At 35.8% G+C, this 68,884-nt stretch overlaps 1 protein-coding gene across 1 annotated transcript; it reads left to right on the top strand.

Annotated features, from left to right (window-relative positions):
* Positions 1–8,181: 8,181 nt before the first annotated feature.
* On the top strand, positions 8,182–58,837 carry ALDH1A1 (aldehyde dehydrogenase 1 family member A1). The gene is made up of 15 exons (XM_027882045.1): positions 8,182–9,162; positions 24,470–24,541; positions 24,840–24,958; positions 32,229–32,333; positions 36,314–36,454; positions 39,542–39,671; positions 40,715–40,776; positions 42,675–42,803; positions 45,311–45,424; positions 47,540–47,642; positions 48,180–48,364; positions 51,442–51,606; positions 53,481–53,638; positions 56,007–56,081; positions 58,269–58,837. Exons 1-15 carry the CDS (start codon positions 9,060–9,062, stop codon positions 58,339–58,341), a joined length of 1,734 nt encoding a protein of 577 aa, XP_027737846.1. The 5' UTR covers positions 8,182–9,059; the 3' UTR covers positions 58,342–58,837.
* The last annotated feature ends 10,047 nt before the right edge of the window (positions 58,838–68,884 follow it).

Raw genomic sequence — 68,884 nt, 5'->3', positions numbered from 1 at the left:
ATGGAGAGCGGCTTGGCAAGCTCTTCTGCCAGCTCCCTCATCACCCTAGGATGGATCCCGTCTGGTCCCATAGACTTGTGAGGATCCAGATGATTCAGTAAGTCACCAACTATTTCCTCCCGGAATACAAGGGGGCTATTTGGCTTTCTATCTCTGTCTACCAGCTCCAGAGGCCAGTTGCTTTGAGGGTCATCTGTCTTACTGGTAAAAACTGAGGCAAAGTAGGTGTTAAGTACCTCAGCCTTCTCCTCATCTCTATTAACTATGTTTCCCTCTAAGTCCATCAAAGAATGGAGGTTTTCTTTGCCCCTCCTTCTGTTATTAATGTATTTATAGAAGTGCTTTTTGTTATCCTTAACAGAAATGGCCAATTTAACTTCAAAATATGTAGTGTTGTGTCTAGAATTTTCCTAACAACTGCTTCTCAGAGTCAGAGTCAGATATATAAGGTTTCTGTATAAAATTGAACATTAAAACATTTTTTTATTTCAATGAAAATCTGAATTGCAGTTAACATGGAGAATGTGTTAAATGTTTGTATTATTTCTCAGCATGCTAAATACTTTTTTTGCTACTAACCTTTATTTCCAGTATATATCAAGTTAAACTAAACCTTGCTTTTTATGCAGCATACATGTGACACTCAGAGGTGTATCAAACATATAGTTCACTTCAAGAGCCTATTTTGTCCTAAAAAAGTTCAATAACAATAGCATACTACACTACAAAATTCTTGCATTTTCTCCAGACTGCCATGCATTGCTTTACTGTAGTGGACGCAGATATGCCTGAAATCAACCATAATAAGTGACACACTTGAAGGTTCAGTCATGCTAGACAGTATTTAGAGGATGGACTTGTCTAAATTCCCTAAACTCCTCTTAGTTTGACTTGGTGACTGCTAGTACATTCTATAGCAGAACAAAGATCAAATATGATGGGCAAGAGCCCAGAGTCCTTCATCCTCCACTGATCTGCAAATAACTGAATTAGAAGATGATGAGTGATACGACAATTTCTCCATATGTTAACATACAGCTTGCCTTCTACAGAGTGCATTACTAGCTACTGGGAGATACTCAGCTTTTGCAGAAACAGTGTTTCATATTTCAACATTCATATTTCTCAGGAATCCACACAAGAACTAATGGAGTCACAGTAGTTGTTATAATATTTGCCAACTCTGAAAACACATGCAATCCAAATAGCAAAAATCACACCTAAAATGCAAATCACCTCTCATTATATAGGTCTGACCTTGTTCCACTGCTAGAGTAGTTAAGAGTAGTGTGACTAAACTCACTGAGTTGTGTTGATGTAAATCTGTGTGACATTAGCTTCAGGCGTAAGTCTACATCAAATGTTGATAATTGTTTTATAGCTTTCAGTACTAGAAGGCTAGAAAAAGAAAAAAGTAGAAAGGGTTTACATGCAATGAACAGACTTAAAATCTGCTTATGGGTTGTCAAATGCTACATCATTCAGGTAACTGATGCACGTATGAGTGGGTGGGGTAGTCACAGTACTGTCAAGTGATGATGTACAGAATTGCTAAAAGAAATTGCTACAGAAATGCCAGATGTACAGAATTGCTAAAAGTGGATGCTAAAACTGCTGACTAATCTTATGTGTTCACATCTGTTTGGGCACCGATGCCTGTGCCTGACAAACTCATGTCACAAATGAACGGTTAGGCTGCTTAAAGAATTGTCATTAAAGCAACTGACAAAAAACAGGGTTTAATATAAATTTTTGAAAGTGCAGTTTTAACAGAGTTTGATGACAAGATTCGCTCTATTACTACAGAGATGAAGAATATACAAGGAAGTCAGATTAGAATCAGTTTAGAACAATATACATGGAGACTGGGAATGCAAAAGTGTAAAAATGCAAAGGATATGGATACAAAAGATAAGGGTTCAAAAGGGTTTAGCAACACTTAATCATTTACTAATTTAACATTTATACAGTTATGTAAAAATATTTGTTACAATTATAACAGTGACTTAATAATGAAATCAGGATAACAAATTCATATTATAACCAATCCCCACATAGGGTCATAGATAAAGAGTTATATACATCTGTATCTATGTGTTTAAAGGAACCTATCAAAAATACCCCTTGAGTTCAGTCAAATACTCGTATCAAATCCCTTAGTGCTTCTGACTGGGTATGGATTGCACCTCAGGGAGCACATGTGTGTGGAAGCAGTGTCGGCTCAGGCTTCATCATCAGTGGCAGTCTTTCATGCATTGCACACTGGAGAGCTGTCAAGCTCCAAAAGGCATCCCACTGGCAGAGAGTGCTGGCACAGCTGCCCAGGAGAGCTCAAAGGGCCTCACTTGGGACTGCTGTTTATCAAGTCATGAGATGATTTGCTTTAGTCATCTCTCAGTCTCCATTCTGACAATAACCAAAGTTGGTAGCTACTGGACCTTTTTCTCACAAAGTCAAGTACCAATGGACTTGGACCCTTTTTCAAAAGGTCTCATAACAATGGTACCATTTGACTTTGGTTACAGTTCAGGTAAGAATACTAGGAAATTCTTAAGTTTGCTAAAGCAACAGCTGTAGGAAATTCCTGCTATCACAGAGTGACAGAAAAAAAAATGTTGTCTCTGGCAGCAAGAGGGAAGATCTTGTGATCAAATAATTACCATAAAAATGAAAATACTGTTTTTCATACCACTTTTATTTTAAAAAGAAAGCTTAGATTTGGTATCTGCTTAGCCTTGGCAATTATATAAATTGGACAGTCTATATTTATTTTTTAATGCTCTCCGAAGTCTCAGATAGGTGCTTACTCACAGAGACTCGTTGGATTCCATCATGCAGAGTTTTCAGAGCAATACTTTTTATAGTAAAATGTAAAGTCCAATGTACATGTGGTTGCTGAGTAATCACAATGTCTATGAAATTTGTCTTAACACACAGTAAGGTGGAAGTCAAAGGCATCTTTTACTATGATGGGATTTTTTGATAGTCAATTTCCAGATAAACTTTTAATACAGTTAGAATATTTATTGTCCTTTGAAAGCAAAATCTATTTCTGGGGTGATTTACCCAAGAAGTCTATAATAGGTATTACTCAGAAGACGTTATTATTGACTTGACTTTTGACCTATCTTCTCAAAACAAATTTTGTTTTAATAACGTGAAGTAATTACAGAAATTAAAAAATATTACTTTTATATGAATGGGAGGAATGAGAAATTCCATATGATTCAGTGGAACTCATGTGTAAGGAAGGATTGTTACAGATAAATGTAAATAGGAAGTTTTTAACTGGTATAACTTCATTGATTTCAACACATATCAGTAAGCTGAAAGTAGTTTCTTGTTATTTACACTGTGATATAGATCTCTCCTCTTTTTCAACATCAGAATTATACCAAAAGTGCACATTTTCGTCTTTTTTTCTTTTTTTCTTTTTTTTTCCTCTTTGACTCAAGAACTTGCTTTCTGTAAGTTGATGTTTTGATACTTGCTTTCTGTAAGTTAATATAGAATGTACTAGCAGTTCTCCAAGTAGTTGATTTTAATTTTTCTGCAATCATTCTCATTACTGTATCAGTTTGTAAAAGAAAAGTCTAATCTAATACTCCTTTTAGCAAGCTATTCCAGCAAGCAGACTGGAAAAAAGGTGCAAATGTGGGCTATATCCCTTCCTATATCCTTTATCCATTTTCAGCCTTCCTGAGAACTAGAGAGGTCAAACACTTGATGCCTAAACCTACAGCTCTTTAGTTTACAAAAGTCTCACAGAAGTTGTAAACCTGTATTTATGGCAGCTTATTATGTAAGGTTGTCCATGGTTGGAGTAGTCTGTTACAGGTTCACTTAGCCAAAGAAGGGTTATACTCTAGTCTAGTCTAGTGAGGCAGGACTGTCTACATTTATTTTGAGTAAATATGTAGTCTAATATGTGTTTGTAACAGGTTTAATGTCAGTTCTCTACAGAGCTTGGTCTATTTTTGCTGGGACTTCAGCAAAATTGTCATCACTTTTCTGTTTTTTTTTTTGTTTTGTTTTCTCATGAGCACAATTTTTCAGATATTATAAAACATATATCTGAATTTATAAAAATTTATAAAAAACCTCTCTTTGATAAGTAGAAAAAAAATCATTATGCACTGTAAAAGACCCATTTCAGAAAGATAAGTTAATTTACAACTTTGGAAATCTGAGCTTTCTCATTTCCCTATGTGTGCACACAGGTGCAATACAGAAGAATCTGCTAGTTAAAATTGGCAAAACCACAGAAAAACTCTTTTATTTACTTTTCATCTTTAAAAATATATACACATTCTTAATATTTGAAATGAGATATTTCTAACCCATATATTTTCCATTACAAAGACACAGAGTGCTCTCATGAGTGCAGAAGTTGTATGTTCTAAATTAAGTATAAAATATAGGTTAGGTAACACAGGCGACAACAGTCACCTTTTTGGCATCCTGCACCCAGTTGGTTTTGTCATATCACCCATTGTTTTTGTCACATCACCCACTGTTCTTGTCATACAGCACTGTATGTTAACCGTAATATGCCTTCTGTAAAATACTAATCCCAGGTGTGAAATTTGCAAGGTGAAATGCAGCATCCTAAACCTACCTAGAGTTACAATTTATTCTTGTACTTTTGAAATGTTACTGTGACACAAAAGTCACAGAATCACAGAATATTCTGGGTTGGAAGAGACCTACAAGGATCATGGAATCTAGATCTTAGCCCTGCATAGAACCATCCACAAGAGTCACACCATGTGCCTGAGATCATTGTCCAAACACTTCTTGAACTTCGGCAGGCTTGGTGCTGGGATCACTTTCCCAGAGAGCCTATTTCAATGCCCAACCATCCTCTGGATGAAGAACTGTTTTCTAATATCCAACCTAAACCTCCTCTGACACAACTTCAAGCCATTCCCTCGGCTCCTGTCACTGGTCACCACATAGAAGAGGTCAGAACCTGTCCTTCCACTTCCTCTCATTAGAAAGTTGTGGACTGAGATGAGATCTCCTCTCAGTCTCCTCTGGCTGAACACACCAAGTGACCTCAGACGTTCCTCATAAGGCTTCACATCAATGCCCTTCACCACCTTTGTTCCCTTCCTTTGGATGCTCTCTTAATATCTTTCTTATACTGTGATGTCCAAAACTGCTCACAATATTCAAGGTGAGGCTGCACCACTGCAGAGCAGAGTGAGACACTCACTTTCCTCAACCTGCTTAGTCTGATGCCCCTCAGGACACAGTTGGCCCTCCTGGCTGCCAGGGCACTGCTGACTCATATTTAACTTGTCATTGACCAGGACCCCCAGGTCCTTTTCTGTGGCACTGCTTTCCACCATCTCATTCCCTAGTCTGTATGAACATCCAGGGTTGCCCCATCCCACGTGGCCATCACTTTCCCTTGTTGAAATTCATATGACTGGGGATTGCCCAATCCTCTAATTTGTCAAGGTCTCTCTGCAGGACCTCCCTGCCTTCTAGGGAGTCAGCAGCTCCTCCCAATTTCATGTCATCTATGAACTTTCTTCTAGTCCTGTGTCCAAGTTATTCATGAAGATGTTGGAGAGCACAGGGCCTAAGATGGAGCCCTGCAGAACTCCACTAGTGACAGGTTTATTACTCATGCACTGCATGATGTGTTTCCAGTTGTGTGCTGTCCAGAAGGATACTGTGTGAGACACAGTACCGAAAGCTTTGCTGAAATCCAAAAGGATTACATCAAATGGCTTCCCTTGATCAACTAGGTGGGTTATCTTGTCATAAAAGGAAATCAATTTTGATAAGCAGGACTTTCCTCTCATCAAACTGTGCTGGCTGTGACCAGTGATTGTGTTGTCCTTCAGGTGTTTTTCAACACTTTCCAGAATAATTATCTCCATAAATTCACCAAGCACTGAAATGAGGCTGACGGGCCTGTAGTTTCTAGGATCATCCTTTTTGCTTTTTTGAAAACTGGGACAGTGTTCACCAAATTCCTGTCTGTTGGGACCTCTCCTGTCTCTTAGGATCAAATCTATCCTACTCAGAATTAAAGTATATTCTACTGGCTCTGCATTACTAAGGGAAATACAGCCTAAGATATATACTTTTTTTCTCTTCAGTAATCATTCTCTCGTATTATTTTCTTTTTTGGGGGCCAAATTATGATAGCAGTGGATACCAAACACAGCTGACCTATAGCTACACATGTATTCCGTTACATCTCTAGCTTCTGAACCCTAGTAGCAGTATGTCCCATGCAAGGAACTGTTTAAAAATAACCAGAATTTTCACTCCATTATTTTTGATTTTAAAATTACAAATCGAATTCTCCTTTCATTCTTGCTTTTTCAAATAGTTAAAATTAGGTGCAGGTTAAAATAGAACATCCCTCAGTGTACTACAACAGCTTCTCCTAAAAGTTTTCAAGTGAGGTATATTTGTAGATAAGTAAATTCTCTAGGCCATGTGGACCTGGGTGTATACACGTCTGCAAAACAAATATGCCTATAACTGTAGAAATGCACAATCCACAATATGTTTATCTTATCATTTTTGCGACCATACCTGTTTGCCAGTCCAGTAAGTTAAATTCTGCAAATGTCCAAAGTTGCTTAGGGATTGCAAAGATACAGGTGCTCATATACTTTGGGCACAGAAGTCATGCTGTTTATCATTTGCAGAATGCATTTAGAAAGCTAATATTTGAGTTCTTATACAGGACATACCCCACCCCAGGGAAAAAAAGGACAAAAATGAGGAAAAAGACAAAAAACCAAAAACAAAACCAAAACAAAACAAAAAACAACCAACCAACCAAACAAACAAACAAAAAACAACCCAGGCAAACCTCTCTGTTGTTGATGAGATGAGGATGTTGGGATTTTTAAAATTATTTTTCCCTATGTGAAATGGAAATGTCAAACAATTTCCATGGGGAAAAAAAATCTTAGAAAACCTGCAAATCTCTGTCCTCCATTGGCTGAATTTGTAATTAATTTGCCTTTGTGTTCAGTCTGAAACAAGGTGTTGTAGAGCCCCCTTTCCCCATCCTCCCTAACCAGCTCATTCTCCCCAAAGTCCGAGCCCTGGCTATGCCCCAGCACTCTGTGGTCATGCTCTCCCTCTCCTTGCTGTTCCAAAGATGTCCAAGGTGGTTAGGATTTGTCAGGTCACACCTCAGCCTGTCAGGACATGGCGCGTCCTTTGCCCTGCTGCAGCCCATTGCTTCATTTCATCTACAGAGAGCCTGGGGACGAGCTGGCCTTGTTAGACACGAATAACCACAGCCAGCCAAAATGAGCTGGCTATTTTCTTCCTGCTTACCTGTCACATCCCTTAGGCATTTGATGAACTAGTCAGTGCTGTAACTAACCCTAGTCTGGGCTACAATGAAGAAGCAAGTGCTACATGCATGCTTGTGTGCAGGCGTGTGCAGGCACATGCAGGCATGGAGTCCAGCAATAGCTTCTGGTTCTGGGCTGAGAGTGGTGGGAGCTAGGCTACATCCCTAGTCCTTGCCTCTCCCACCTCTCTCCTTTCTCCCCTTTCTCCACAGTACACTGACTGCTGAAACTCCTCCTCACTCGGCTCTGCTCTGTTTTGAGCTTTTCCCACTACTTTTCCAGTGTTTCCCTCACTTTCCTGAATTGTTCTACCCCTTCTCCTTCCTTGGTCTGACACCATGTTTTCTTCACTGCTCTTCTTTCCTTCAGCCTGACTCACAGTGTTTGCCCCCCATCAGCCTACCAGCCTCCCTTTCATAATCCTCTTTCCCCTTCCACCTCTGTTGCTCACATTGACTCCCTAGTTTTTACCACCCAGCCTGAATCTGGAGCAGGGAAATCCATTGAAGAGTTGAGGTCTTACTCCTGGTAAACCCTACAGCCTCAGCTGCAACGACAGCAAACACTTCCGTTGTCCTTTCTACTTCCTGCAGGTTCCCATCCCCATCTCAGTTAGAGAGAGGAAACCTTAGACACAGGAACATGGGATTTTTGGCCAGTCTACTCCTGGGCCTGGAGAAAAAAGGTACACTTCTAAATATGGCACTACACATAGTATACGCACACTTGAAAATTGACTCTTGCTTTACTTTAAAACTGCCTTTTCATTACAGATTGTGCTATCAAACCCAATAACTAACCTACCTGTAATAGTAGTGTGAAAGCAGAACCAGGACAGTAGTGGGTGCTGAAGTATTTTCTAACTAGAAGAAAAAATCTGACATCAGCGCAATGTAGGATTTATATTACTTTGATGATTTTGCAAGACACCTTTGCCTTTTGTTGGAAATGAAGGGCAAATCTGTTCTCAGGCCCTTCTTCTTCCCTAATTTTCAGCCTTAATCGTATTTTCATCTCCTCCCCCTCCTTCCTTTATTCTTTTCCTTTCTCTATCCCCTTTAAGTTGTAATTCAATCTCTTCCAACTCATGATCTCTTTTCTTTTTTTGGCACTTTCTCCACCCTCTCTCTCATTAGTTTAACTTGAGTTAATTAGGAAGAGTAGGCAGCCCTCAATCTGTTATGTGTTAAAACAGAACAATCTAAAGCAGAGGCACAGACACAACTACGTGATTTCATTGTCTAAGGGAGACAGAAAACCAGTGGGGATTCTCTTATCTAGACTAACATCTTCCCAGTGGTTAATCTAACTGGCTTTAAAATGTTCCGCAAATGCAGAACTGGGATAACAATCTTTCCCTGTTTCCTTTTCTTTTTTTTTTTTTTTTTTTTCATTTCATCATTGGCAAGAATGAGTGAATTGGATTGACATGGAGGTGATAGAGGAAGAGAAATAGTCTACACGTCAAAATGACAATGTATATTACATGGTTAACAGAATGAGTGGTACGTGCAATGGCTGCGGGTATTTTCATCTGCCGTGTTGTACAATAATCTCTTTTTTTTTTCCCCAAGTGTATCATCAAGATCACTCCCAATTCCATGCAGATTAAGTGTTTGCTTGAAGGATCTCTTTCTAAGAGTAATATCATTCGATAAATGTGGAACTGAAACAAGTATTCACTTGTTGCTATTACTGAGTTGTGTATATATAGAGGTCATGCCTGGTATTTTGGCTATAGTGCTGATCACAGACTTTAGGGCAGAGTGTGCTGAGGAAGCGAAATATAACAGATCTAAGAAATCAAGCCCTGATTCTAAAGGTAAGGCCTTGCATTTTTGACTGATTACATACAGTAGTCTTTGGATGAAATGCATGCTTAGGAAAGAGAGGTGTATCTGTGCAACTAGTATGAAAATACATGCCTGCATTAAACATACGTACGTCTGTGAGTACTTTCATATATGTATACGTAAAAAAATAAATACATACAATTTGAATCCTCAAGGATTGTTGTGTAAGATTCGTGAACTACTGACAGCCACATCTGCACTAATTGCTACATTAAATTGCTGATTTTGTTTATATGTGCCCGCATGTTTATGAAGTTGTATGGCAGTAATTTGTGATAATAATTTATCTATTAATTAGCAATGCTAATGTAATAATGCTTTAAAATGAAACAAATTGCCATAGTCCTTTTGAAATCTGATATCCAGGATATAGAATGAAAAACCTATTGCGAAAAAAAAAGAAGAAAAATACTGAAAGTACTGCAATAAAAATGTCATTAAATATGTTGAGAGAAAATAATTTCCTTTCTGCCAAAACTATCTCTTTATGACAGAGAAGACACTAGACTAAAAGGGCACAAAAGGAATGCTTAATGAATAACAAAGTATAAGCTCGATTATCAGAATGTACAAGAGTAGATAATATTCCCTCAAAAAGACACCTTTGGTGGATTTACTGGGGGGAGATGTGAGAAATTTCACATGCCTATCTCTATGGACATAGTCAACATGAGACCAAACATCTCCATAAGGAGATGTTGCAGGAAGTTTAGGAGTTTTTCACAGTTTATTGTTAATATACTGTTTATGTATTTCCCCAGCTATTGGTACAATTATCTGCAAACTTCATTAGATCCAGTGAGGAGTCAGATTTGGTCCTTATAAAATTCCTCTGTTTGATCTTTTCTTTCTATAGTAATGCAAAAATGTAGTGATTGGTGCGGATATATCACAGATGAAAAATTATTCTTTTTTCTCCCAATGAATTAAAAGAATTTACAGTAACACCTTATTTCAGTATTGATAATACTATTTAATTTACACAATCTTTCTACATACATTTTAGATCACAATGGGAGTGTGGCATAAGAAATCTGAGACTTTATAAATCCCTATGTTCGATGGCATTAATAATTTTATGCAGTGATGCCAATATTAATTTTACAAAGTTTTGACATCAGAGAGTATAGCAGTTCCAGTGTTACATGGAAACCATAAAACTTCTATGAACTCATATAAATCCTTTGTTTAGCCAGAAAGTAATATAGTAGTGGAGAATAGTGAAATTAAATTAATCCAATATCTATCTAAAAGATATCTAGGAAGTCCATGCCTTTAGAAAGGCAGAAAATAATTACCACTTTATCACACATACAGTAAACATACTGATGTTTTTTAAGAGTAAATATATATATCCCCTTACATGCAGCAGATTAGAACCATGGTTCCTATCATTTCTTGTAGCTTTCCCCACATCGAACTCATGTGCAAGCACCTGAAATTGTTCCATGCCTAAACCAGCACAATTTTCAGCGCAATCCATACAAAACTCCTTTCTTCCTTTAAAATATAAACTGGTATGGCAAGAATAGGTGAAAGACAGCACTCTGGTCTAAGAACCATTTTGGCATGTAATAAACCAGAGCACGTATTTGTCACAAGATGGGTGAAATGATCAGAAGATTATGTAATGCAAAGCAGAGCCACAGTCCTGAGTGTTCTTGATTCACTTCTGCTGACAAAATTCAGTTCAGACGTAGTTTCAACAGGAAATTTTGTTTGAACCACGCTCAGTACGACACGTGAAAGTTTCAGAATGCAAGATAAGAAAATAAACAGCTACAGAACCAAAAGAAAAGTATCTTAGAAAATGTACAGGGAATGCAAAAGGTGGCTATGTCCTGTGGATGTTAGTGGCGTGTAGCAATTCATACATGTGGTTGTCTAACCCAAAATATTGAAAAAGCATAAAGCCAATAGTTTTATATAATACTCTTTAAGAAAGACTGCTTCAAGTGTATTAATAACTTTGATACTAAAAACTGCATTAAATAATTTCGGTGTGATGACAATTTATCATGGGCTGTTTGCACTGCGGTTGATTTTGCCTTATTCTTGAGACACATAGATTCACAAAGATAAGTATACTTGTAGGATGAAACAGTGGTATTTTGACACTTGAAACAATGACATTTTTGGATTTGATAGAGTTCTGAAAGTCACCTCAAAATTAAAACTCAGACTAAGAAATATTTAAAAATTTAGACAGAATGTTAAAAAATACAAAAAATTACTGCTACCTAGACAAAATCGATGCAGGAAAACAGAAAAGAGGTAATAAAAGCATAAAGGCAATAAAGCTCATACTGTTTGAGCTGTAGCAGTAAAATTTGTGAACTCAAAGAATTTTCTAAGCTAAATATAGAAGAATATTAACTATGATCAGACGGAGTCATCTCATACTCAGGAACACAGAATATTAATTGGAATGCTAATTTCCTCAGAAGCCAGAGGTTCAGGAGAAAATTTTGATGATTAGTAAGCTTTAATTTGTTAAAAGAGATGCTGGGAAAAGATTTAGAAAGTCAGTACAACTTGCTGTACACAGAAATTTTTGCATCTTCATATAGCAGCAAAAAAACAATAAAGATTTTTTTTTTCCTCTTTTAGTCAGAGATATTTGAATGCTTTTATATTTTAGTCCTGGGAGATATAACTGAAATTATTAGGACAAAAAACAGACATGTTCTTACTGTAATGGAATTAACCACCCAAAATATCCTTTTCTTTTCTGAAGCCTGACAATTCCTTTTTACAAACACTCCCTTTTTAATCCACTGGCAAGCTTCTGCAAATGTTCACCATCAGGCAAAATGCTATCTTTAATATTCATGATGAATTTTCCATATTGGCTGTACAGCCACAGGCACAAACTGATTTGACAAAATGCCTTTACATAATACTCAGGTTAGTATCTCCTCTTGATTGCTAGCATATTGCTTAAGCCTAATTTGAGCAAATAAATTTATTTTGTCTTTTTTTCTAATTTTTATTAGAATTAATAGTTATTCTAAAACTAGTAAAGAAGGTTTAGAGCCCTAAGAAGTACTTCTTTTCAGATCAAAACAAGCAGCTTTTCTTATTTTGTGTGTCATATCTGGAGAAAAACGAGAAAGAACATAGAGAACTTTTATTTGGAGGCATTTGTGAAGTTATGACATTCTTGATTTTTGTGTTTTGAATTTTAAAACTTTTTTTCCAAAACAAATTGTCATGACTGATTTTGAGAAATATTCTCTGTGGTCTTTGTATAAAATTAACTATGAAATACTGAACAAAAGTACATAGCCCTAAGAATATATTGTCAGTGTGTATTATCTAAGAAATTCTACACTTCAGTTCATGATGGAATTACAGATTGGATAGGACAAAAGTGAATAGATTTGAAATGCCATATCAAAAATTCACTCTTTTTAACTTTTAGCAGTTGTCACAGAGGTGGCATGGCAAGAAAGCTATTTCTCTATATTCATTAAAAAAAGTTAGATTTGATGTTGACTTGTATTTAAATGCACTATTTGTACAACTGTAGCTTCACTAAACCAGACATTATAGTCTAACAGAATAAAGTGTTCATATTATTTTCCTTTACGTGCCATCACAAAGAGAAGAAATGGCAAAATAAATCATGAGAAAAATACTGTCAACAAGTTTTGTACTTTTTCTTCCAGAACTTCTTACACTGCTGTCTACGATTAAATATTTTAATTGTATTATTTGAACTGAAAATGCAGTTCTTCAAACACTGAACATTTATGAATTTTGAGTACTAAATGTATTGCTAAATTTATAGCATACAATGACAACTTACTAATCTTCTTTTGACTTAATATGAACTTACATGACTTTTCCAGTTAGTTAAACCTACTCTCATCTTGCAGTTGTTCTTCCTCTTCATTGCAATTTACAGCACTTGAATCTCATGTAATTTCTCCTCAGAGAACAGATATTCTGCAGTTTTTCTTAGAACAATCCTGAGTAGAAACATATTTTTCTTTGCTTTTTGCAGAAATACGACAATATTCTTTTCCATCATTAAGTGTTCTTTACAATGCAGAATATTTTGCAAATGTATGTATAGATAGGTTTGAGTTTCTAAAACTTACAGTGGTGAAAGATATTAGACAACAACACACAGGTACAGCACAATTATTGTGACTACATTTTTAATTACTTTTTTTTTAAATTTGATTTCTGACAAGATTTTTTCTGATTCAGTTTGCTACTGATGAAATACTAAAAAAAGGAAGTTAGTCTTGTGAAAAACAGACAACAAACAAAAACAGAGGGTAGACTCCATCAGTGCAACAATTACTTGTGAGAGAAGAGCAAAACAGAACATATTACAGTGCACTGAGTATCTAGCTGTCAACTTTACCACTTACACCCATAGTGTATTGCAGTGATTTAAAACAAGACAGAGGGAAAGGAGATCTATTAAAGAGCTGTGAAAGAGAAAGTGAGAAGTTTCAGTGTTAGAAAAGACAGTGAGAGCCCCTGTATGCCCCTAACTACTGCGATTAACTGATCAGAATACAATATTTTTTAAAATGCATTTGCTGCAAGTTGAACTCCAGCTTCCAGGAATTGATACATTTTACAGGTGTTTTGAGAACATTTCTCCTCAAAAGACACATTGGAGAGGTATGGATGATTATCCACTGGAAAAAAAACCCAGTAATTGTCTGGTTGTGCTCTCACTGAGGTGGCCAAAGGAGGATTGCGCCATCATTAACGTATAAAGGGAAAATGTTCAGAAAGCAAACTATGAAACCAAAGATTCCTACTGACATCTTTCCTAATAAGTTTGCTTACATTCTCTCAGCTTCTCAGCTTGTGTAGTTCAATATATAAAATTCTCTTTTATTCTAAGTCATATCTTAGCCCACAGTAGCTAAATCTTCATCTGTCAAAGCTTTATTTACTTTAATTACTGTTTTAAGTTTTAGCTTGTATGTAGAGTGGCAATTCCTCCTTTCTGTGCTACTTCTCTCTTCAATCTGTCTTATTTTTTACCTTTTGGTTAGGTAAAAGTTTTCATACTTGCGTATGTCAAATTAACACAAAATTGCTGATGAAATTTTGAGAAAACATCAGAATTTTATTGTTTGGAGATGAAATTTAAAATCTTTCTTGGTAGTGATAGCAAAGAAATAGTTTGAGGCAAACTTTATCCTCAGCATTATGTTGGTTATATTAGTTAAGTCATGTTGGTTGTGAAAGACTAAATACTGTCTTTACTGTCTGCAGAACATCTCTATCAGTGGATTTTGGCAAACTAAACAAGAAAGTGCAGCAGATTTATACACTTTATAGAGAAAGTGTATAAATCAAACCAGATTTATAACTTTAGCTATATGCCACTTATTTTTCAGAGAAAAATTGTAAGGAATAAACAGTAACTCTGCTTTCAACCATTGTATCCTGCCTTTGACTTATTTTTGGCCCTGCTTCCTCCAGAATGTGCCGATCAACAAAGCAAATTTCAGCTTATTAATATCATTATCACCCCAGAGTACAGCTATCATCCAGGCAGTATATAATTCGAACAACTTTTACAGTACATAGTATAATTATTGTGCATAAAACCTAACATACTCACTACCAAAGCAATATGTCAGAGAATATGTATTTCATAGGAATAAGAAACCTTAATATTCTCAGCTTTCCTAGTTTTCCTTACCCAAAGTGGTAGAAAAAAGAAGATTTTAACCCAATGGTGTAGTTAAACTGAAATAGATCTCATTTTATATTAAAACTTTCAAAATATATAGGATTCTTCAGAGTTTTTCTTTAAAGGTCTGAATGTGTTTCTTGGGACCATTTGGCGGCAGCAGCCATATAATGTTACACACAAATTTTGTAAAAAGGGGGTTTATTTACATTCTTATTTATATAGATTACCAGGGGCCTAGATCCACAAATCATCACAGCATCAGCCTAATGTTACACAATATCAAATAAGATGAAAAGCAATCTGAGAGTCTAAGGTTTAATATGTTTACGGAAAGAGAAGCAGAACATATCCCATATGTCTTGGAACAAAAAAAAAAAAAAATAGAAAACAACCCCTTCCCCTCCCCCCCCAAAAAAAAACAAAAACAAACAAACAAAAAACAAAACAACAACAAAACCAAAACAAACCAAAAAAAAACACCGAACAAACAAAAAATCAAAAAAGTCATCAAAATTTAAAAAAAAAAAAAAAATTAAAAATTGCTACTTCTGTTTTCTTAGAAATTTGTAACAAACAGAAAATTTTTACAGGCACTTTCTCCACCTCTGAATCGTAACACACATTATATTGGACTACAATATTCCCATTTCAAACATCCTTGCTCCTTCTTTTTCTAATTTTCTTCTTAGAAGAGATGTGAAATGGCTTTACTGAAGCAAACCCAAAAGTGTATCTAGTTCTATCTGTATGTATATACAGATAAATACATTTGTATGTATATACAAATGCACACACATTTAGAATATCCACAAAATATACTTCTAATTTTAGATGAAAAGTGCATGTTACACACCTCATATCAGGAACACAGTTTTCACTGTAAGCTTGGCTCCTTCCAGGATCTTTTGCATTTCACTACTTTTGCATTTGTAAATCTCCTGGCTAACACATTACTGTAACAAAGCATAAGATTTCTTCCCAGAGTCCATGTTATTGATCTGATTTTCCTGTACTAGGATGTTATCTATTTTCCATTCTGAAATGAGTTCAAGGGATCATACAGAAATTACTAATATAATTCAAATTTGTCACATCTCATATTCTTTTTTAAATTCAATTATTTAGCTAAATGGTACACAGAACTGAAAACTACTCCTTCATAAGATTCACAAGCCAATGGGAAAACTTTTGATAGCATTCAGTGGAAGCTAGACTAATCACATAATTTATGATTCATATAATTATCACATAATTTAAAATTTATAATTTAAATCATAGCCAAGCATTTTAGCTTTTAATTCTCACTTACTGTGATGCTAATGAGTACAGTACCACAATATTTCTACCAAAAGCCACATGAGAATTGGATTATAACCATGACAAAATAGAGAAACACAGGAATTACAAATTATAAGCTAATGTGGTCAATTCACTACATCTAAACTTGAAATTAATATTTAAATTTCAGTCCAAGGAATAATGTCAGTTTTACTAATTGTCTTAAAGGGAGAGCAGATTCTGTCAGCTGGAAAACAGATACTCTTCAAAATATGCTGCAAAAGTCTTATTCTGTATTGAAATTTGTATCCTGAGCCCTACTGCCCCAGACCAGAGATGCACAGATCTACAAACTGGTTAAAGTTCACTTTTCATCAGAAACTCCAACCTCTGACAGGATCCATAGAAACTTCTCTGAAATTTGCAAACAAAGACTGGTCTTGCTCCATGTTATTTGTTTGTTTGTTTAAGTCAAAATAAACAGTTGGGAAACAGAGGAGTTAGAAATCCATCAAAATCCTCCATTGATGTTATAATACAAGAGAAGTAATTGAGTGTTACAGTCATTCTGGAAATGCTGCACGATGAATCACTGTGCCAAGTTTTTTTTATTTCTAGTAAGTCACTTTTATACCACAAATACAGCTGTTTCTTAGCATTTCTCATTACACTTCAAGTGTCATAAAGGGGACTTTTGCCCTCAAGATTATTTGTCAGCTGCATGATTTCTAGCCAGCCCTGTAGGAACTTTCTGGAAATAATAGCGGTAAAAGCAAGATGAGGTGGGGGGGACACAGGATGACACAAATAAATCATTATGGGTTTCATACTATACTTGTATCAGTCCAATTGCAACTTCAGTACACATCCTTTTGATGCTTTCTATATATTGCAAATTTTAAACGCTGTAGCACTTTACTACCTTGATGTATGGAAAAGACACTCATCTTGAGTACAAAGATTTGTGCTGTAGCAGTCCTCCACTTTACACTGTAACAATAAGGCTTACTGTGTTTTAGACAAAACGCTTTTACATCTGCAGTTATGAACCCCTGGCTTTCACAAACATCATTTTATAGTTGCTTTTTGCTTTTTTTTTGTTTTATAGAACCTCAGCTTCCTCACGTTTTTCAGTGGTTTGGGGGGGTTATTTCACCATGGAGACCTCAGGACCCAATATATCCTATACAAAAAACCACAGAAAATAAATCTTTCAAAACCACTGTTATGATTATGCTGATTGTTAATATAAGATACTAACATTAAGACTAATAAAAAACAGTGTAAGGAAATTAAGACATATGCATATTAAATATATCTTTGACTTTTTTTTTTTCATTTTAGCTGTAACTTTTTTAATTGCTCTTCAAAATTTTAAAGTAGAAAGGGTTATTTTGAGATTTTCATAACTGAAGAACACAGTTAGTACACACATGCTTAAAAAGCTAGCAATTATGTAAAATCAGTTGAGGCCATCTAAAACTTGGCTTTGAAACAAGGTTCGTGGAGGAAATGCTGAAAATTACTTAGCAGTAATTGCTCATAACAATGCAAGTTAATAAGTAATGTTGGGTCTGATTCTGATCTAGCCCTGACCAGTTTTACACTTGCACTCTAATGATTTGCATCAAATTATTCATGAAGTTCACTGATAAGAGCTTTTATCTGTTACCTGTGCCACAAAATCTTTCTCCTTATTCATAATCAGTTATTTGAGGAACCTTTAAACTATTCCATTACTTATTACTTTCTCCCTCATTTGAACTATGAACTGAAAAAAAAAAAGAGATAAAAAATAATTTAATTTTTAACAGGAAAAACAGCAATAAATTTTTTCTGACTCACAAAAATATATTCTAAATATAAGTCATTCTATGCTGAAAGTGTAGTCAATAAAATTGTATTCATTTATTAACTAATGCATTGTTGTGATAATGAAAAGCTCTCATTTTCATAGACTAGATATACTCTCCAGTTTTCTTGAAGAAGTGTTGCAAAAAAAATATAAATGTTCATTAATTTTCAGCAAATAGTTAGAAAAACAGTAGACCTTTATTAATGTTTTAATTAAATAACATTCTCTTGACAAGAAAATTATTATAACCTAAGTGAAAAACTTATACATTTCCAGTTGTTAACTTATTAATTGACTCCTTCTATGACTTTATGACAAATATTTGATGTCATGATTGAATAATATATAATAATTAGTAGAGTAGGAAGAATTCTATTGATATAAGTAAAATACAATTGCTTATGTTCCCTGTTTTAGCACAAATGTAGACACAGACCTTTACAAGTCAGGTACGCTGTTTTATAGCTCTTACCCCATTTTTGTGAGAATTTCTTTCTTCTCCAGGGATGCAGATGCCTTTTGGATGCATCAGACTATAATGAGTTCTCTTTAGTTGTTTCTGTTCTATTGCCTTCTTCACAGAAAGTATTATCTTTTTCAGTTTTTTTCTGATTTTTTGGTGTTAAACTGAAGAAAATAAAAAAACAATTACCAGTTATTTTAATTTAAGGAAACAAAATATATAGTACATGCTACCAAATATTCCTGTAAATTTTAGGAAATTATGTAACAATTAAAAAGATAGTCTTCTGATGCATATTACAAAGAATGTTGCTTCTTGTGCCTTAAATGTGTTCTATAGCTAAATGTTTTTAAAAATGGTGTAGTAATTCCTGAATCACTACTCTCTCTCTCATTGTTCCACAATATATCCAGTTCCTTTTATTTTTTCAATGATTTTGTGGTTGCAATTTAGTCATTATTTTATGTGGAAATTGTCCTATATACAAAAATAAAACATCTGCTTCCATAATCAATACACATTATGATTCATGCTACAGAAAATATAGACTACACTGAGTAGGTGCCTAAGTAGTAGAAAGAGAAATAAGTATTCAAAAGATGTATTTATCATCATAGAACCATAGAATGGTTTGGGTTGGAAAGAACCTTCAATATCATCTGAGTCCAACCCTCCTGTCCATGGACAGAGTTGGAACTACCCTCCACTAGACCAGGTTTTGCAGAGCCTTAGCCAACCTGTCCTTGAATACTTCCAGGGATCCATAACTTCCAGGGGCATCCACAACTTCTCTGGACAACCTGTTCCGGTGCTTCCCCAACCTCATAGGGAAGAATTTCTCCCTCATATCTAATCTAAAGCTGCTATCTTTCAGTTAGAGCCATTACCTCTTGTCTTGTCGCTACACGTCCTCATAAAAAGTCACTCTTCCAGTTTTCTCATGGCAGTCCACCTTTAGGTACTGGAATACTTCCGTAAGGTCTCCCCAGAGCCTTCCCTTCTTCAGGTTGAACAACCTCAACAGGTGGTCCAGCTCTGTGAGCATCTTTCTGGACTTGTTCCAACAGGTCCATGTTCTTTTTGTGGTGGAGGCCCCAAAGCTGGATGCAACACTCCAGGTGGGGTATCATGAGAGCAGAGCAGAGAGGCAGAATCACTTTCCTTAACCTGCTGCCTCGTTTCTATTTGTGCAGCCTATGATACTTCTAACTTCCTGGGGCTGCCAGAGCACATTACCAAGACTGCTGACCTTCTCATCCACCAATACCCCGATGTCCTTCTCCTTGGGGCTACTCTCAATCCATTCTTTTTCCAGCCTATACTCGTGCTTTGGGTTACCCCAATCTAGGTGCAGGATCTTGCACTTTATCCTTTGAACTTCATGGTGCTCACACAGACCCGTGTCCCAAGCCTTTTCATGTCCCTCTGGATGTCACCCCTGCCCTCCAAAGTGTTGACTGTAACACACAGCTTGGTGCCATCATCAGACTTGCTGAGGGAGTTGCACTCAATCCCACTGTACATTTAACTGAAAAAGATGTTAAACAACACTTGTCCCAATAATTTATTTACACTCCAGAAACATTATTATATAGTTCATAAATGATAGCTAGCAAGATGTCTCCCGGTGGTGGGTGAAAAAAATAAAGTGAAAGCCATCTCACACATCAGTACCTATCTCTAGTAAGGTATTTGTATCAAAGGTGGATAAATTGTCTTCTTTTATAGCCACCAATAATAATTATTCACACATTGCATACTGTTCAGATTACTAGCATCCTGAGCTACTTTATATGCTTGCTTTGGAATGAACAGATTTGTGCTTCAAAATATTTGTACTTCCTACCACTGATTACAGAGAGTTGCTATATACATAGCTCAGAGATAGATAGCTGTATCGCTGTGATGTAAATCTGTTGAAGTGTGTCCCATTCCATTGAGCTAATTGTGATATATCATGTTGTTTCATCCAAACAAAATCAAAGAGTGGAAATATTTTCTAAAGGAAGTTTTTGACTGATTTTCTTCAGTGAACTATCATACAGGTGAAGAGAGAGTTTTTGGTACGTGTATGGAATCAGAAGAAAAGATCTTGCTCCTCTAACAGGTTGGGGTCTGTATGAATGAAAAAGACATCCAGCTGTGGTCACACATGCTTCAGTGTAGAAGAGAGGAAACACTTATCTGTGCCTTGCTGCAGCAAGAGTATCTTGGACAACAGTATTATTACTTATGGATTCAGCAGAGAACAGGCCTCATGACAGCATCCATTGTCAGCCCAAGCACTGATAGCAAGAGGTTATTCATGTTATCATATTCATGCTATCATGTCTTTGATACCAAGCTTACAAAATCAGTAACACTAGTTTTTATACTTCTTGCACTGTCTCTGCCCTCATTGCAGTGAACAAACGGAAGTTAAACCTGGCCATTACTGGAACAAAGGTGTTTGTATGAATTGCCAAAGAGTAGTTAGTGTTATGACGTGTCTGTGGAGGTCTTATAGAATCACAGAATCATAGAATATGCTGAGTTGGAAGGGACCTATCAGGATCATTGAATACAGCTCCTGGCCCTGCATAGGACACCCCAAGAATCACACCATGTGCCTGAGAGCACTGTCCGAATGCTTCTTGAACTGACAGGCTTGGTGCTGTGATTACTTCTCTGTTTCAGTGCTCAATCACCTTCTGTGGGGAAAAGCCTTTTGCTGATATCTAACGTAAATCTCCCTTGACTCAGCTTCATGCCTTGTCAGTGAGTCCTCTCACTGGTCAGGAGTGGAGAGAAGGAAGAGAGGGAAGAATATTCTAACACATTTCTTCATAGACTGTTATCATTCATGTAGCAAAAAGGGAAAGAATTTTCAGTAACTGAGTTTAAATTTCAAACTCAAATAAACAGTTACGCATCTGTCAGCTGCCTCACTGCAGGATTTTATAGGTCACTGAAATTGTATAATAGCTGAAGAACTGCTGATTGTGGTCAGAGATACCTGTAATTATATAAAAGGAACAATTCGATTTTCAGAAATGCAAGATAATCAGTGTTCTGCAGAAGCTAAAGGAATTTGTTCAGTAGCCTTGAAGATCTTGTCGTTTTGATTTCAGTAATTCACAATTAGAATTATTAGAACTTGCACACCCCACCATCTCTGGACTCTAAATTTATATGGACAAAAGTGGCAAAAACTCCAGTTCTGCCTAGTTTCTGATGTGTCTGCCTTTCCACAACACACTAAACAGTGGCTACTGTTTCTGCTCTACTGCGATTAATGAATGCAAGAAGGAAGATTAACAAAACCAATAAAGCATTTCAGAGTGAGAGTTCATGGATTTCACAAATCTCGGTGATTTCCACTTTTAAAACATATTTTGGTCCTTTTGACACTTAGGTCTTCCACTCTTGACTTAATGCCAAATGATCTGCTTGTAGCACTGAATAACTCCCTATCTTAACTACATCTATAGTCTGAATTTGGAAAAAGTTGTTGAGATAATCAGGATTTTCAGTATCAGTGATATTATCTAAATAGAGATTTTTCAAAGGTTTTTTTTTTAATGATAAACTTTTATAAATTGTAAGCACGTACTTAAGTATTAAAGATTCATTCTAAATTCAGCACAGATGATGCAATACAGCTACTACTTAGTGGAGTGTAACAGCCTATTCTGTGCAACTCTTGTTCCAGAGAACTTTGGACAACAGTGCGTTGAGTCATCATGGAAGATTACTTAACTTCAGTGCTTTGAATTGCACATCATTATAAAGGTGAAATGTGAAATGATAGTGATTTAGGATGGAGGAAAAAAAGTCACATAATAAAAAAACAGCAGGAAGCTTTAATAAACAAGAACATGGTATATGAGGAAAATTAAATAATTTCTACACTAGGTTAAAAGTATTTCTAAGCTGAAAATAAATAGGAAAGTTATTGGAGATAGGATTAGGATGAATGTGAACAGCTTGATTAAGCAATAGTTTCCTAGAGAAAGGGAGGAAAATCAATCAGAGAAGGTAAAGGGTTTATTGGCATTCCTGGTAATGCCTGGAGTAAGTATCAACAGATAAAGTCCAAGAAAAGGGCAACTGGATTGCTCAAGATATAAGTAAGCTTTTGAAGAGACAAGATTTCTTCAACAATATACAAAGTCTATAGAGAAAAGGGAGGACACACAGGAAGAATAGTAGTGAAGATGACTCATGAAATCCAAGGGTGAAAGACTGAAACAAAAGAAAAAAACAGAGGGCAAATTATGTGTTAAATTAATAAATGGTGTGGAAAATAAAACAATGATTACCAGCATATTTGGAAAAGTTGAAACTTTTTACCCATCTTTAAGAAGAGTTCAAGCAGTCCTTACAGACATGGAAAGATGATAAATGCTATCATTTTCCAAAGCAGTTATCATAATTCACTTCTAGTTTGAGTATTTTTTTAAAAAAATCAGGAATGCTGTGGTGCATAAATATGAGAATGCATTTAGAACACCATCGCTTGGGAGAAAGATTTTTTGCTTTACTTGAAGGAAGATAAATCCACTGACCTCTATTTTGCAGCTCCAGTTAGGCAAATCTGAGCAATTGGCATTTGAATCAACTAGAGACAAACTCTTCGTGGCTAATGGAGACAAGAGTGCCGGGAAGGTTATTAAAGTAGACATTAGTGTCTAAACCCAAAAATTACACGGAAAATTAAAAGATTAAAAAAAGAATTACTACTTGAGGATAGAACTGAGAAGTTATATTCCAAATAAAAATAAATAAACCCTATTTAGATATTCTGGGTTTTGCATGAAATTCAAAGACATTATCTAAGGCAGGCAAACACCGTAACCCAAAATGTTAAGGTCTGAAGGTACTGTTCACAAAACCTTAAAGTATACTGCTCTCTGCTTGGATGTCTTAAGCCAGACAGCTAAGGCAGAAGAGCTGAAGGATGCATGCAAAAGTAAGTAATAAGCAGGTAACCTTGGATACCAGGGTATTTCGGCAGTGAGAATGGATCCCCTTCATTTACATGACAGGGGGAATGGCTGAAACTTAAGTCCACACAGCTGTTTACATCTCACTGAGAGAAGACTATTGTGAGAGTAGACTTCTTTCTCACCCAGATATAACTTGAACTTTTCTAAACTTCAGAAATTCTTGGTCAAACCATATGCCCAAACACAAAAATCATCCATAATAATTATGGTATACTCTTTAATTCAGAAAGTGTGTGAAATATAATTAATGTATGGGAAGATTAATCTTGTAATATATCCATCTCATCTGTCAAAGGCCAGATGGTGTAGACGATGCCTGATAGGAGTTAAATGTGTGCAGTGAGTTTTACAAGCATCTGTGTAGTTTCAGTGAAGGCAGTAAGATAATTTCTCTCTATTTCTATGGCATTAATCCACAGTACATATACCAGAAGCCTAGCATAGAAAAACAAGGTCTGAGAGACCACTAAGCAGAAAAGGTAGGGCTCAATGAAGAAAGGTGTTTCTTGTGCCTTATAAAATGATTTGCCTGTAAAAGAGATAGATACCTGTCTCATTAAATAATCAGAACAGGACATTTATGCACCATTGGGTTTCACCCTGTGTAGAAAAGTCTTGTCTATTGAACAATTTGTTTTGAACTCAGTTATTCCAAAAGACACTCTGGTAAAAATTTTGTCCTTAAATTTGTGGTGCTATCTGGAAAAAAAATAGTAAACTTTTGCTCAGTTCTGCCCACAGAAAAAAATTTCTGGATTGATCTTTTTTTTCTTACCTTAACATTTCTTGAAAAATATGTGAAGGATTTTGTATCACCACAGTCTTCCCTTATCTCTATATTCTACACAACAGACAGTAATTACTGTACTTTTAATGTACTCTGAACATATAAAAATGTCACTTAAGGTGGCTTGTTTTTAATGAATGCTTTCTAGCTCTGCTAATTATTCTCATCAGCTCTCCAGTGAGAAGGGCTTAGTTTCCAGAGCTAACAAGTCTGTCTTTACCTTCAGAGCTGCCTTCAAGTACGTGAAGAACTTTACTTCAAATCTGGTGACCTGCCTGCTGAGAGAAAGCAATTTTACAGGTAAGATGAGGAGTCCTAAAACTCTGTTCCCCCATAAGGAATTCGTAGTGTCTGTCTAAGCAGATTGTTTCAGCAGTATTTGATTCATCGAAGTCTCAGCTCAGTGCAAAGGCTGTTGCTTTGGTCATAAAAATAAGCAGTGTCATTTTCCCTTTGCAATGAATTCTTTCATCCAATCATATTCCTGTATGCAAATATACCATAGCTGGTTCAGATAAAAAGCACAAATAAAGCTAGGGGCTCAGTCAGGACAAAAATCACTGCACTTCCTTTATACCTCATTTCACCTGTGTTTCAGTAATATCCTCAAACTTCTCAACTGAAAACATGAAGAAACAAAGTTCAGACAGCAATTCTGCTTCAGTTATGCCAGCGCTGCCAGAACCAATCAAAGATCTGAAAATTAAGTACACCAAGGTTAGTAACATTTGCACTTCTTAATCTTTCTTATGCATTCATCTCAGACAGTAGAATGTGCTCCATTTAAACTTATATAAACTATGGAAGCCACTCTAAATCAGTGCTTGAACTGTTTATTCTGACCAAGTTCTGATTTTACACATATTAGCAATTGATGTTCAGTGATCCTTTTAACATAAGTTAAAGCACCTAATTGTGTACAAATGATATCATCTTTTCATATTTCATTTAGGATGCGTGTTGCTTTTCTCCTGAAACAAACTTTCTGCAGTGGTTTCTCAGAAAGTATAAATGGAGCAAAGAAGGAAAAGTTTATACTATTATATTATTTTTCAGAAGAATGAGAGCAAATTAAAATGTTAGCATATTGCATCGTGTTATGACCAGATTTAAATAATTATACCTAATAGGATTATGTTGAAAGCAATGTGTGAAAATGAAACTAAAATAAAAATCATTCTGCTCTCATATTTAGCTTAGAGATAATGAACCTGTCTTTCAGCTTAAACAAGTAGATATCAATGAAATCTACCAACATTAACTACTCAATATTACCATAAATTTTGAAGTAATTCTTCTCCATACACATTTAGAAATATACAGATAAAGAATGTTATCCAGACTTGTGTTTCCAACTTGAAAACACTGTTTACCTGTTTTATACCATATATCATAAAACACAGATATCTCCTAGAACTTTCAAAAAAAGTGTTGGTAGAGATTATTGAAACTCTGCTCTCTGAAACATTTAGGCAGAACAATTGATCAGAAAGGAGTTCTTATCTTTGGACACTCCTTGGTCACTGTTCTTTTCTTTTTTTCTCGATACTGTTGAAAGGGAAATAATATTATTTGCTAGAGCCACTGCTTATTTTCTTTTCCAAAAGAAAGGTATTCAGCAATCATCTAAATTAGTTCTTTTGAATTACATTCTATCCTGTTTTTTTAATGGCAAAAATCAAGCAGATTTCAATGCATGTCTTTCTTGAATAAATCACACAGGACATTACTTTGTAAATATTTAACAGACTAGGAAAGCTGTGGAGTTCTGCCATGTGATAGCCCGCTACTGCTCTTCCTGTCTCAAAAAAAAAAAAAAAAAAAAAAAAAAAAAAAAAAAAAAAAAAAAAAAAAAAAAAAAAAAAAAAAGCTTTTTACTGTTTGATTTTTTTCCAAAAGAAGACAGCTAATATGAGCAAAACACCAACTGATGTAACTGAATATTCAAGACATGAATTCCTGTAAATATTTCCATCCTTATAAAATATTTCACGAGTAAAAATCTATTCTGTTAATATAAAAAGCAACCATAAGACAGCCAGCCAAGACAAAAGTCTATAGTTTGTAATGTGTAATCAAGGGGAGTGTCACATACCAAATGCTTCTATTGCCTTGACAGTAAAGTTGTATAGAATTTGTATCTGTGCAGAAATGCAATATGCTGATTTGCAAAATCCAACACACCCTTGTGGAGGTTTGATCTTTGCAATGTTTTCCTCCTCTCTTCAAATGTCATATAGGATTGTCTGAAAGCCACAGCAGTCTACTGAGAGACAGAGATTTGGGATAATAGAAATGTTGCCCAGTATCCAGCTCTCATCTCACAATTTAATAAAGCTTTTCCACTCTTGCCTTCTTACCCATCCTGTCCCTCTCCTATTACAGGAGTTAGAACGTGGGAGGTGGGGGACTACTTACATTGGAGAGATTAAGACAAGGGAATTCCTAATTACTGCTGATGTATTACCCTTTTCTGTCTGAAGCAAGTAGGACTGGATATTTCATTTCTGTAAACTCCAATTTTGCTTTTCCTACCATTACACAATATCAACAGCTCACTGCATGAGGATCTGAAGAGAGGTCTTTAGAAGATGTTCAAGGACTTTCCTCTTTACTTAACACTCTCTCTGTTTTATTTTCTATGAGAGAGATAATTTGAGACCTTTCACAGAATTCAATTTACTAAGTATTTCCATATACCTATGGATTTATAGGTAGGTATAGCTACATTTCAGATTAATTCCTTTTCATATATAATATGCAGTTGTATAACACTTAACACTCTTCAGGGAGTTGACTTTCAACCATCAAATGGAAGTATTTTAAACACTAAAATTGGCTTGGGTTTTGAACCCAAAAGTGTTCTTGAATTGCTTTCATATCTGAATCTCCGTTAAAGATATTCCCATGAACTGAATAAGTTTTGGTAGCTAGTTAAAAACGTAATGGTAAATATTTTACTTAGTCAACACTGAAGAATTAGACAATGATTGTGTGACAAATGCTTTCTGTCATGATGCTTTCACATACCCTAAGCCCTGTGGTGCTCCTTTAATCAGAGAAACTCAGATTAGTTAATTATTAGGTTGTCAAATTACACAAGGGGGAGAAATGGCTGAACATTCTCTCACTAAGCTGCTTGGTGGCATATCAGAAAGTATGGAAGGTTAAGCCACTGAATAAAGAAAATTATAGCTGAGCATCAATATCTTGCATCATTAGCTTCACAAACAAAGATGAGGCATAAAAGCACAAAAATATAATTAGAATATCTGGGGAAAGGTAATGAGCTAGAAAGGTACTACAGATACTCACATTTTTTCAGATCAACTGGCTTTGTGGACACAAAGCCCCCCACTGACAAATAAAAAAATTTACATAAGTACTGAACAGAAAGAGTGTGTTCTCTGATTGTTAGTTCATTGCAGCAGTAAAATTTAATTCCTATATTAATAATAGCATACAATTCCAAAGGAGGGGAAAACAGTTACTTGAAATATTAACCACACATAAGGTTCTTGCAAGGAAAAACTTGGGGGGGGGGGAAGATTTCACAGCTAGTATTCTATACTGACATATTTGCTTAAAGTTAAAAGTTCATTCTTCAGTAGTTCCTTGAATAATGCCACATATTTATTGCTTAAAGTATATAGTGAGACTCCATGATGTATTGTGAGACTAGTAAGTTAGAACTTACAACACTTGAAATGTGCCTCCTCTTGGGAAGAGGTCTCTAGACCTCTTTAAGGTCTAGATGTATCTGTAAAACTTACTGCCAAGTAAATTTTGTTGTATTACAGTACTCAAGAATATCTGAATGTCGTACTCTATAAGAGCAGGTATGTATAACTACCAGCAGTTATTCAACTCTGTGCATCAAATCCCCTTAGTGGTGCTGAGCTGCCTCTGTCATGCATCCAAACTCAGCCCTGATGTCTCTTCACTGTTCCTGACCTGTAAAAAAATGCTGTTGGTGTAATTCTCTGGTTTATAGTCTGCATTAGAAAGCTTATGAGGATCTGAAGAGAGGTCTTTAGAAGAGGAGTAGCTGTTAAAATCTGTTTGTCCCTTTTATCTCCATAGAAACAGTCAACAGGGCTCATTTGGAAAGTATTGAGAAGAAAAACTTTATTATAGCAAGGGGCAGGTTTATGGGCAAAAGAGGTTTTGCTTTTTGTTGTACAATAAGTTTGGAAGACTTTCTGATGTCTAAATAGAAGATAGCTTAGACATTTAAGTTCATATTTACAAAGCTATCCTTAATATCTAATTTAGGTGTAGTCTACATTTTAGTTGGTTCTATTTCATTTCTTTACTACATCTCTGTACTTTGAATTATAATTTTTAACAATAATAGTGAATGACACCAAAGTTCTTCCCTAGAAAAGAATAAGTTTATAGACAGATGCTGAATATGGGATCTTTGCTATAGCAGAAATTAAGTATTTTCTTCTTTAAACTGCCCTTTAAGTCATTTTGCAGAAGCACTGAAGCCTGGATCCATGTACAGACTTTACACAATATTGAAACCACAAAAAAAGGGTATTCTTACTCTAAGGAAGATCAAGCAAAAAGTTATGTTTCATGAGGTGATGATGCCTAATGTAAGGGCCCTAAAATCTATTTCAGCAGAGCTGTAGTGTGGTCCATCTGAAACAAAGCTGTACAGAGTCAGCATGAGCTTCACTCGTGCAGCACAGACACAAATATGACACTTCCCATCTAGCAGACACTTTATATTATGCAGTCACAATCTTTTCAAAATACTCCAGGACTGAAGGAGAAGAAACCAATGAGAATACAGAAAAAAAAGGCAAAGTGCAGGTCTTGTCTCCCCGTTCTCTGCTCAGGTCACTTGAATGATGAAATCAACTGGTCAGAAATATTGTAGTCTTGCAGGTTATTTCAACCCCCAGTGATGAATGGTGTTAGATCATCTGAGCTGAAATCAATTGTTTCAGAGAAACAAGATTTTACAACACTCTCTCACTGCGAAATAAAGACAGTCAGAGGGGTTTGACTGCCTGTTTCTGGGCTCTATTTGAAATACTAAGCTTCAGCAGTGTACAGTCTCGCTTATAGGAAATGTGTATTTCCAGTTCTACTGCAAAGAAATCTGAAAGTCTTTAGTACTTTGAGTCATTGCAATAAAAATAAATCTCTCCTAAAATTCCAGTGAAGTAACACTTACAAAACACCTGCAACAACATTTCTAATTCCTTGCAAACAAATTTGTAGCCCTAAACCTCATGGACCATAGTCAGTCATCACAGATAAAGCCCTGCACAGCATTTGCCACAGAGGGGTAGGTCCTGTGCACTTATTTTTGCCTAGCTGTCAGACTTCTGACTGACTGACAAAACACTGTAACCTATTGCAAGATGATCCCAAATATATTTTTTCACAGTCAAGGTTGCTGTTAGATGCTGCTATTAGCAGGTACTTTGACGTTGTTTGGATTTAGAGATCCATATTGTATTTGTTTGTAGCAAATACTCCACAGCATTTAGTGAGCATGGCTGCATGCACATTTATGAGTACAGCTGCCTCCAATGTATTTATACAGCTTAATCATAGAGTTTTGACTTTTTCTTTCTATTTTCTGTCTTTCAGACCTGCATTTACAAGCCTGCTATCTAGCTTACGAAAGACATCTGGATAGTTTGATTTATACAGCCCTGATACAATGATGTTTATATATTTAATATAGTGAAGTTATGTTTTAAACAGAAATGGTATTAGAAACATCAATAAGAGATAAATTCTAAACTAATATTATGGGTGATATTGGTTCATGCAATAGATGAAATATTTAAACAAACACTTCAAAAATTTCCAAAAATGGTATGTTTTGCTATTATTCCTTTCATGGACCCATATGAATTTAGCATACTGTAACATCACATCAGTGTTATGTTAATATTTACCTTTTACTTTGTCTCTTTTCTTGGCAGTATATCTAGATGGGGGGTGGGGTAGGGGGGGTGCAAATTAACCATTTAGCTGCTATCTTTGTTCTTTCACCACAGCCACAATTTTGTGTGGATATTCTTATAACCCGCTTCATCACTTGTCTGAAATTTCCAGGGACTTTCCACGGATTGATAGTTTTTGTTAAATCAGGAGTTTGCTGGTCAGTCCTGATGGTCAGACATTACAATGCCAGTGAATAAGGTGCCCACATAGAGACAATCTGAAACATACAGGAATATATTAATAGCAAATTGTTGCCATATTCATTCATGGAAATATAGTGTTTTATTGATCTTGATCCTTATTCACAAACTATTCCCTAACTATCAACTACCACTCAGAGTAAGCAATTTCAATGCTATGAGAAAAAATCTATTTCCTGAAATTAGACACATTTTCATAACATGTGTGGTTGTGGTGGAAGGGTTTAGTTCCCAGGTCTATGTGACAGAAAGTATTTATCCTGTAGTTCTGGTGTCTTGACTTTGTCTGCCTCGAAGTATTTTCTGTTTTTTCCATTTCAATTTTCCTGTTCTATAAGTAGCAACACTGAGTCCTTAATCCTAATGGAAAGGAAACAGGAATCACATCTTTTCTGCTAGCTGTCTCAATGGCTAAGCTCCAGTGACTAAAGGTGAGGCAAGACACCTTAACTATAAAGAGAGGTACAGTTTGAGCTCAAAATACCTGGTGCAGTCAGTCAGAGTCTGACACAGTCTCAGTGAGTATGATCAAGACCTTACATGTCCACCAGCAATGCAGGGTCTTTGGGAGAGAGTTAGAAGGGAGAGCACCAGCCCACCAGCACATGGAAGGTGGGCTCAGGCATTGGGAGGGTAGTTCAGTGTGGGACCCCACTTCATCACTGACCCAGAGATCACAGAGATTATCAGGCAGAGAAGGACTGGTAGTTAACATCAGACTGTATACCTTATCATGTTCACTTCAACAAGCAACCTACATAATACTTCTTAGCAACACAGCCTCCTCTTTTCAGCCTGTGCATTTATCATGTCTTCCCAAAAAGCCTTTCCTGTCTTAGCCTGTTTCAAGGCTAACCTACAGTCTGAAAAATTTGACCCACTCTGACAACTTTACCAACACGACCTCACACATGGCTCTAGAGTAGTACAGATCTTGTGCATCCACATGTAAGACCCAGGTTCTATTTTGCATTTGTGAACAGAGGCAAGTACCTCAAATTTCACCCAGAAGTCCTCACACATGTCCTAAGCATCCAGAACCATATGGATGCAATTCTGTGCAATGTGCTCTAGGATAATCCTGCTTGAGCTGAGACGTTGGACCATATAGTTCCACTGTTGTTCCTTCCTTATTCATTCTGTGATTCTGTGATTCATTCAATTGACTATGGTGAGGGTTTTTCAGTCCAGCTTCGATGTCAGAAAACCATGCTGTTGGTGTTGTTTGTTTAGGGCTTCTGATCTGGTTTGGTTTAGTTTTGGTTGGGATTTTCTTTTCTTTGGCAGGAGAGAGTGAATTAAAAATCAAAGCAAACCTAAATACAACAATGCTGTCCAAGATACTTCTAATTTAAGGTATTATACTCACTAAACCCAAGGACTGGGTTTACTTCTGTAAGACTGTGTAACAAGAAAGCCCTCCATTGTTACCAACCCTGCGAGAACAGGAAACCCAGGTAGTTTTAGGTAGGTCATTTAGGGATGTACCTCCCTTGCACATCACAGATTTCAGTTTGAGAGGGGAAGGACCCCTTTGTAAAGGCATATTTTTATAATATGAAACAAAGCAAAAATATAATGTAGAGAAAGTTTGCCTCTTCAAAAGAAGGCAATTTTAAAAGGCTGATCCCTTATGTTTACACGTGATTACTCATCTTTTCAGAATTATTTAGAAACAGCTAATTATTTTTAGTTCAGGTCTCTATCAGGCAGCTATCAGGTATGAAAGATGGGTTCATTCACTGGTGTAGATGACAGACAACAGCTATATATGTGTTACTAATATGGTTGCACTCCTTCTTCCCCTGCAGATATTTATAAACAACGAGTGGCATGATTCAATCAGTGGTAAAAAATTTGCAGTCTTTAACCCTGCAAATGAAGAGAAAATCTGTGAGGTTGAAGAAGGCGACAAGGTAAAGCTTCTTTCTTGCTCTTAATTCTAACTTTAAATTTACTTCTTCATCTTAAAAGTAGGAAGGCAAGCAGCCATCTCTGTGATGTAACCACCTTAGGGATGTACCTACTTCATCTTATATACTTTCTTCTGCAAAATAATTCATAGCGCTTTTTTTTTTTTTTTTTTTTTTTTTTTTTTTTTTTTTTTTTTTTTTTTTTTTTTTTTTTTTTTTTTTTTTTTTTTTTTTTTTTTTTTTTTTTTAAGTAAGCCATAATATTTTTTGTAAAGAGACACTGAAAAACTGGATCCTTACCTTAGGATCTTACTCATATAAGAAAAGTTCTAAAAAAATATTTTTTGCTAATTTGTCTTACTAATATTATCAATTCTTTTTTATCAATTCTTTTTCCTATCAGTGATCTGTCATATTTAAAAACTTAATTGTGTGTTTTTGTTTTTTTTTTCTTGCTCTTCCTTACTCAGTAATGTAACCTGTTCATTACACATTTACATAAGATTTTCCATTATAGATAATATGAAGAGGGCAAATATTTTTAATTTCCCACACATACTCTGTGAAGATAATTATTACCATCAGCATTTATATGAATATGTCTTCTCAGTATTGTCCTCCTCAAATATTTTATTTGGAAAAATATCTTGGAATATGATCCTAAAAAAGACTGAAGTTGAAGGTAGCCTATCAAGCAGTCACTAATTCTACCAAAAATTATCTACTTAAAACATATTCAACCAATGAACTTAAGCAGAGGACTAAAACACTTGTTGAAAACTGTAAACAAACTTTTTTTACATATATTTATGAGATTCCTTAGTGGAAAATTACAGATCGATGCCAGAAATAAAAAATATAATGAAAATCTAAGTGCTAAGCTCTTATATTTTGTTATATTATATGCTTTTCTCATGAAAAGGATTTGGCTAGTGCTACTATACCATTTAAATGTAAGTTATCAAGCTGGGAGAAGGACAGGCAATGTTTTAAAAATGCTGACCTTTTTTTTTTATAAACTGAGAAAGCAAATATGAGAAGTGAAGGTTCCATTTCCAGTTCAAAGATGAGTGTAGCTGGAAATGAAATTGTTTTTATAGTTACTGATTTGGGACTTACACATATTTATTTCACTTTTTACACTTTCCCCCTAAAAGTCAATTTTTTATAACCAAAAGTGAGAAAATTTTTTCACATTTCTCAAAAAATGGTATGTTATTTCAGTCAATAAATATCCATACCTACAATCTTTTGTATACAAGCATTTTTTTAACTGAGCAGCCAAATATTCATTAAACACCTTTTCATCCAGGAGAACTACTCTAAAATTTATAAGCTCTTTATCTGTGTTATAGGCTCACCAAACATTTATTGCCAATATAGTAAGCATGGGCTCTTTCAGAGTGCTTTAATTTACTGCACAAAGATTCAGTCTGAAATGAAATTCTCTTTTGAGAAATACATTCAGAATCGTTTGCTCATTAGGTCTTAGTTATTTTGGTCCATAATTTCACTATGAATCTCCTAAGAAACTGTATCTCTAAGGCTGTCTAGCACATGGGCAATAGTTACCACAGACTTCTAAGATGATCATGATGAAGACATATTTTAATTTCTTTTTTAGAAAAAGATGGCTGAGAAAGTATGTTTTTAATTATTTTGTACATCTAACTGGGAGTTTTTTCAAAGGTCTTGCTTTTGTCCTGCTTACCTGTATATAGTGCTGAGACACTGGTATTTGATCATCCTCAAATTAAATTACTCATGACTTGCAACTGTTCAGTTACCACACAAAAATTTTTGTAGTTTCCTTTCCTTACCAGCACTCCAGCAACTCATTAAATAAAGAGATAATACTATTCAGCAATCAGGTTTGCTTTCCCTTCAATAATTTTGCAAACTAATGTGTGATGACAACTGCTATTAACTAAATTACCAAGTGAATTGTACAAATCTAGTAAATTACACGGCCATTATGAACCTAATATGTTAGAACCTAGACTTCCAATAATGAGTCAAAAGATATTAGGCATTTAATTTGTGTGTACAATAGGGTTGACAAAGGTCTGTCCCATTCCTTGTAGTGGTGTTTTTAAAAAAATGAGGAGATTACAAAGCACAGACATTTATGTGGGTGGGAACTGTTTCCTTTCAGTTTGACGGTGCTTTCAAACTGCGTTCCTAATCCTAAAGGCTCCTAGTAATAATAAAACAGCTCAACAAATGGTCAGTGTACGTAAAGTAAATGTAAAAAAGTCTAAACTGGCCCAGAAAAAAGTGTATATGCATAGTGTAGATTTATGTATCTGACTTAAATTTCATACTGTTGAAGAACAATAATTTTTTTTATTACTTTTACTTCATGGCCCTTTAAAACCTTTTTCCTACTTCTCTTGGTTTTAATTATTTCTGCACTTCCAGTAGAAAGAACATATGGTACTGTAGTTTTAATTTACATCATTTGTACCAGTACTACTTTTGTTTCCTCCTTGCCCTTTTCCAGGAAAGGAGTAAAGCCATACCCCTACAAGACATATTGCAAAGCTGTAGAATATTTATGACAGGGTTCCCAGACAGTGATGATGTATTTGACAACATTCTGAAGATCGGAAAGAAAAGCAATTCCTCTTAAACTGGTAGATTTTAGCTACCTGATGTAGGTAACTGTTCAATATGATCCTACAGTAATGGCTATACTACTTCTATAGTTCCTTACCATCTTTTCCCAAATTTCCTGGAAAAAAATTTGGTAAGTTATGTGGGCCTTCTGCTTAACAAGTCTGTGCTGGGCTTTCTAAGCCACTAACCCACCTCACTCACAGCTTTTAAAAATTTGTTCCTGGCTACCAACACCAGTTAAAGATTTAAGATCTGGTTCATGTTTAATGATTTTGATGTCAACTCAGTCAACTTTGCTGACTTAGTCAACCTTGATAGTGATTTCCCTGGAGGAGATTTTAGCAAACAGCAATACAAAAACCTTTGAAAGAAATCCTTCAAACTTTGCACACAAATTTCTCAGGGAAATGTGGCATGCACTTTTTTTTTTCTGTGAAATTTGTTTTTAATTTCTAACAAAAAAATCTAGAATAAATCTTCTTTATATGTCATTGTTTTCCTGTGTAAACTTTTACAAGAATTATGAAATATAGGAGAATTCTAAGCACTAAAAGCCTTCTCATAAGAGATTTTTAATTGTTTTGTTTTGTTTTTTTTTTAATCCTGGAACACCATTTGCACAGAATAGTTACATGTAATTTCACCATCGATTTTCCTTCCATAGTGAAAGCCAAATGATAAATAATAAAATATGCTATGAAAAACATTAATGAACTGTCAAATTAGCTGGCATATTCAAAGACAATGCTTAGACTTCAAAACATTTAGGATTAGTTTTTTAAACCAGGTGGAGTTTTTAATTTTGTTTAATTATGTTTGAAAAATAATTTCAAACACAAATTTTTCTTAAATATTCCCAAAATAAATGTATTAATTTTTCTTCCACAATAATAAATTTCTGTTTATTTTATGAAACATCCTAAAGAACAGATTTTTATAACCTGGTCTTCACAACATCACAAGATGGTTTTAGATGATGAATAATTAAACACTTAACTTGCAGATTTGGGCCTCTTTTTGTAAATAAAAGACATTTAATTGTATCATCAGTCTAATTGCTTGGTGTATGAAGAGAGTTTGAAAATTTAAATTTTAAAAATGGAGTTCCTTAATATGTTTTTATTTTAGAAACTTTAAGAACCCACCACCTGTTTCTCATACAATTGCACATTGCTGAGATAGCAACAGAAGTGTTTGAAAAAAAAAATAACCTATGTATTTAAAATTACTGTAACATTTTTAATTAGATTTGTCTTGGTTTCTCTTATTTAAACTTTATGATAAACTTCACATAATTAACAGCCAAAAAGACTGATGACAGAATCAATTATTGATTATAAAAGTTTCTTTTTTTCCCCCCACAGGAGGATGTAGACAAGGCAGTTAAAGCAGCTAGAAAGGCTTTTGAGCTTGGGTCGCCCTGGCGTACAATGGATGCTTCAGAGCGAGGAAGACTCTTGAATAAACTAGCTGACTTAGTTGAAAGAGATCGGCTGATCTTAGCTGTGAGTATGATATGTGAACAAAAAAACTAGGAAAAAAGTCCTGATTTTTATAGAAAGATGCAAGGAAGTGTGATGTGCCTATCCTTTGGAAAGTCAGGCTTTCTAAATATTAGATTTTCATCTCTACAGCAAAATGACCACAGTAAACTGGGTTGGACTATGACTTATTAACACCCCAAATCCAAAAAGTACTTGCGTATTTGATTGCTTTAAAGTGATACGTAAACTACCTACAATCACGGTAATTTGAATTGCTGATACTTAAGGACATACTAACATAGATTACATGATTAGCATTTTTTTTACGCCTAAGTCAGAACAGAGTCCTAAACTCAAATCGAAGCCTGAATCAAAGCTCAAACTCAAAACTTGGCTCAGTGCTTACAGATGATACAAGCCAAAACTGGGAGAAATTTTGAATTTTGTGCCTATATATTTCATTATCACTAGTCCTTCTTTAACTCCAGCTTGGAACTGGTAATGTGAGATAAATCTCAACCAGAACCAAAGGCATCAATGAATTCTTTAAAGGGAAGAAAAACATGGTAGGGGGAAAATGATGTCCTGTCTTGACCAAATACTGTGTATTGGCCATTTTACCACACCTAACAGCAGACACTTCAGTTGTTACACCCCCACCTATGTAGAGTGAACTAAGTCAAGAAATAACATGTAAAATAGAAATGCATTCTTGCCCTTGTTTTAAGCCCCATATATGATGCTATCATTAAGCTGATCTCTCTGTTATTTTAAGAGCATTCTGAAATTAAAATTTAGGCAGGATTGTTGTGAAGATGAATCCTGGTTTTCTGTCAACAGTGCAAACAAATTTAAAGAGAAGGAGAAGTATCATCACTCAGACTGGTTTAGCTATAGTTTGAAATATTTAACCATTAACCACACACCACACTGTTGATAAGTTCATAAAATTTAAACCTTCAAATAAGTAAAACCTGCAAAGCATCTATTGCCCATTATATGTCCTTATGACCATAGCATAGTTTCTCAGGAGAAACCTTGAGTGGCTGGAACTTACGTCCTTTACAATGCTAGATTTATTTGAGATGAGAGATACAAAATTTTAAGAGGGGTACATTTTTAATAGGCAAGTATGCCCCCTTGTCAATTAAATATTGAATAAGCTGGCATTAGTTTTTTTATTGTAAAGCCTAAGGCATTATAAACGCAGAGAGAATAAAGATATGATTTTTTTTCCACAGAAAAAAATTGAAACATTGAGTTAGTTTTTGTTCCCATTTGTCATTTTCATAATATGAAAGCATTATTTTTCTCTGAGGCCCCTCCCTCGTTTCTAATTTACTGATTTTATTTATATTTCTTACATCTTACTCACACTATAAACTATTTACCCTTTTCCATAAGATATGTTTGAATAAAGTGCTTTCTAGACTTTATCAAAGTGAAGGGAGATTTTCTTGACTCCAGCTTATCTTACCTGCAAAACTAGTACTATAGAATAACAAATAACCCTAGAGATCACTAGATCTCTAGCCCTAGAGCACACTAGGGATCAAAACAGATCCCGAAAGCTCATTGCAAAGGTATTCTCCTGTGTTCATGCATCTGACCAGGATGAAAATTACTCTGTTTCAGTGTTTTGTTTAATGATAATGTACTTCAGAGGCTCAGCAGCCCTATAGGAAAGTGACTGGAACAGTAAGTCAAAGCAGGGGACTGAAAAAGTCACTGAGAATTGTGTTTCTTATGTTTCAGTCTGTTGTGATGTTGAAAGCTAGAGGATTCATAAGTTTGAGGACAGGGAATAATTTTCTCCCATCTCCAAACAGAAAAAAACAGTGCCAGACATATTGCCTCGAATGGCAAAGGCATATCTCATTTAATCAGTTCCTCGCTGCAGAAAGCCATCAAGAATTGTTGTCTTCTCTGTTTGTTCTGTTCTCTTCCCAAGTATGATATCAGAAATGTGTCCAGTCAACTAAAACTGTAGACTTCACAGGAGCACTATTGTTGAAAAACTGTTCTTAAAGGATCAGTCTGTATATACAATCTGAAATGCTAAAGAACTCCAACAAATTTAGAAAAGAAAAATGTATTTATAAGATCTGAGTTTTTGCTACTGAATGTCATAACAGGATTGTTAAAAAAGCTGCAGGTCCTCAATTTTGGAAAACTTGGGTAAAAAAGTTTAGGAGAGTCAAAATGATGTTGACACTATTTAGGAACTGTACATGATCTTTAACTAGATGTCCCAATAATTAGGGGTATGGAAATGGCATTAATCCAAACCACACTCCTTGGATTTGGCTGGCAATTGACCCTATTTAGTGCTGGTGTCTCTGTGGGTGGAACAGAATTGTCCAACTGAAGAGTTATAGACGTTGAATGAATATTTATTTATCATTGTTGTAAAAGTGTATGTCTGCCTGGCATGGAGAATCAGGTTTAGCTTCAAATAAGACCAGCTAGATCACTCAGGTGGTAGTTAACCAATAAAAGAAAGTCTCTTCTGTGTAAATATTTATTTCTCATAGTGATTTTTTCTGCTAGGAGTTCTAATTGACTCAGATCTTTCTTTTGCTCATCAGACATTCAAGGTATTAGGGTCATATGCCATGTTATGTATATATATATATATATATATATTTAAATATATATATATATATATATATGTTAGGGTATTATATGCCATTGAATCTTCTTGCTGATATGTGAGGAACACTGCTCATTTTATTTGCATCAGTTACTTGCACAGACTCCTGATCTCTTGACCTATGCTTGCAGAATATTTAACACAAACCAGAACAGTGTAACTCACTCAGATGGGAGAAATGTTATTGGCTTTTCAGTACATTCTTACTATTACAAATTTACCACAATAATGCTATCTGCATAGCTCCAGACGAATAAACCATCATGAAAATTTCTCACTTGTAAATTGCTACCTTAAGTTTTTCAAGTAGTACCCTTCAAAGGAGAATTAATCTAAATATTTGTACTAAAGACAAAAATCCTCAACCTGAACTACCAAAATCTAAGTGACAAACTATAAGCATAAGAACCATTATCAGTATTTGATATTAACTTTTTGATTACTGTTGTCTGCAGACAATGGAAGCCATTGAAGGTGGGAAACTCTTTTCCACGGCCTACCTAATGGACTTAGGTGCCTGTATCAAATCATTACGCTACTGTGCAGGCTGGGCTGATAAAATCCATGGGCGTACCGTTCCAATGGGTGAGTAGTTTTGAGATAACAAAAGTACAGAACTGAAGGCAATGGGAGCTGTAAATAACTGACTTTCATCTAAAAGTTGCGCAACACAGAAAATATCTCAAATGGAAATTTTTTTAGATAGTTTTTAGTATAGGTTATTAAAGATTTATCATAGTTTTCAGTTTAAACATTTAGTGCAGTTCTTCGCATTTATTTCTTGTTCCATGCACTACTAACCATTATTGTTTACTGACCAACAAATTTAACCTGTATGTATACCTAAGAAATCTGGTAGTGTACTTTTGCATAGAAATGTACAGTTTATGCATGGCTACAGTAGTGAAAACCAGGTATTTGCTTAGTGAAGCTAAGACAAAGAAGTAATATTTGTTTCAGTTACTGGATAATGTACTAGGAAGAGTAAGTACTAAGAGATTGGAAGAAGAAAAGCATATTTTCCTAAAATTTCACTCCATTCCCTTTCCCATTATGCTGCTCTGTGAAAACATTGTCTCTCAAGCTACCTTCTTGGAGAAGGACAAAGAAAAGAATGGCAATAAAGAAGGAATTAAGGAAAACTGGAGTGATAAATACTTTCAACTTTTTTTGCATCACATAGATCTCTATGCTAGGCTTAATGGAACACATGTTTGTTTGAATCAAAGAGAACTTTATACTAAATGGATTTGATTTAAGCTGAGACCTAATATTAAAAAATGTCTGATATGTACCTAGGATTTAAAAGAGCACTTTCTGAAAAGAAAAAGGTGATAAAAGAAAAAAGAAATTAAGAATGCTCATTGGTGTGCTGTGCATACTACATCAAGAAGCAGGGTTATCACTGCAAAAAGTCAGTCAGACTGGCAAAAAAAACTTGGATGAAGAAAGTAGGCATTGAATCCAGATGTGCTTTATGGCTCTTTTCATAGTTAAGATATTGAAAGTATCATTTATAAGTAAAATTGTATCCAGCTAAGTTTGGTATCCAACTTTATCATCTTTCTGATTTAACTGTTTCTTACAAGTGCTTTGTCTGCATGTCTAATTATTTCTTTGTTCCATAGACGGAAACTTTTTTACATTTACAAGACACGAGCCTATTGGTGTGTGCGGCCAAATTATTCCTGTAAGTTGGAACTATTTATGTAAAACAAAAATATTCCTTGTTACAAATGGAAATGCTTTTGAAATTTTGCCTATGCAAGTACATTTGTTAAACATGACCAGAAAATTTCAGGTCTTGAAAGATAAAGACTATCCTGAGTACTCAAATTCTGCAACACAATTTTTGATGAGTCAGTCTGGTTCAACTTGTCTCCCTCCTCCCTCTATATGGAGGGAAAATAAATCTCAAAAGATTGACGGAATCACTTGAAAGATGGAATTATGTTTTGTTGGAACTGAAAGAATTAGAAACAAACGTAGAAGAGTGTAATATTTACAGCCTGTTTAAGACCTAAAATGTCTGTTCTGCTCTGTACAGCTTCCAGACAGATGGATTTTTACTTATGGCTAAGACTCATTCACCATGGTGGTGATAACAAGGAACAACACAAAGAATGTGTCCAATAAACTCCTCTTGGACATGTCTAAACTTCCTGTTTTGAAGTCACTTATTTTGAGTGAAGATTCAAAAAACTGACCTTGAAGAACTCTACTTTTCAGTTTATTTGTGAGGTTATTTATAGTTTTAGTGGATGCCTGTGAAAATAGTTGCATGCACTAGACACTCCTAATCCATGCACCTTTTTGCACATGGTAGTAGTGAGCAATCTCACCTGACCTGCCCGACAGCTTAAAGGATTCTAAAATAGTCACGTTGTCTATTAGGTTTGCTCAAATATATGAGTCCCACACGTGTTCCTGATGTCTTTCAGTTGAGCTTGAAGATTTGCTATCCCTTTAGACCACCACATTGATTTGGAGAACATTGCCAGGATATGTTTGGATCAAGTCTCTAGGAGATCTAGAAAACTGATTCTCTTAGAAGTCAGACACAAAATATTTCAAGTAAAACACTCAATTAAGATAAGCTAAAGAACTAGAAACATTAGATGTGATAATTTAAATAAAATTACATCCTGGAAGTATAAGCAGCATTTATTACAAACACTGCCTTCCTAATAAAATGTTCAAGGATTTCTTTGTGTTTCCTAATTTTCTCTTCATTGAGAAAAGAACCATCAAGTTGGAGGCTTCCACAGAAAGCAAAACTTTGAGGACTATGTGAATGTTGCAAACCACTTCTGATAGCTCACCATTTCCATTTCCTTTCACTCACACAGTCCTACTTTAATGATGAATATTTAGAAAACCCTGTAATTCCTCACTTTGTGTTATTTATGCTCCCACTATTTTTGCTGGTGGAGTGACACTCAAAGGAGACAAGGAGAGAGAAAAGGAACAGTTTGATGTATAATAGTAAGCTCTTAACAGCCTTTTTTCCCATTTTCATAAAGATGCCTTATGAGCTGAGGCTCATGGACTCACTGGTTCCCAAACTATGAGAAATATGGTTAAAGGGGCAAATAGTTTTTACCCTGGTCACATTATCCCTCACAATACAGAATATGGGGTCTAAAGCAGTCAGCTGCTCTGCAGTCTGTCTGGACTGAACACAAGTGCTGTTGAAACCTCTATGGGAAAGGGAAGGGGCAGCATTACTTGTTATTACCTTGCCAACCTTAGAAAACTGAACTGATGATGGATTTGATCATTTAAGATAGTAAAACTCCCAAATGCATCACTAATCCAACAACCTTCTGTAAGGCTGTTAGAGAAGTACACTTACTGTCTCTTGAGCTTTTAACTAATACCTTGGATCACCGGTACTAAAATATACAAAATCACTGGTCTTTGTGTTATGTGGTTTGCCAGTTGCTTTTTCAAAATGTCTTCATTCTGAAAAGAGTCCAACAAAACATTCAACCACTCAGTTGACAATTTGCCCTATTATAACAGGAAAAGCTGAGGCACTTCGGTGATGTATTAGAAATAGGATACACTTTCTCATCTGTCTTTCAGTGGAACTTCCCATTGGTTATGTTCATGTGGAAGATTGCCCCAGCCCTCTGTTGTGGAAACACAGTGGTTGTCAAACCAGCAGAACAAACTCCACTCACTGCCCTTTACATGGGATCCTTAATTAAAGAGGTAAGTCATCAACAACAAAGTTACTTGTCTTTCTCAAAAATGTAAGAGTATACTACAGCTGCAATGCCGCAGAGGTAACATGATCCAGTCTAGCCTCTGCCAGTACTTCTCATTGCACGCCTAGCCTTGCACTGAGGCATTTGCCTTACTCTAAACCAGTGAAGCCAATCTACCATACGCAAAGATACAATGAAGCCAAAGATACGCAAAAGCATGCGTATCTTTCAGCCTACTACACACATACAAAATTCCACAATAGCCATTTAGTAAACTCCATTCTTTCAAAAATATATTTGTATTACAAAAATACAGTATCTTTCATAGTCAAAAGCAAGAAAGAACTCAAGTGCAGAGTACATGGATGTGGGTGGCAAGGACTTTATAGCATGGTTATCACAGAGAAGAATCTGTTTGTACAGTTTTGTTTTGTTTTGTTTTTTTTTCGATTAAACAAAGTTTTCATCCACCTGGGTTTATTATTAACTGGGAGCTGTAAAATCGAACTAGTGACTGCTGCCAAACCTGTGAACTTTCATCACACAGAAACTGTGAGAATACACTTTGTGCACTTCAACATAAGAGTGTGTTAGTTTCTGCTATGTCTCCAGAGTTAACTATTGTGCTTAGGCCAGCAAACCCCCAAAGGGAACAGTTAAATAGTTTAACTTTCTTCTCAATAAAATCAACAAATGTAATCTAACATGTTTCAAAAGTATTCACAGATGTCAATAATCACCAGGGCAGTAACCTTGCTGAGTTTTAATGGAAATGACTTGGCACATTTTATTATGCTGCTTCAAAACAATGATTCAGCAGAGCATACTGACTGGTTATGTATTAATATTACACAGAAACTAAATGACTATCAGGGTGGACCCAAGTCCTGTTGTTATTGCATCACATAGTAAACACTATTAGATAATACTGGGGAGGAGAAAATGCATTAAAAAGTATTAGAGATACCTTCCTTATAATTTTTAACAATAAGTATCAGAAAGTATATTTCTCTGAAAAAAGTAACTTTACAGGGAAAGTAACTCAATTCTCCTATCACTCTAATGAAATATCTATTCTGATATTCTGATATCCTGAAAAGAATGCTTGTAAGTGGTAATGTGATCAGTATCCAAACAAAGTTGGAGTCAAATCCCTGACAATCACTTCAATTGCTGCTTTAGACTTGGGAAAATAGTTGAAGGTTTAATTTAACTTTCTACTTCTCAAGTGTCCACATTAAAAAAAAAAAAAAAATGTCACTTTTAGTAATCTTCACTATCACTCTTAATAGCCCTCAAAAGTCTCCCTTTCTAATATATAGTGAAGAGCTTCTAAAACAAACATGGAAATTAAATGTTCAAAGTGACACAGTGTGAATTAGTTCCATAAAATATTACCCTTCTTTCTCTACAAATTAAGCATGAAACACAATGCTAAGCAAGTGGAGGAACCTCATTGCTTCATCTGTTTCAGGGTAAATATTAATCTAAAATATTAACTGAGCATAACAAACATGGAGAGACTGTATCTGAGCATGAAATTGTAAGGAATAAAAATTGGTAGAATAAAAGTAACACTAAGGTGCTGATAACACAGGACATTAAGTTTTAGAAGCTGTAACTCATCACCTTAAATTCACCATTTTCCAATTAAAAATTGAAATTTTTGCATGTAATATCAAAGTCCATTTAATGTTTAAAAGAGACTCATTTAAGTGATAATGCAGGACATGAATCTTTTTAGTATTTTAATTTAATGTTTGCAATGCAAGTGCCATTAAGATCCCATAGCTGCTTCATAAACTGGTAAAAATCCAGCTATAGTTAACACATCTTTGGAGTTTGCCTGACAACTTACTGGAAGAAAATAGCTTATTTTGCTTATGAATGGAACATAATTATACAGGATTGATAGAAAACCAGAGATTTGTTTTGAAAAACAGGAAAAGGCTAATTGCATAAAAAACGTGCAGGATATTGGAAGTGTGCATATCTCAGGCGACCCGCTTTTTCGTGCTTGTTAGCTGATCTGCCTCTTTTTTTTGTAAACTCTCCTGCTGCCCACTCTACTTTCAACCTACATCCAGAGAAACAAGCTAAGACATTGAGTTTGAAGTACTATTTCCATAATTTTTTAAATAGAATTTTAGGTAGCAGATCGTTAATTAAATTTCACCTAGCCTGGATGCTAACATGCAGAAGTCAGTAAGCACACACATTGATTCAAACACCTTTAATGAAGCAGACATGAAAGCAAGCAGTCTTTCTTTCTTTCTTTCTTTCTGACTGAGTGAGAAAAGAAAAAAAAATTCATTTCTTTGGAAATAGCACCAAGAAACTGTAAAGGGTATAAATACTGGGCGAATGAAAACAATTGGGGGTGGGTGTAGGGCTGAAAATAAATGTATGGCTGAGAAAAGATGGCCGGAGAAGGGAAGTAAAACTGTCTGAGACATATAATTCTAGTCATTACCCTTCCCCAAATTTACCGAGTTCTTTCTTCTAATTCAGGCAGGATTTCCACCTGGAGTTGTGAACATTGTGCCAGGCTTTGGACCCACTGCTGGAGCAGCAATTTCTCACCACATGGATATAGATAAAGTAGCTTTCACAGGCTCTACAGAGGTACTATAATGAATGCAAGAAAATATAAGCAGGAAATGTGCCACTCTGATTCCCACCAATGATTTAATGTCTAACTTGTTCCATGTAATTATTTTAACTCTCTTCTTTCTTTTGACTGCTGGTTTGTTAAACAAATTCTGTTTAATGATTTGTTGGTTATTATTAACTTTAAACATATTTAAACAGTATTTGTTATTGCTGGCAAGCCCTTCAAACAAAGGTGGTCCATGGGATACACTAGGTTCTCATATACCAAGGCTATTTTAAGTCTGACACATTTAAAATAGAACATTTTCATAACATAGATTGCACTTTTTTTTTTTAAGAAGTTCTGTTCCATTTCATTTTAATAACAATAGGATGGTAGGAAGGTACCTAAGAAATCTCATTCCTGGTTTTGCGTACACTTAGGTGAGGTGATGGCTTTTTGATATTTCAGTTATACTTAGGATCATCTGCGTGGTCCTAGAAAAGTATTTGGTTATGTATTAGTTTAATAATTAAAAGGAAGGTCACTGTTAATTTTCCCTGACCTTCACCCTGAAGAGCTGTGAGTGATAGATACAATTGAAGATTTCTCGTTGCAGGCATTATATAGCTATATCCTCAATACACTTCATTATATTGTCTGTCTACTTCCATTCTAAATGAAAAAGACACCACTCCAAAGATAAATATCATTCCCTTTTGACAAGGATGAGAACACACTGAGTGCAAAAGCTATGTTTACTTTTAAAACCTTTAGTTCTGAAGTAATGGGAAAACAATCTAAACCCCAGACACATGAGCAATATCCACAGATGTTCCAAACAGCCACCAACAACTACAGTTCCCAGTGCCCCACGGCCCTCCAAAGGCAGATGGACCCAAGGATGTATTCATAGATTTTGGGGACAGTCCTCTACTGGCACTGAAATTTAGGAATGAGAAATGATGGCAGGAAGGTTGACAGTGGAAGGAAGTTTATGTGGTGTCTGCTACACACAGGAAGTTAGAGAACAAAGCCACAAGAGCTACAAGCATGTTTTCCTTCATAGTTTTTCCAGGGCTATTCATAGCAAGTAGTTCCTTAAACTATGTCACCAGTAGAAAGAAGTGGGGTAGGGGTTCTACCTCACAGTGTCCATTTCCTCCTCTTCTTTCTTTTAAGGGAGAAATTGGAACAAGAAAGTGTCCATATAGGTAATGTAGATTCTTTCATACATATTTGTCCGTCAGAGGGCTTTCCCATGTATAAAACAGAGAAATTTCAATCTAATTGGGAAACAGGCAAAGCAGAAATCAGTGTCTACTTTAGATTACAGATACATGCAAGTATCATGATGGTAACCCAAAAAGCAGCACATGTCTTTGGCAGTTAACATTGATGTTTCAGGATTTTTAGGTTTTTTTGCTTTTTGTACATTTTAATGCAGCTGTGTAGTCTGTCACACTTTAGAATAGTAGTTAACAATCACCAAATCGTTTTCCCCAATTTCATATAGAATTTTCTTAAATTTTTTAGGCTTGTTTAGGCTCCTTTCAAGGCAGGATTATAGTAAACACATTCTGCTTAAGAACATGTGGACCCCAGGCCTGAACAATAAGGTGCCATCATAGTCAAAGCAACCTTCATGCCTGGAACCTTGGAGAAGCTTCAAAGACAGCACGTGCTGTGAGGAAGAGGAAGATGAGGAATAAAGGGGTCTTAGAGCCTCCTACTCAATTTCTGGGAAGGCGTGCCAGTGGGGCAGATCTGGGGGAGGATCTGGCTGCAGATAGTTCTTAGATAGACCATAAACTGTGGAAAACTTGGACATGGATGTGCTCACTCTTGTACTCCTTGCACCAGAAGGCCTTCATTAAAAACCTGCTCTAAATCTTACCTATACTAAATTTGCCTTGTGAGTTTTTTCTCACTGATATTTAGGTAACAACATGAATGTATACAGGAGGAAACTATTCTAAGTTACCTGCACCCTGACTCTTCAATTTTTTTTTTTTTCATTTATTTGTCATTTTATTACTGGGATAGTAGATAACTGAAAATGGATGTTCACTTCTGAGGAAATCAGAGAAAGTTTTGAGGTCATTTTAACCTTTCTGAGATGAAGCTATCCTCTCCCTACCTTTTAGGTTGGCAAACTGATTAAAGAGGCAGCCGGAAAGAGCAATCTGAAGAGAGTTACCTTGGAACTTGGAGGAAAAAGTCCTAACATCATATTTGCGGATGCAGACTGTTAGTAGCAATTTTATTATATAAAATACTACTATTGAAAAGTTACTGCTCTTTTTCTTTTCTCTGTCAGTAAATTGTTTGAACCTTTCCACTGAGGGAGTAATTTTTAATGTTTTCTGGTTATGCCACAGTTTTAAGTTAGATTGCCACCAAAACCTGATAGCTCCTGAATAAATATGGACCTCTGACAACCTGTCCATCCTTAGTGTAATGATCATCCTAATGCAATATGAATGCAGAACCAAAAGCAGATTAATACAGGTTTATTAAATTTCTAGGTGAATACTATTCCTGCTACTGCTAACACGGCAAATAATGTTGGATCTACATTTCATATGGAACAGCTTAATGTGTGTTTAACTAGATGTATGATGTTGCTTGATAAGAGTACTTTGGACATAAGTACATGGTTTAAAGGACCATAAAAATACAAAGGAAAAAAAAAACGGAAGTGAGATGTAGTGACAAATGTTAGTAAAGAATGTATGATGTGAGAATTTGTGTTTATGATCTGAAGAACTATGCATTTCTTTGCAGTGGACGCCGCCGTGGAATTTGCACATATTGGTGTGTTCTATCACCAGGGACAGTGTTGTATAGCAGGATCTAGGATTTTTGTGGAAGAGCCTATTTATGATGAGTTTGTTCGCCGAAGCATTGAAAGAGCAAAGAAGTATACTCTTGGGAATCCTCTGTTGCCTGGCGTACAGCAAGGTCCTCAAGTAAGTAATGTTACATGTTTCCAGCATAGCTATGTCACAACATCACAATTTAATATTACATATAAACCTATTGTTGTAGTACTTTCAATGCTAAATACAGTTTTCCAGTGGTTAGTCTAGAGAACAAGGAAGAAGAAACCAGAGAGACTGTTGTTTACAACACTGTCATAAACCAAACAGTGAGGTCTCCCTCTCTTTTCTAGTTCCTTTACCAGTGAGGGGAACAATTACAAAAAATTTAAGTGCTTTGAGAAACTTCCAAAGCAACAGCTGTAATTGCATTACTACCACCCATGTCATGTTAGAGATTGCTAACTATATATTCAAATAGTGCCACTGAAAGTGATGAACTTGAGGAAGTAAGACTTTTAGTGTCTTTTCCCCTTTTTCAAGGTGCTAGACCTTCATTTTGCCACTCTCGGTTTTAGAATAGTGCACAATTTAAATATAACATTTTATTGTTTTTTCCTGCTTTTGTTAAAAGGTTATGCCAATAGCTTCCCCATCAAATGAATGCTAAAATGCAACAGTAATAAGTATGGTTATCATGATGCTGTGAATTCAATGGATCACATCAGACTATTGTTAAATAAGTTTTCATCTAGTCTTAGTCCCATATCAGCTTATACTACAGGAAATATACTTTATTGGTAGAGCTATTATGTGCACATCTAATTGTCACAGAACAAAAGAACTGTTTTAGAGAAAGTAAAAGTTGGAGACAAAGCAATGCCAATGCATTTGATAGTGTAACATGTTCTTCATTGGTTATCATGGTCATTTTATGTAATAAAATACACCAAGTAAATTGGAAAAAAACATTTCAAGCCACATAAGATTTGGGAAATTTAAAAATATTAGGGAAGGATGTTATTTTATTTTCCTGCAATGTGTTTGGATACAAGATAACATATTCATCTGAATAAATTTTAAAAGTCAAAGGGTAAGAATGTTCAAACAAGTAAACTCCAGTTGTCTGGTAAAGTACAGTTAATATAAAATTAACAGAAATCTTCTATCAGGTTATTGTGGCTTTACTGAGTTTGAAATTCATGCTAACAATTTGAATGAGAGATGTAAGTAAACTTCTACAAAAAAAATAAGGAAGGTTAAATACAAAAAAGCAATAACGAAAATATTTTAAAGAGCCTAAAGATGTTTTTCTCCTCTAGTCTCGTCATTTGCCATTATTGACTTATTTTTCTCTTAGCAAGCTTTAGCAGAAACTTAACGATTTTACAGATTAACGAAGTTACTTCTTTTAGAACTGGTATGATCCCATTTAATGGAAACTGTAACCATGTGGTTTGGGTGCGTTTTCTTTTGTGGTAATTATGTTAAATATCTCTATTTGTCTTCAAATTCCTTGTGCTTTGACTAATGGTTTCTAGAAACAAAACCTGATAGACTGTATCAGGCCTATTCTCTGTGATCTCTTGCCATAGAGAAAAAGACATACTTGTCCAGGTCATAGGCCCTCTGGGGCACCACCCCTCTTAAATGGCAAGTTTGGGTAACACTGCATGGTGGATATCAAAGAAGAGTCAAAAGCCCTATTGGAATTCAAAAGATCTTATATATGCATTATTAAGAAAAATAATGATGATAATAACAAAGGAAGGACTGACAACAATATCAACTGTATTATATAAACCTCATTTTCTCTTCAAGATATTTATGTGACCACCAAGGTAGCATATGTCTTCAGCATCCAGTAAGGCAAACATTTCTTTGAAAGTAAAATGACAAAGGGAGTGCAGGGAACTAAAAATCATATTCTTATAAATTCATATTGTTATAGCTGTAAACTTTCATCACATCTTTATTTAAATACCTGTTGAGTTCTAATATGTGCCCAGAATTCCCCAGAACATTTGAAAATATTGTTGTGTTCTAAGACCATAGCAAAACTTATTGCTCAAACTGAAATTCAACATTTTTATTGCACAAATAAGAGAATAAGATACACACTTACTCTGCTCTGTTGGCTGATGAGTATGATCACGGGGAAGAATATTCTGCGCTAGAATCACCCTGGAAGTAATCTCAGTATCTTCACGCGCTAGTACTTGAAGGACTGAAATCTGAATAGTGAAAGAAAGAATTATGAAAATGGAGCAAAGAAAGGAAAAAAACCACAAGTGAACAAAACAAAACCAAAAAAAACCCCAGAACATCAGAGGCCTTTACCAAACAAGCTTAATTTGAGATTTTTTTGACATACACGTTATCTTGTGCACAACTTCCCTTCAGACCTGAAGGGTGATTGGTTGATTTGGACCTTAGATGAGAGAAAACAACGTGTAACGTGTTTCCAGTCACCATTTACACTATTTGCTTTTATCCATTTTGTCACTGAAAACCGGAAGGAGTTAGAGAAATATAAGCATGTGTTGTACTGTCACCATAAACTTCTTTTCCAGACAAAGACCATGCATTTTGCCAAACTATAGAACCAAACTGCAATATACTTGGCATATATTGAATTTGTTGGTAAGCCTGAGTTAGTGGAAGGGCAAGAGATAGGCTTCATATTGTAAACAATTTTTCATCTATGTTTCTCAAATGACAAGTGTATATGTCTTTATTCCACTAATAAATGAGAATGAACTTAAAAAAACACATTGAATTTAAATCCTATTTTATTGCTGTTTTTTAACTTCCTCTAATATTTTAGGAAAGTAGTATGGCCAATCCACCAGACCTGATGAAGTACAGGAGGGTTTTGCTGACTACGTCAAGCCTTCCATTATTTTTTCAGGGTAAAGCCCAGCAATTTTTGTTCTGATGAACCATTTGTGGCTGGCAAGAGTACTGAGAAGTATAAGACACATTAATTTTGTCCCTCTACACCTGATTCTCCTATGTCAACATTTCTGATTATTTGTCTATTTGAGAAAAGCCTAAAAAGTTTTGAGAAGTTAATGACAAGAATGTTATCAGTGCTCTCTACCTGTTCGACTTCAACACACGTAACTGAACAAAACTGGAACATTGTCAGGTTCAGATTAGTGAGTTAGAAGACCTACTATTATCAGTGTGTACTGTTTTCATCCCTGAAATATGTTTTCATTTAGATTGACAAGGAGCAGTTTAAAAAAATCCTGGAGCTAATCGAGAGTGGGAAAAAAGAAGGAGCCAAATTGGAATGTGGCGGAGGTCCATGGGGAGACAAGGGTTACTTCATCCAGCCCACAGTTTTTTCTAATGTTACGGATGATATGCGCATTGCCAAAGAAGAGGTAAATAAATTTTTAGCCATCTGTTCTCTCACTGAAGGTTGTCTGTTTAAATGTCTGTACAAAATACTCATCTAGAAGGTCGAGCAATGACATAAAAATGCTCTCAATAAGTCTTTTGTTCCATCTTGGTGGTGCTTAAAGCACCTTTGTTGGTTTCTGATGCCCATTTCACCAACTTGGTCATGGTGAGAGAGAGGAGTATAAGCCTGGTCTGCCTACAAAGTCTCCCATTTAGGCTAGAAGCGGAAAAATGCTGAGGTTTGGAATATTTTCATCTGCCCATACTGTCCATGTCTCACATACCAGCATCACAGTGACCAGTAAGAGAGAAGCAAACAGTGGAGGCACAGGTTGTGAACAATTTGCATTGCCTAGGGAGCTACTTAATTTTGCGTTTGGACATAATATGCACCAGGTAGCTATTTTGCCATATGAGAAACTAGTTGATTTTTGCTTCAACATTTATTTTGTTGGTGGCAATTACTGTAAATCAGAGTTTTGCCTCTGTGCAGTTATTTAATTTAGATCAGTTTGCAAATGTGTCTACACATGATTGAAAAATCTTTTACTGACCCAACCAAGGTGACAGTGCCAGGGCATCAGTGAAAGTCTGCAAGGAACAGTAGAGCTGCTATGTCAGCTAGTTCTCTAAACACAGCCTCAAAGTCCAGTCATGATCTTTTCTCTGTGTTTTTTTTATATTCATCTTGATTAATAACTGCTGCAATTGGGCTGCAATTGGTGTCCATTACACTTCTTCATAAAAAAAGCTCCTTCAAAATCCTCCTAACTGTTACTTTACAAAGCCAGCAATACTGCTGATGCAGTCTGATGAACATACCTAGTACATCCACCAAGCGTCAACAGCCCTAGTTAAAATGACCACAACATCTAGAGTTGTGACAAGGGGAGAGCTGTAAAACAGAAGAGAGCTCTATGAGACAGAATTTGGATTGTTTCTGCCATTCTAGGAATCAGGTAGGAAACCACACAGAGTTATGGTTTTTTTTGCTGCTCTCTTAGTTTCTCTTTGGTCAGCAGTAAAACAACTACTTCTCACATTATTTTAAGTGTAATGAACAATGAAACTCTAGAAAGGCAAGGCAATTTAAAGAATATCCAACTTTTGAAGCTCAGCGTTTAAATAAGGGTAATGTTCAGTGGTTTTCTGATCTGTGTAAATCAACTCTTGCAACATTAGTTAGAAACTAACCCTAAAACTCAGCCAGGTAGAAAGCTCACAATCTGTGGGAATAGAAGTAAATGGATGTAGTAAAGCCCCCTAACACTACACAGTCTTGGCATTTTGAGGTGGGCATGGGCACCTCTGGCTCAGAACACTGAGTAATGGTATCAGGAAAGCAGAATCTGAAGGACTATTATCTCACCTAACACCCATATGGAAAGTGGAATTAGTTGTTCCACTTGGAGTACATTTTCAGTTGTGCAGCTACCTACAGAGATAAAAGTTTAACAGAAAATTTAGGTGAAGAAAAAATTGAATGTCTTTCTCTGCTTTAAAACTAGAGTTTGCCAAAAAAATACCCAAGTGTTTGTTGTATAGATATGTAGCACAGTGTGACACCATGTTAACTCCCTTTATGGCGGGAGTCTTTTAATCTTTATTATTGGTTTTTCTAATTTATTTATTGATTGTTTTAATAATCACTTTATGATAGGCTATCTTGATTTAAATCATATTTCAGCAATCTTTATGTGAATTTATAATATTTTTTAGAAATCTTTCCTGAAATGTACAGTCTTTGCAGAATGAATTCAGGAATAAAACCATCTAATAGATGTAAATTTAATTAATTACTTAAAATCGTAAGTTATTCTAGTCTACTTTATAAGTTTACATATGTTTGATACAGATATTTGGACCTGTTCAACAAATCATGAAGTTTAAAACTATAGATGAAGTTATCAAGCGAGCAAATAATACTACATATGGCTTAGCAGCAGCAGTTTTTACCAAAGACATTGATAAAGCACTGACGTTTGCAGCTGCTCTTCAGGCTGGAACAGTATGGTAAGTCATATTTTTTTTAATTCTTTGTTTAGATCAAGGTGTCAGTGGCACTAATTGTAGGACATTTTCCTTTTTTTGGGTAGTATATTTCTATATTTATTCCTTGTCATCTTTGTAGAGGTGGATCATTGTCATCCTCCTCTGTATCTCCTCCCCTCACCTTTCTGTACTTAATCATAGAATCATCATAGAATCAGCCTGGTTGGAATAGACCTCTGAGATCAAGTCCAACGCTTGATCCACTACCGCCACGGTTACTAGACCATGGCACTAAGTGCCACATCCAGTATCATCTTAAAAATCTTCAGGGATGGAGAATCTACCACTTCTCAGGGCAGCTCATTCCAATGCCTGATTACCCTCTCTGTAAAGGATTTCTTCCTAATATTGTAATGCTTTCCCTTAATGCTTCTTAGCCTCTCTACCTCTTCCTTGAGCTCTGCCATCAAGCACAGCAAATCATTCACATGCTCACATTGTACACAGAGGCCACTCACACCGCCCTCTGGTATTAACGCCAGGCTCAAACACTCTGCACAACTATTATATATATGTGCTATTAAATAATTACATCTTGAAAGTCTTCACACAACTGGCCTGTAAATTTAGTCTTAAAAATGAAATTGACTTGCTAAAAAGGAAAGGAAACAAACAAACAAACAATCAAATGCAGCGCGTGCACCTCCTTCCTTTACCTTCAGGAACTGGGGATAGCCCAATAGAGAGCATGGAAAGGAAGGAGGCAAAGGTGGTGAAGGACCTTGAGGCAAAGCCATATAAGGAACGGCTGGGGTCACTTGATCTGTGCAGCCTGGAAGAGACAGAGGGTGACCTCATTGCAGTCTACAGCTTCCTCATGGAGGAAGAGGAGGGGCAGGCACTGATCTCTTCTCTGTGGTAACCACCGACAGACCCAAAGGAATGCCCTGAAGTTATGCCAGGGGAGATTTAGATTGGATATTAGAAAAAAGTTCTTCACCCAGAGGATGGTTGGGCACTGGAATAGGCTTTCTGGGGAACTGGTAACAACACCAAGTCTGCAAAAGTTCAAAAAGTGTTCGAGCGATGTTCTCAGGTGCATGATATGACTTTCGGGGATGGTTCCGTGCAGGGCCAGGAGTTGGACTCGATGATCCTTGTGGGTCCCTTCCAACTCAGCATATTCTGTGATTCTATGATTCTGTGAATACATAATTTATGAGGATCATTTTCAGCATTGTGTAAAGACATTAGTTATCTGAAGTTCTGTGGCCATTAGCCTGGACAGAACATCCATCTCTTATGGAATAAAATGATAAAAGGAGATTGAACACAGGAAGGAAACACAAGCTGAGGGAGAACTACTACAAGGCCAACTGTTTCCAGCAATGGAAAAGAAGAGGCAAACTACACAGAGCTGGAAAATAAAAGGATAAGAGACACAAGAGTGAAAGCTTGGAGGCATAGCAGACTGAATCTAGAGACTATGACTGATAAAAGCCTGCTTTTCCCTACAATTATTTCAATGCATCAGACGGAGAACAACTGATTTTACTTGAATGCAAAACCTGTGTCCAATTTACATTTTATCTGAAAGCATTTGCAACCAGTAAAAATTCCTGCCCAGGTCCTGTGACCTAGAAACATATACTTTCTAAAAATAAGTTAACGGTTTTGACTTAGGAGTTGTTATTCTTTATATGGAAGAAAGTTTTGAATAGAAGTAGAATCTTTGGGTTTTGCTCTTACATGATTGGTGGTCTAAGAATCCTTAACTATGAACAGAATCTCTTTTGTTGAAACCAGCAGACTGGCAGGAGAAGATATTATAAAATATGAAAGTAGAGAATATTTGATTTGACAAGGTTGTAAGACAAAAAGAGCTTCTCAGCCAGGAAGCAGGATGCACATTATGCCAAAATTCTTCATACTTACAAATTGCCCTGTGAAATTCCTTTCTTATTCATTGTGTCTTTGTTCTCAACTACAATACAGAATATGGTTTAACTGAGTAGAATCAAACAAATCTTCCTAAACTTATACTGAAGCTATCCTGACTTAATAAGAAGTGGACCTACAGAAGACTTAGCTGTGGCTAGTCTTTTGTTTGAGAGCTGATGTATGAGTTAGGAGTTTTACTATCAGAGAAAGGTGTGATAGTCACTCTGCTTGAAGACCCTTCATGAGTATTACCCTGATTATAACTGTAGTTGGTTTTAATGCTTCATTTCTCTGAACCTTAAACTACACTTATTTTTGCCAATATATTACTTAGTTCTAGTTTGTGATTATCACCATAGGTTTCTTACAGTTGACAGAAAAACATTGATTTTTCAGAAGTGAAAAGAGTTTCTTCACACTATCAAAAGTAATTTTTCTGTTCTTTCAGGGTTAATTGTTATAGTGCAGTGTCTGCTCAGTGTCCTTTTGGAGGTTTTAAGATGTCAGGAAATGGACGAGAAATGTAAGTAAATACTTTTTAAAATGTGGATTCACAGGAAATGCAAAATTAAATTCCAAACCCCAACTTTAAACATGCATAAATTTGATGTCCAGTTTCAGATATTGTCCCATTAAACTAGTGTTTAGAGGCTTCATGTTGTCAGAGGCAATGTCAACCAAACAATTCCTCCACAAATAAGAAAATTGCTAAGATACATTCTTTTTCAAAATTACTGGTTTTAGAAGCTTGCAATCTACTGATAAACTAAATTGACCACTTTGGTTTTGATTTACAGTTTTTGCATGTATAGAGAAATGTCATTTTTGAAGATATATATATGTGTGTAGTTTGTGATATCCCCTTCAAATGTTAGGTTTTGGAAAAGAAGAGACTTTTCAAAATCCTACATTTAAAAAAGAATTAGCAGGTAAAGTCTTGTGACAACAATGTTTTTACAGTACATGCCAGCTGTACACGCCAGGTCAAAAGTTATGATGAAAACAGTCCTCTGTAGTCTTTGGACCTTTGTTTTTTTCCCAAACTAGAAGTGGAGCATTATACAAAAATTATAAATAAACAAATTTTTTCAAACTTCTAAGTTTTAGTCCAGTTTCCACTTGAATCGTGTCCTTTCTTACCTTTATTTGTTGTTTGTTAAAAATGTCACATATATAGGAACAACAAATTATTTTTAAAGCAATAAGTACAAATAAATACTTGTAAGCTTTCCTTTTTATTAAGACAAATGCATAAAAAATTTAATGAATCATAGAAGTAATTAAAAAATGTACATGTAGGTGAGGGGTTTCAGAGCTTCTTCTTACGCATTTTTTTAAGAGATAAAAACTAGTATTTTCATACTTATTCATCACTGGACACAATCTGCTCCTTATGGCAAAGCTCCCACTAGCTTCATAGGAAATGGACTCAAGTCAATGCTGAGAGTTTTAGAAAACTGCAAAATGGAAAAACCCAATAATTTAGACCATTATTATCAAATACTATATCAAATACAAATTATCATGCAAATGTTTTGTATTTGGTGGTAGCAAAAATTGGATTTAATCAATTCTGAATTACAGTCTTCAGCAGAAATATTTTTGTGATTTATTTGCTGGAAATAACAGAAAAACAATAAGAGACTATAAAAACTATTTTCTATAACAGTGCATTTGGAAGGAGTCACGCTGTTGTACAGATGAAGATTTTTAGTTCAAAGTCACAGTTATCAGACCAGTAAAAATATTCCTGCTAAAGGACAAGGATAGATCACCAGATAGATGTCTATTTGGGAAAAAAAAAATTGTAAATAAACAGCAATCAATTTTTTGGAGAGGCAGAAATATGTGTCAAACAGCTGCACTCAAATAATTAAGAAATCATAATGCCAAGCCACTGACTTCCTTGAACCCAAGAAATAAATTCCGTGTATAATTCTTGGAATGATAATACCATTATGAATTAAACTACCGAATGTCACATACTAACAGAATGCCTCTTCAAAAATAAAGGGAATCAGTAAAAATAATCCCCCAGTAAAAGGGTCCTGACCAGAGGTTTCTCTTTTGCTTATATATCTATCTAGTAACATGGCAGTGAGAACGGTGGAACGTTATACTTGTTCTGTAAAGCAATTAGTCATGTCTAAATAGTTTGTCTGTGTCAGAAGTCAAATATCTAGGCACATAAACAAGCTTCAACTCACCACTGAAAAAGTAAAGTTAAATCATGCTAGTAACATGTCAAATATTAAAGTTTTTTTAATTGTCTGAGAGTTTCCATCATGGATTAATTATGTCCCTATTTACTTGAGATGAAGTGTCAATTCTTTAAAGCTGGAGAAAATTCTTGGCATCAGAAGAAAACCTTTACCACCTTTGCAAATAACTTGTTGAGCATGCTTGTGAAGATCTAACATGTTCCTGATTTGCTGCACAGAAATCCAATTTAGAAATACTCTAGATTAAATGCCATTCTTTTGCACAGATGTAAAATTGCTGTCTCTCCCACTTTTCTCAGGAAACTGTTGCTGTAGCTTTTCAAAAGGTTTTCAGCAACAGACTAGCAGCACAGCTGTCTTCCAAATAGGTCCAGTGTACTTCTTACATAAATGGCCAATTACACAACATCACTGAAAATTCCCATCCAGAACAAAACTCATATAAAAAGCATTAGCATAAATATTGCTCTTGGTTCTCTTTTATCTAGGGGAGAATATGGACTCCATGAATACACAGAAGTTAAGACTGTCACAATCAAAATCCCACAAAAGAACTCGTAATGCTTCTTGAGATGCAGAATCTAACAGCTTCAAATGAATCTGAAAAGACTATCTGAATTCTTAAATGTTTTATTGTTCAAATGATTCATTACCCTTTTTGCTTTCTGACTGTATAAGAGGTACTTGCTTGCATTAGCAATATATGGAATAATGTAGAAAAATTTAATTTGGTAATTGTGATAAGGAAACTTTAATGTCTGCTACATAGCTAACTAATTTTAAAAATTCATGTTCAGAAAGATCTACTCCTATTTTCAGTTGAGGCTCTCCCTCGTGCTATGAAAATTTTCCTTTTCTGATATATTCTACAGGTACAGTTTGAATTTTTGTGGTCTTCTAAATGTTAGGTGGCAAGCTCTCTTTGCAACATTTTCTGTTCTTTGTGGCCTGAACAAAAGCACTTATGAGTAGTTAGCAGATAGATACTTTTCTGTATCTTTCTGCAGATATATTTCTTAAACTATTAAATTTGTTCATCATGCTACACAAATGTAACCTGTATAATGTTAAAAAAATATTAAAATTCACCTACAAAACCTACTACTTCTCTTTTCATTAGTTTTTTCTACTATACCAGTTTACCCTTTAGCTCTGTGTAACACAGAGGCACCACTGGTGTGTTCAGCTCATCAGAATTATATCTGCTATATGGAGACTAAGGTCCCTAATATTTTGTCAGTATTATAATTGGAAGAATATGAACCCAGAGAACACTAAGCTAGAAGGCACACACTTGGCCTAGGTCTGGTATGATCCAACATCTAACAACCATTCATCTCTTAAAAGCATACTAGGGTTAGTCTGAAGACATTCCCCTCTGAATGTGCTCTGTGGGGGTGGTTGGTTCTCTCGCCTTCACAGCATCCTTTGGCTGCACAGGACTGCAAATCCTGTCCTAGTTATGCTGCCTGCAACTGCAAGCCCAAGCAAAAAATGACTGAAATGTAATACAAGGAAAGGGACAACCCAGCATAACAGAGGAATATAGAAGAAGGACCAACTCAACCTTTGCATGCATATATACATTCTGTTTAGAATGTCTAAACTATTTTAATGGTATTTTCAGCAACATTGTAAAGATATGGTTTAATTCTCTTTGACAGTCTTGACAGGTAAAAGAAAGTTTACAATGGTCTTGTTTTTCAATTTTGATTGAACATCTAGTAGGCACTTTTAAGTTCCCGTTTTTTCAAATGCCTTGAGATTTGGTTCAATCTGATGACACATTGAAGCTGTTCACAAGAGATGCCAGTGTAAAGAGATACATCCTTTGGCATCCCTTAAAACAGCACATGAGTTTGCAGTGCATGACAGTGCCCAAGCCAGAAAAAAATCAGAGTACAGTCCCACTTGTTTCTCAGCTGCCAGTTTATTGACTCAGAGTCAAGATCAGGATGGGATTTCTCTCCACAGTGCACACACTATTAGTAATAGCACAATCTCTCTGTGAGTTCAAGAATTGTCCTTTCAAAATTAAGCATCTTTGTAACTATGTTCATAGTATTAAAGCCTCCATCTGACAGTGAAATATCTGCTATATGTCTTTCTTTGGATTACATCTGCACATGGTTATAATGACTTGTGATCCGGACAGTAATACATGAAGACTTAAGCTCTGCAGGCATTACACAGGTAATTAAGAAGGCCCTTTCTTTCTTGGCTTTAATCACTATTACATTACTCCAGCTACGTGCCAAAACAGTACCACTGAAATTTACTGGGATGAACCATAAGAGTATTTGTTGATCTTTTTATGAGTATTGCTTGAAGTGTTAGTTAAGTTGTAGTCAGTATTTCACAGAGAAAGAATTTTAATAAGAGAAATTAATTTGTTCCACAGCCTTTCAATGTCTCTGAAAATGGACTACTAATAGCAGCAGCAGTTACTACTATGTCTGTATTGAAACAATTACATTTTTTCATTAGTTCTTGAAGGCAGTGGTTGACTAGGCAAATAATGTAGAGGAAAATTCCCACAGATTTAAGTGGGACTATTTTTTTTCTAGTGAAAATCCCTTTAACACTATGGAAGACACAACTTTAATCTTCATGAAAGTAAGATGAAGGAGAAGATATTGCAGTCTTATCAGAAAATTGTCTGTTTCAAGGAATTTTATACTATATAAAGAAGCAATTCCTAGAAACTTGAAGTCCTTAAAGTCATTGTCTTGCCATCGGTGAGGTGATCCCTGCCCCCTCCTCTACCTCAACACAGTATTTTTTTTAAAAAAAGAGGGGAAGCTTTTGAATAGCAACAGAAGGATAGAGAAACCCTTAGGCTATGTCAGTCAAAATAGTGAAGTTGTAAGGAATTCTCATTCTGTCTCAAGAAAGAAAATTACTTATAATCCTTGACTACTAGATATCCAGGTCTTAAGACAGACAAGAGAATATATGGAGAAAATATTCAGAGAAAAGAAAGCATCTGGCTTGGATAAAGAGCACAAATTCCCTGATGAAGTAGGTTTTAGGGAAGAATTTGAAAAGATGTGAGAACTTGGCAACCAAAAGGATTTTGGGGAAGCAGGATAGGCTATTCCTAAAAGGGAGAAAGGAAGGGAGCAGTAACAGAAGTACAAGGAGTCTGACAAGGAATGAAAGCAAAGCTAAGGATCACCTTGAGATTCTGACAGATCTCACTGTAAAAGCTCATTATAATTTTGTAAGATTTAACATGAAGGACTTTAATAGATGAACTGTGCTTCTCAAGCCCCTTTATCATATATTTGCTATCAGATTGGTTTTGAACTGCCTGATCCTTCTGCTCTCCATCTTGTCATTCAAGTCATGCTCCAGTTCTCTTGGTGTTAGTTTTGTCTTCCAAATGAGATTTAAATAACTCCTTATTAGGAAAAGTCCACTTTAAACTAAAGTAGCAAAAAAAGAGTCTTTGAAAATTTGGAAATAATAGTTTTCTGTGAACCTAGTAGAAGGTCCTAAGGAATGAATTATAACCCTTATGGTGACAGAAAAACAGAATCTTGATGAATACAGTGCTCTGGAAACAAAAGTAAAAGATCTGGAAGCACAACATAAACTGACTCAGTCAATGAAATATTGCAGGAAAAATTGGACAGGCATAATGAACTCATAAACAGAACTGAGTATTGGGTGATTTAACTGCTGGAAATTCACCTTGTGAAGCAATCCTCAAAGAGCAGCAACAGAGAGGATACATACACAGTATAATAAATTGTCCATGCAAGAGGAAGACCATAGCTGCTTTTACACATTATTAGGAGGCAATGTAGTGAGATTTGGCAGAAGTATTAACCAAAATACCATAAAGTTGTCCTCATTTATCAATGGAAGCAGAATATAAGTATCAACTCTCCCAAGAAAAATTATTATTACTGAGGATTTTTTAGAAGTAAGCAAGCTAGAATAGACAGCAGCAATGAGAGGGTTTGTTGTGTTGTTTTAATTTTTATTCTCAAACTGCTTATAGTTCCATGTGGGATATAATATTACAAATAAATAAAAAATTGACAATCACAAACTATCAATATGACCAATCCAAGATGTCTTTGGACATAAAGAGCAATATGACAAATCCTGACAAGCATTTCAAGTTGTTGAATGACACACTGTACCTGGCCACCATCCTTTCACCGTCAGAACAGAAAAATTCCTTATTTTTCATGTACCTTATGAGTACCTTTTCATGTACTATTATGCAGCTTTGGTAATACAGCATGATCCATATGGCACAAATCCTGCTGTTGCAAATGAAACAATGATCTTTGATTATGAAACCTTGAGAAATGGTACAAACTGTCCAGGCCCTACCTATGGGATCCTAGCATATTGATAATTCTGGTAATATGGATTCTACATTCATTCTGAACTCCCTATTACATGTAGTGATTATGCTTACGACTGAGGAGTACACTGTGGAGACAGCAAGAATGAGACTTGCAAAATTAGAGCAACACTGGAGGTATATTGCCCTTGGAAGACAAAATTGTCTGAGTGGCAAATAAGTGAATCAAGCAACACTGTCCACAATTACCTATATCAAAAATCAAGAAAAACATTGCAGGAATGTGACAAATGAAAAGTGTCATGTGAACATTGTATTTGGAGTTTAAATATGTCCCATGCACAGACACATGAACACCTACTTTAGAACTCTTACTATAGACACACATCATATGTTGCTAAGCACTGTGTTTGTTAGAGAGCTGACTCTTACATAAAGAATCTTTGGTCCTTTATTATCCACTGCATTGATAGCAATCCTGCATAAGCCTCTGTGAGAGAGCGATCACACCTGAAATACCAGTAAGGAGGTAGAGGAGAGGAGCATTCCCAGTTCACATACACCAGCTCCATGTCAGAAAAAACCCTCTAAACATAGCTTTGTTAGTCTCCCCTTATGACATCTATTGTACAATAGGAAAAGCATTAGGCTTTCTACTGCTTCAGCTTTCTTTTCTTGATGTACATACTCTCCCATGCTCAATTTCTATCTCTTGGTTAACATCTAAGGAGGTGTTCAATATGAAGTTAGTTGTCCATGCAGAATGTCATAATAATAGTAATTTCAATATAATTGAGAAATACAGCTGTGGAGCTATTTACATGTAAATTAGCCATGGTATTACAGAGACAGTCCCCTCTATACAGCTAAAGATACCTTGCAGTCTGATAGACATTTTGTTTCATACCTTGTATTTTGCTGATTTGATGACAAAAATGTTATGTTTCTCTCTAGACCTCAGCAAACAAGCAGGAGGTAACAATTGAACTCGATGATCTTAGAAATCTTTTCCAATATTAGTTATTTTATGACTCCTTAAAAAAAAAAAAAAAACAACCCACCAAAAGGGTGCCATTAACTCTAAGGAGTGGTCCAGCTCCATAAGTACCCTAGGAGCCTAAACCTTACACTCAGCAAAGCAAGATGTGTTTCGGTTACAATAGGTTTCCTCAGTCTGCTCTGTGTCACTTCACAGAAGTCTGCATTATCTTTAACAAAATTATCTTCAACAATAAGAAAAATGTCCCCATTACACAATTCATTGATGCAAGAAAGCATCTCAGGAATAACCTACACTGTTTCCTTTTCTGTATATGGTGTACTAGCCACCACTAAGACAACCCTTGTAAAACTTTCAAAATTTTATCTTTAATTTTTCCCCTGCCTCTGTGAATACATAAAATTTGTAGCTAACCTTCACTGGTTTATTTACTGTTAGAAATTGGCATACTTAAATATGTGGTTTTATGGACAGTGGAAGACACTTTCGAACTTTATTTATCCAAATGAATAATTTTTTATGAGGTGTGTTTTTTACACATGTTTACTGCCCATTTATTTCATTCTTATTTTTTTTCAGTAAATACTTTGCTGACAGAAAAACCTACCTTTAAGTACTAATCCTGTGCAGCTGACACACAAATATGAGCCCCTATGTAAGTCATTCTGTTATGGAGTAAATTTAAGAGAACATAGCATGGAAAAGTTTAAGCCATAAATGGAGATCATGAAAATTAAACACTTTGACAGACTAGACATATAGGTAGCAAGAGTCTATGGCTTCTTCTCACCAAACACTCCTGTCTGAGTCAAGATTACAGTGCCCTCCTTCTGTGCCTACCTCCCTAGCACACAAGCAGCTGCCTGGAAGAAGAGTGGGTGAGTCAGTTTGATGCAGGGTTTTGTGTGCTATTATGGTACTACTGCAGCTGGAAAACACGTGAAAAGTTCATTAGGAGTTCCTTCATGTCATACAAAGAGCTGTATGGGAGAAGGTAGATCTGTATTAAAATGACTGATTTCTAACAGTCCAAAACTTTTCATAACCACAAACTATCAGAGTCTGATGTAATTTTTCACTGTTAAATCTTGCGTTCAGAATTGTCCAGGCTTTGTCTATGATAGAGACCAAAAGGAACACTCTATAGCCTGTACAAAAATCTCAGTCTCATCTACTAAAAGATTTTTTAAACTGAATATTTTCAGGAGTGTCATCTGCCACTAGCATCAATTTTGACAGCTCCAGATATCCATATGATTCAGATAAACATCTCCTGTGAGCACTGATATGCTCTAAATAGAAGAGAGTATTCATTGTGGTCTGGTGCTTTACTGCCTCAGGGCTGCTTGTGTGATGTTACTGCTTTAACTTCCAAAACCATATTTTCATTTCAAAGATGCACTTTAACTCTGTAATACTTAAACAAACCAAATGTACAACTTTAAAACTAATCCTTCTCTTGAATCGTGCATGAAATAAATTATTTTGAAGGTGAGATTTCTAACAGTGGTATTCAACCAGGGAAATGTAAAACAAGTACAGGGACAGAATAAAGACCACATCAGTTTAGAGAACCCAGAAATAAGTTAAATATTTAAAACTAAAATTCTTACTATGTAAATAAGACATTACCTAATTAAACAAAAATATCTTCTTACTTTTTTTGTCACTGTGCTCTCTCTGAGACAGCTTGTTGCTATTAAATACTGATGCTCAAATCTGTAAATGTGTGTGGCAGTGAACTACAATCACCCAGCAAAATCCATAATTCCAAGGTCAAATTTGTTCATAATAATCAGATGAAGGTAAAGGGACCCCCGTGGACAAAGTGGACAAGATTTTGTCTTCGCAAAACTTTATGGGCTTAAAAAGCAAAGCTCAAAAAGAACCAATTAGGAGCAAAGACACAAAATAAATTAAGAATCTTTGCTGAGAAGGGAAAAGATATTTCTATGCCAACAAAAAAGCTGTATTGTTAATAGGTTGATGCAGAGTAACAAACTGAAACTTTTGCAGACATAGAAAAAAACTGTCTCATCTACAGGCTGCAAAATTAAAGCAATTATGATGTTTTAGCATTAAGAATGCACTTTTGGTTAAAACATTTGAAAGTGATAACAAACTAAACATTCTACCTCAAGGCATTTGAGGTAGAATCTAAAAAGTCCAGTTCCTAAGCTTTATGGCTCTTCTTTATATTTCCCTAAGGAATAAAATTCTGGAAAGAGAAGAGATGAGCATATACATATGAAATGTAAGTACTTAAGGCCGAAATGCCTGCAGACATCAGTAATATTTACAGTGATATTCTGTCGTTAGCAAAGAAGAAGATGGCATTTGAGAGCCAATGCAGAAAGGTAGGGGAAATATTTTATTTAATTTATGTTGCATCTTATTATATATTCTCCTTTCTTGCCAATGCTTATAAAATAGCTGCATAAAAGAGCAGAATAATCCACAGATAACCTGCTAATCAATAGATGTCATTCAGTTCAATCCTTGATGTAATCATTAATGTGGATTTCAAGAAGGTCTTGAACAAAGGCTTATCTGTGAAATTAATTCTATTGCTATGACATTTGTGACAGATGGGTCTTTTTTTCTCTTCACAGTAAATACATTTTTCACTTTCCATAGTGAAACACAAACACTTCCTCAACAGTAACATAAACAAAAAGAACTACATATGAAGAAAAATAATCTGTCAAAAGAATACCTGCAGAAGGATGCATATAAAGGAAATGTTCCTAGCCTCAAGGAGGTAATTGCACAACAGTACTTCACCTCGCCTGGTCTGTCAGTGCAATAAGAAACATGGTGCAATGAAGGAACGATACAGCTACTGCAGAACCAGGAAGGATCCTGTTTTAATCTAGGACTGAAATATTCTTTATTTCATAATTGGCCTGGGAGAAAATCATAATTTTTTTTTCATAATTCCATATAAATTATATGTAGAGCTAAAGTACAATTGAGTTAAAAGTTTGTGGGGTTTTGGGGGTATTTTTACCTTCCTTTTTTTTTTTTTTTTTCTCTTCATTGAAATCTCTCCTAGGAGACTGACAAAATAGCATAAACAATACCCTGCTCAGGGCTGCAATCTATTTGGAAGACATCCTTCTTGTCTGCGGACATCTCCAGGTTCTCTGAGCTCTCAATTTTCAAGTGGACATGTTAAGTGTATTGAAAGGAAATCTGAAAAAGCTTGCATGCTAAACACCAAGCGAACAATTGCAAAACAATCATGAGTAATAGGCAGCCAGCTTCCTGCATTTACAGGGAATATACCCTAAAATCACTGGCCTCTGGAGTCTATCTCTGGCACAAGGATATTTTGATGCCAGTAAAACAGTAGGTAAGGAGAAAGTGACAGAGCAGGCTGCTGTATTGACATCTCCTGGAGAGACAAAAGACACAGTGAAAAGTCTAGTATCAGAGATTTGTCATGGGAGTCCTGCACAATAAAATCCATGTGCCACCGGGACAGAAAAAAGGGACCACCACTTTGACTGTTTACACAGTGTTAGCCATGTTCTGCAATGCTTGCATCTGACAGGATTCAAACCTGAAACTGAGTTTTTTTACTCTCGGTATAATTTAGGCATATATGGGGTGACCCAGCCTTTGGCACTTGAAACAATCTAAGTTTTAGGCAGGTCCAGGCATGCCCAAGCAGACAAATGTGTACCATGGTAACTTTGCTGGTGGAAAGATGTTTTCACAGAAATTTCAGATAATTTCAGGCAAGGCAAGGGGAAAAGTTTTGCTCTAGTATTTTAAATGTATTCCACCATGAAAGCCTGTCTTTGTGGATTCAGGTACTACCCCTTATTTTGTATCTCTCAGCTAGGTGGAGCTGACACAGTATCAACCAATTCCTTGACCGTTCAACAGATATGTCTCAACTTTGGATGGTCATGTATTTGTTTGGAGACTAACCTTAGCAAAAGAAGCCAAACTGAAAGATGAGATCCAAGCATCCTGGATGGACTCTAACCAAAGCTCACCAAGTGTGCATTACTTGACATGTAAAATGAGCAGTTCTGCTATGTATCTTTGGCACATCATAAAACAGTACAGAAAGATAATTCTACATAAGTAATAAAACATAGCTAGCAATGATGCAGTAAAGAAAATTATCGTGATGATGAATGAGATGGGTTCAGAAGTGGTTGAATGGCAAATCTAAAAGAATTGTTATCAGTCGCACAAGGTCGAGTTCGAGGCCTGTCACTATTGGTATCCCTCAAAATTCAGTGACTTGGATGAAGGGTAAGATCCCTCCTCAGCAAGTTCCCAGATGACATGATATCCCAAAGGGCTGTGCAGCCCTTCAGAAGGATATCAACAGGTAGGAGAGATGGGCAGAGAGGAACCTTCTGAAAATTCAACAGTTTGCAGAGTCCTGCACCTGGGAATGAATAACCCCAGGCACCAGCATAGGCTGGGGGCTGACCTGCTGGAAAACAGCTCTGTGGAGAAGGACCTGAGGGTCCTGGGGGACAGTAAACTGTCCATGAGCCAGCACTGTGTCCTTGTGGCCAAGGCCAGTGGTATCCTTGGGTGTACTAGGAAGAGTATTGCCAGGCTAGAGGAGGTGATTCTGACCCTTTACTCAGCCCTGGTGAGGCTGCATCTGGAGTGCTGTGTCCAGTTCTGGTTTCCCCAGTACAAGACAGACATGGAGCTTCTGGAGCTTGTCTAAGAAAGGGCAGCAAAGATGATTAAGGGACTGGAATATCTCACTTACAAGGAAAGGCTTGAGGGAGTTGGGCCTGTTTAGCCTTGAGAAGAGATGACTGAGAGGAGACCTCATAAATGTATATGGGTATATGAAGGGAGGATGCAGAGAGGATGGAGCCAGGCTCTTCTCGATGATGCCAAGAATTGGACAAGAGGCAGAGGGCAGAAACTGATGCACAGGAAGTTTCACATGAATATGAAGAACAACTTTTTTTACTGTGCAAATGACCATGCACTGGAACAGGCTACCCAGAGAGATTGTGGAGTCTCCTTCACTGGAGGTATTCAAGAACCATCTGGACACAATCCTGTGCAATGTGTTCTAGGGGACATTGCTTGAGTAGGAAGGTAGGACCAGAGGACTCACTGTAGTCCCTTCAAGCCTTTCCTGGAGTTAATTTTCCTTGTTTCTTGCTTTAAAATTTGCATATTATTTTAGTCTGCTTGTGACTTACAGAAGACAGAAAGAACTTACTGTGCATTGCCTAGTGGTAGCTGAAGTGTAGGTCATTTTGGTTTTTACTGGTGCAAGGCTATAAGTTGTCTAGAGGCAGTACAGTTTTCAGATGTACATTTATTTGTTCTAGTTAGCTGAAATAAAAAGTGGCAATTGGATATAACACTGCTGTGCATGGAACCTGGCTGTTCTGTCTTACACTGAGATGAAAACATGTTCCTTTCTGAGTTTTCGTGCTTGCTTTTTGTTAGGGAATGGAAAGGTAAAGTCAGAAGTATTCTTAAACTTATTCATCCATGATGTTAAAAATGAAAGGACAGGTACCAGTCTCCTTCCGAAACAGCTTTTGAAGCTATATTATGTTTACCTACATGGGCAGTTTGTGTGAGGCAGGACAATACTTCTACCCTAATCTGTCACAGCTTATAAAGGCCATGGATTTCTCTTTATTCATATCTCTGCATGAGATCTCTATTGTGATATTTAGGCCATTACAGATTCATTATAATATGGATTTGATGAGTTTGCAGTTTGCCTTTTCTGTATACTTATAATGTTGGAAACTGGTTTTTTAACAAGC

The sequence above is a fragment of the Empidonax traillii genome, unplaced genomic scaffold, assembly GCF_003031625.1.
Source record: "Empidonax traillii isolate 1590-97213 ecotype Southwest subspecies unplaced genomic scaffold, ASM303162v1 scaffold7:size3022706, whole genome shotgun sequence".
Taxonomy (NCBI): domain Eukaryota; kingdom Metazoa; phylum Chordata; class Aves; order Passeriformes; family Tyrannidae; genus Empidonax; species Empidonax traillii.
The sequence above is the reverse complement of the archived record's forward strand: the minus strand, read 5'-3'. Positions and strand labels throughout refer to the sequence as shown.

Excerpts from the sequence above, each read along its gene's own strand:
- ALDH1A1 (XM_027882045.1), top strand. The coding sequence starts at position 9,060 with ATGCCTGGTATTTTGGCTATAGTGCTGATCACAGACTTTAGGGCAGAG. Across the intron at positions 39,672-40,714 it reads TGGGCGTACCGTTCCAATGG|ACGGAAACTTTTTTACATTT; the intron begins GTGAGTAGTTTT and ends TTTGTTCCATAG. Across the intron at positions 48,365-51,441 it reads GCGTACAGCAAGGTCCTCAA|ATTGACAAGGAGCAGTTTAA; the intron begins GTAAGTAATGTT and ends GTTTTCATTTAG.